The sequence below is a fragment of the Hibiscus syriacus genome, unplaced genomic scaffold (genome assembly GCF_006381635.1).
Source record: "Hibiscus syriacus cultivar Baekdansim isolate YM2019G1 unplaced genomic scaffold, ASM638163v2 tig00110483_pilon, whole genome shotgun sequence".
NCBI lineage: Eukaryota > Viridiplantae > Streptophyta > Magnoliopsida > Malvales > Malvaceae > Hibiscus > Hibiscus syriacus.
The window spans coordinates 353,058-424,543 of NW_024062759.1; the positions used below are offsets into that span (position 1 = coordinate 353,058).

General features: G+C 33.3%; 6 protein-coding genes across 10 annotated transcripts in view; 2 read left to right on the plus strand and 4 right to left on the minus strand.

Annotated features, from left to right (window-relative positions):
- Window positions 1-2,627, minus strand: part of LOC120129081 (DNA ligase 1-like) — a 9,547-nt gene extending 6,920 nt beyond the window's left edge. Inside the window, exons 1-4 of one of the 2 annotated variants that reach the window (XM_039146679.1) lie at window positions 1,894-2,627; window positions 1,486-1,863; window positions 676-1,446; window positions 443-642 (exon numbers count right to left, since the gene is read on the minus strand). In XM_039146679.1, coding sequence (XP_039002610.1) covers window positions 456-642; window positions 676-1,446; window positions 1,486-1,863; window positions 1,894-2,585 — 2,028 coding nt within the window. In that variant the 5' untranslated portion in view covers window positions 2,586-2,627 and the 3' untranslated portion in view covers window positions 443-455. Of the gene's footprint in view, window positions 1-342; window positions 643-675; window positions 1,447-1,485; window positions 1,864-1,893 lie in introns of those variants that run through there. The other variant, XM_039146678.1, reaches the window with a different exon arrangement.
- Window positions 2,628-28,133: 25,506 nt separating this feature from the next.
- Window positions 28,134-31,766, minus strand: LOC120129189 (protein SAWADEE HOMEODOMAIN HOMOLOG 2-like). 2 transcript variants are annotated; one of them, XM_039146764.1, is made up of 9 exons: window positions 31,479-31,766; window positions 30,556-30,641; window positions 30,418-30,463; window positions 30,155-30,338; window positions 29,717-29,789; window positions 29,556-29,607; window positions 28,957-29,100; window positions 28,717-28,836; window positions 28,134-28,634 (listed from the first exon to the last, which is right to left on the minus strand). In XM_039146764.1, the coding sequence occupies exons 1-9, from the start codon at window positions 31,530-31,532 to the stop codon at window positions 28,269-28,271; spliced, it is 1,125 nt and encodes a 374-aa protein (XP_039002695.1). In that variant the 5' UTR covers window positions 31,533-31,766; the 3' UTR covers window positions 28,134-28,268. The 2 variants fall into 2 exon arrangements, with proteins under 2 accessions (XP_039002695.1, XP_039002696.1); XM_039146765.1 differs by lacking the exon at window positions 31,479-31,766 and adding an exon at window positions 30,944-31,238.
- A 388-nt stretch (window positions 31,767-32,154) lies between these two features.
- On the minus strand, window positions 32,155-35,795 carry LOC120129079 (RNA exonuclease 4-like). Of its 3 annotated transcripts, none has more exons than XM_039146676.1 (9): window positions 35,629-35,795; window positions 35,467-35,539; window positions 35,234-35,312; window positions 34,490-34,571; window positions 33,969-34,077; window positions 33,554-33,642; window positions 33,402-33,466; window positions 33,212-33,290; window positions 32,155-32,563 (listed from the first exon to the last, which is right to left on the minus strand). In XM_039146676.1, the coding sequence occupies exons 1-9, from the start codon at window positions 35,695-35,697 to the stop codon at window positions 32,489-32,491; spliced, it is 720 nt and encodes a 239-aa protein (XP_039002607.1). In that variant the 5' UTR covers window positions 35,698-35,795; the 3' UTR covers window positions 32,155-32,488. The 3 variants fall into 3 exon arrangements, with proteins under 3 accessions (XP_039002607.1, XP_039002606.1, XP_039002608.1); XM_039146675.1 differs by having other exon boundaries at window positions 32,160-32,567; XM_039146677.1 differs by lacking the exon at window positions 35,629-35,795 and having other exon boundaries at window positions 32,162-32,567; window positions 35,167-35,312.
- A 1,776-nt stretch (window positions 35,796-37,571) lies between these two features.
- LOC120129202 (28 kDa heat- and acid-stable phosphoprotein-like) lies at window positions 37,572-41,610 on the plus strand. The gene is made up of 8 exons (XM_039146775.1): window positions 37,572-37,718; window positions 38,041-38,078; window positions 38,788-38,856; window positions 38,958-39,041; window positions 39,141-39,175; window positions 40,169-40,254; window positions 41,164-41,229; window positions 41,377-41,610. Exons 1-7 carry the CDS (start codon window positions 37,652-37,654, stop codon window positions 41,187-41,189), a joined length of 405 nt encoding a protein of 134 aa, XP_039002706.1. The 5' UTR covers window positions 37,572-37,651; the 3' UTR covers window positions 41,190-41,229; window positions 41,377-41,610.
- Window positions 41,611-45,258: 3,648 nt separating this feature from the next.
- On the plus strand, window positions 45,259-49,354 carry LOC120129201 (probable E3 ubiquitin-protein ligase ZFP1). Its single transcript, XM_039146774.1, has 7 exons — window positions 45,259-45,382; window positions 45,507-45,550; window positions 46,887-47,746; window positions 47,931-48,295; window positions 48,465-48,563; window positions 48,648-48,815; window positions 48,955-49,354. The coding sequence occupies exons 3-7, from the start codon at window positions 46,939-46,941 to the stop codon at window positions 49,099-49,101; spliced, it is 1,587 nt and encodes a 528-aa protein (XP_039002705.1). The 5' UTR covers window positions 45,259-45,382; window positions 45,507-45,550; window positions 46,887-46,938; the 3' UTR covers window positions 49,102-49,354.
- A 198-nt stretch (window positions 49,355-49,552) lies between these two features.
- On the minus strand, window positions 49,553-51,711 carry LOC120129153 (ras-related protein RABA1f-like). Its single transcript, XM_039146733.1, has 2 exons — window positions 51,391-51,711; window positions 49,553-50,095 (listed from the first exon to the last, which is right to left on the minus strand). Exons 1-2 carry the CDS (start codon window positions 51,609-51,611, stop codon window positions 49,663-49,665), a joined length of 654 nt encoding a protein of 217 aa, XP_039002664.1. The 5' UTR covers window positions 51,612-51,711; the 3' UTR covers window positions 49,553-49,662.
- Between the last annotated feature and the right edge of the window lie 19,775 nt (window positions 51,712-71,486).

Below are 71,486 nucleotides of genomic sequence, written 5' to 3' on the forward strand. Positions count from 1 at the left end.
AAAACCTTTTTTAAATCAAACCCAAATTTCAAAAAGATTTTATAAAAAAACTCGATACCATTTGTTCTATCAAATCATTTGCTTAACCCACAGCTTTCGTAGCAAATCTAACGGCTCGGAATTTTACAATTGGTGGACCCTTTGCCAGCTTACCGGTAACATGCAACTCTTTCATCCATCATCTTCAGTTTCTCAATAATTCATCAAATACCAATCTCACACAAAAGTTACCTGCCAACTCTAAGCAAATTCAACAGTTTTACCCAAAATAAGGGCCAAAAAGTAAAAGAAGAATTTGCCTCGGATAAAACTTATTTACACAGCTAGAGTAATTTTAAAAGAAAATAACCCCAAAGATAATTTTACTATTCAAAAAGCAAAAAATAAACTAAAACATTTACTCGTACAAGTACTTACCAGCTACCACAGATAGTTTTCTTACCGAACTCGGCTCATCAAAACCCAACTCCAAGTGAAGTCGGCTCGAGCTTCCTGTTCTTCCAAAAACAAGCATCGGGCGCTAGCTTAGCCGATGGCTTCCTCGGCTCAGACTTGCAGCGCATGAGCGCAAACGGCTCATACCCTTTACCTCCATGTCCAACAATCTCGTGGTCTTTCTTAGTAGTCATAGACCTGCCGCCATTAGATGCAGCAGCAACCGCCGTGTCCATCGGCGGAGCAGCCGGGAAAGAGCAAGAAGACCTTGGTGGCTGTAAGAAGATAGGGCGAGGGTTAGAGTCAACGCTGATTCTTCTCTTGGGTTCATCTCCACCGTCCTTTGGTTTGACCACCGGTTGCTTCCTCTTCTCCGGTAACCATCTGATGAAATCCGTGCTGCACACCCAAGTCTCCTTGGATACCTCCATTGACAGCTTTGGCTCGCACATCATTAACAGCAAACAATCTGGCAATAACTTCTCTTCACTTTCACTCTCCTTTGACTCATTTTCCGGGTCGGCTTCTCGGGTTTCCGGTTTACCAAATTCGGATCTTTCATGGGTTGTTTTACATTCTACCTCCACTGTTGAATCTTCTTCTTCTTCTTCAGCTTCTGTTTGATCTTCCCCTTCTTCCTCTTCAGCTTCAGCTTCTTGTTGTAGCAGGTCTTCAATGGCGGATTCATTTTCTTCAAAGGATGGCTTTTCAGCATCATCATGTGAAATTTCAGTCAAAATTTGTTCTTTTAATGTTGATTCTTGCTGGGTTTCTTCCACTACATTTTCATGTTCTTGATCCTGGCATTCTACAATTGTTTCTTCTACAATTTCACCACTTTCATCCTTCACCAAAACAGATTCAACCTCTGTTTCAGCTTCTTGGATTTCTTCTTCATCATCTGCTTCACAAGAAACAAGCATTTCACGGACTTCACTAACTTCTTCATGTTCCATTTCAGCTTCCACAGTATCCTCTTGGAGTCCTTGTTCTTCCAATTTCTCTTCACTTCCATTTTCAGCCTCTTCTGCTGCCTCATCGTCTTCATGTTCATCTTTAGGGAGTGAAGTTTCCCAGAATTTATTAGCAAGGGCAGCCATTTTAACAGGATCAGATCTACATCTCATCAACAATAAAGCATTCTTAGGTGGTATACAGATACTCACCCTTGCTTCATCTTCATCATCACCAATATTATCAGAAACAAAATCATTGATTTCAATATCTTCAAAAACATGTCTCCTTTGGCTTCTTCTCATCGTCATCTCACTACTTTCCCTTCTCTCATCATCTTCTTCCTCACCAACAACCAATTCAACCTCTCTCACTTTCCCTTCCCCTTCCCCTTCTTGAACATCCACAAGCCACCTTGTGAAAACAGCCCCACATGAAGAAGAAGAAGACCTCCCATTTCCATTTCCATTCCCATTCCCATTCCCATTCCCATTCCCATTCCCAGATCCTCTGGTTTTCCCTTCTTTGTTATTATCCCTTTGGTTAGCCATACAAGACGACCTGCAAGGTAAAAAACAGTTAAACTCGGACCCAAACGCCCTCAATGCTTCACAAATAGTCAATGGGAAATGCACCCATTTCTTGCATTCTTGCTGCTGCTGCTGTTGACGATGATGACTACTACTGCTCAAAAAATGATCCATGTTGTAATCTTGATGATCAAGACTGTTGCTGCTTCCATTCTCATGATCCATTTTTCTGAAACTAACTTCTCTTCTTTTAGATCTACAAGCTCTCAACTTTTTCCCCTGTTTCTTAGTCTTCACCCTGACTTGACCAATGCAAGTGACCTTCGGTGAAGACGGCTCTGGGTTCTCGAAAACGCCGCCGCCTCTCTTTTTGCCATTATTGGTTGTGGGGAACATGGGTGAAGCTTGACCACCTTTCATACTACCATTACTTCGAAGCCTCCTACTGAGCGATGAAGAGAGAGAGATTTGTGAAGAAGAAGAAGAAGGCTCCCTTGAACGACCGGGGCTGATGATCGATTTAGAAGGGATTTTCATCGACGAAGAAGACGAAAGGCGTGAAGTGAAACAAATGAAGAGCTCACTCGTGGTGCTTGTTGTTGTGTTGGTGCCGCTAGTGCTACTGTTGTTGATGCTAGTACTTCGATGGGGTCGCTCAGGATCCATTATTGATTGATTTTTTTTCCCCTTCTACCGTGGCATGACCATCTCAATAAACAAAAATCAACGACTAAAAAGTTTTGATTTTTTTTCTTGGGGATGGTCAATGAAGAAGTAATGGGGGCTTTGGTTGTTTGATAGTTGAGGGGACGCAGAGCTTTACAGATGGAAAAGATTAATGGAAGAGAGAGGGGATACTGAAATGAAGAAAGTGAAAGAAGAGAGGGGTTTAACGGAAGATGACGAAATGTTGTTTTGTCTTTAGCTTACCCATAAGTTTTTTCTTTCTGCTTCCAATGGGGCATGGGTGTTTGTGTATTTTTCCTCTCTTTTCTTATTAATAGAATGACTATTTTAGCCTTTTGGAGTTTTTAAAGCATATATCAATTTTAGTCTATCAAATTTGATTATGTTTTTAATTTGGTCCTTTAATTTCATGTTTTACCATTTTATATTCTAAAATCGATTTGTCTAGGTTTTGTTAATGGTATGATATTTTGATATTGTGTCACATGATTCTCATAGTGACATGTTAATAAAACAATAAAAAATTAAATTTAGATATTTATATGTACAAAAAAATAAAATATCAAAAAATATAAAAAAAGACGGCAACATATTGATGTGTTTGGAATCTTTTATAATAAATGGACTAATTTATTCTTAATATATAGTATAGGGAGCTTATATGTAATTTAAACTGATTATAGTTACCATTGTGCTTGAAAGGGTAAACTGAGAAAAGACGGCAACATATTGATGTGTTTGGAATCTTTATTTGTAATACATTTCAAGAATTTTTGGTAAAAATGAAATTACAAAATTAGTTTTTAATCTTTTTTTAGGAAATTTGATTATTGATTTGCAGTGAAAACCGATATTAAATAGGATATTATAAATAATAAAAAATATAATTGCATAAAATTTTAATTATTTTAAAATAACGTATTTATTTTTAATTTATTTATGATTAAATTTTAATTAATTCATCAATATTATTTAGGCGATTTTCTAAAAAAATTACCTTTTTGTTATATATTTACCTGTCAGACACTCTTTTCGATATATTTTTCGATTTAACACCTTTTATAGAAAGGCGCGGGCCTATGCAATACACCTTACGCTACGTTTTGAAAGTCGTAGCCCATACACCGCATCTTACGTCACGCCTAAAAATTAGGTGCTAATTTAGTAAATTTCTTTAAAATAGTATCAAATATATAATTAATTTCTGTTAGGGTGATATTTATGTAAAAACGTCAACTTTATTTATTTATTTATTTATTTTTGTATGCATAAAAAAACTTTCTACATTAAAATCTTTAAATATTCTTTTACAAATTATTTTATAACTCGACAAATTTTGATTTTTGAATGAAATTACACAATACATATAATCTAGTGTAAAAAAACTTTGAGTGTATGTAATTTAAAATATGAATAATTTTATAAAAGTTTTATAACTAGTATTTCTTTTACAAAATGATGATGATGATGATAAGAAATATTTTATAATTTAAAAAATTATAAATTTCATATATTTTTGAAAAATTTATTGACTTTTAAAATTAATTGTTTAAAAATATAAAAATATTAAAATAAACTTTTAATTACAATTAAGTGATCAAATGAATTATTATTTTTTAACAACAGTTAATAATGTTTATTCATTTTTAATAAAATTAAAATTTAATATTTATTTTATATTTTTTAAAATTAATATTAGAAAGAATATTTTAAATATATATGTGATATTTTTTAGCCTTACATTCTTTTTTTATTGAATTTTGTTACAAGTTTAGAGAGTAACATACAAGAAAGAAAAATCTTTAGATTTTCATGTATGTATTTATACTTTTCTTTTAGAACATTTACTATAATTTTTCTTAATTAATTTGAATAATAGCAGAATAAATGATTAATTTGAATTATAACTCATATATTTAAAATACAATAAAAATACAATAAAAAAGAATTAAAATTCAATAAAATTCAATAAAAAAAGAATGTAAAGCTAAAAAATATCACCTCTTTATTTTAAAATATTCTTTCTAATATTAATTTTAACAAATATAAAGTAAATATTAAATTCTAATTTTATTGAAAATGAATAAAAATTATTAATTGTTGTTAAAAAATAATAATTAATGAATAATAATTCATTTGATCCCTCAATTGTAATTAAAAGATTATTTTTATATTTTTAAACAATTATTTTTAAAAGTCAATAAACTTTTCAAAAATATATGAAAATTTATAATTTTTAAAATTATAAAATATTTCTCATCATCATCACCATCATTTTGTAAAAGAAATACTAGTTATAAAACTTTTATAAAATTATTCATATTTTAAATTACTTACTCTCAAAGTTTTCCTATACTAAATTATATGTATTGTGTAATTTCATACATAAATTAAAATTTGTAGAGTTATAAAATAATTTGCAAAAGAATATTTAAAGATTTTAATGTATAATTTTTTTTCACACACAAAAATTAAATAAATAAAGTTGACGTTTTTACACAAAAATCACCCTAACTGAAATTAATTACTTATTAGAAACATTTTAAAAATATTTACGAAACTAGCACCCGATTAGGCACAGTGCATGAGTCGCGCCTTTCAACACGTTGGCCACTTCAGGATAAAGCACGGTTCATGTGTCGCGCCTTTTTGTAAATGGTGTTAGATCGAGAAATATATCTGAAAGAATGTCTGGCAGGTAAATATATAACGAAAAAGTGATTTTTAGGAAAAATCACCTATTATTTATGCATATAAGATTATAAATATGATTGGATTATAATATACTAGTTTAGATATATATCAATAATTTATTTAACTATCGTTTTAGAAGTAAATTTTATATATTTATAGGAATGGAGCTCGACATAAGAAACCAGGGCATGGAGTTATCATTCGAAATTATGATGGTGAATAGAGGATTAGATTCACCAAATTTATAGAGATATGTTCGGTATTGGAAACTGAGATTTGCGGATGTATTTAGGATCGTTATATGCTTGGGAGAGGTTGATAGTTTGGAAACAATTGAGGCATTAAAGGTGGCCGAAATTGGACCTAGTTGAGTGACGCTTGTGAAACACATTGCCGAAAAATAACAAATGGAATAAGATAACATTTCCCCCCAATCTTTTTTTGTGTGTGTCCGATTCATGCAGAAAACCTTCCACGTGACTGATTTTGATGTTTGGTTGTAAATGTTGGAAATAATGATCGTAAAATCACACCATTAACACTGAATGTGAATAATAAATAAAAATTATTAATTCGAACAACCGAAACCGTGTCGTGGTATAACTACTGTCTTAGAAACGAATTCGCCCCGATGTGTGTAATCGCTTTAATAGATGGATCGTCCCCTGAGGTTAACATGGTCTCTCTAAATACCGTACACCCATAATCGAAATGGACTGTTGGTGGTACTGCTCCTCGCCAGAAAGAATCAGAAACTTAGAAAGCTTTGAGAGTATTGAGAGATTTTTTGGTAAATTGGATGAATTGAGAAGCTGAAATAAACTCTCTATTTATAAGCCTTCACGTTAGGGGCAAAATGGTCCAACGTGCATCTGATTTATTTCTGATTTAATTGCTAGATTTAAACTTTGTTGTAACATATGAATTAAACAAATGAACATGACCTCAAAACAGTCCAGATTTGTAGTTTAATTTCCAACCGTTTGTAACTCATGATATTATTACTGTAACTCCTATAACTGGCATAATAATCAGCTGTTAATTCCCTTTGAACAGAGATGTAGAACATTCTAGATACATCCAACATACAACGTTACACATGTTTAAATTCCATAAATTGGTTTAAATTTCAGAAATCAAAATAGCTAATTAATGTCAACTGTTACACTCTGAAATTCAAATCAAACACAACCTATAAATATCAAACTGAAAATTCTTTTACAATTTTATTTTTTATTTCAGAGAAAAATCCCTTACAAATTTTCTCTAAAAATATAGCAACCGTGCGGACGTGTTGAAGACACATATTGCCACGAGCCACGACCTCGACCTCGACCATGTCCACGAGCTGAGCCGATTCTCTATCACTCAATAAGGAAGTGAAGAATGTAAACTTTAAATACCCAATCCCGATGTATTTCCCACTCTATATGGGATTAAAAATTACTAACATTCCCCACTAATGCGAAAGAATTCTTCTGAAACTTAAAAACAATCTTTTCAGAAGAGCAATAGCGAGATTTGTTGCTTAAGCACTAGTGAACGTATCTTGAGCTAGTACATAGTGATGATAAGCAATCATTCTCTTAGACAAGTGAAACTAGTCTTGAACTTTCTAAGATAAAGGTAAACTCGTAACACACAACTAACCCCTTCATCCACCTGAGTCATCGATGTGTAAGATATATATATACACACACAAAAGTATATATTTGGCTATCTTACCTTAGGATTCTAATAAGTGTACTAGAAAAACAACACATAATTTTTCATAGAAGGTGGCTAACCCTTCTCACTTACATAGGTTATTTCATCAAGTTTATCTCGACAAAAACCACCCAAAATCGGGCTATGAAATAATTAAGAGCTATACAACAACTCAACCTCACAAAGAGTATGGTGACTTTCTTCAAGTTTATTATAATAAACCACCCAGACTCTAGGATAAGAAGTCATTAAGAATAAATATACAACCTTATTATTCGGTAAATTCAATAAGTCATTCTCACTAGAACCATCTAAACTTCTGGATTTGAATTCATTAAGAGTTTATATAAAACTCAACCTTTCTAGCGGTAAGTCCATTCTGTCCTTCTCAATATGACTACCAACTCAACTCTAGGTTATGAACTTATTTAGAATATATATTCAGCCAAAGTCGGTAAATTCATCAAGTCTTTCTCACTAAGAACACCCAAAGCTTGGGCTATGAATTTATTAAGAGCAATTAAGCTCAACCTGGCATGTACATTATTCGTCATATGAATGGATAGAGAGAAATGTACACTATGAGTCTTTCCACGGTTTCTTTTGACCACATTGAACTTAGATAACTAAGTTGGGTATCCACCATGAATTCCTCAACCAATGGGCTTTAGACCCATCTCCCTCGATGAATCTAGGACCAACTTCCGGCTTAACCATTTGGTAAATGGATTTGCTAGGTTACTTTCCGACTTCACATACTAAAGAGAGTACTTCATTCCTTATCGAGTGTCTAATATATTCATGCCTTATGTGATTGAGTTTTTTCCTACCATTGTAAGCTTAGTTCTTTGTCATACATATCACAGCTTGTGAATCACACAGTAAAGAAACAAGAGGAGCGAGTCTTCCCCACAATGAAATTTCTACTAATAAATTTCTAATCCATTCGACTTCTTGCCCAGCTAAGTCAAGAGCTATAAACTCTGACTCCATAGTGGAACGAGCAATACAAGTTTGCTTTGCAGATTTCTACGAGATTAATGCTCCACACAAAGTAAAAACATACTCACTTGTAGAGCTTACTTCATCATTGTTAGAAATCCAGTTTGCGTCACAATATACTTCTAGTACCGCATGATAGCCAACAAATTCAAGTTTCTAATCCATTGTACCCTAAGGTACTTGAGTAAACGTTTGAGAGAAAACCAGTGCTCATCACTCAGATTATGAGTTTATCTACTAAGTCTGCTCACATCCTAGGTAATATCAGGTCGAGTATAATTCATTAAAAACATTAGGCTCCCGATCACTTTGGCATATTCAGGTTAGGAAATGTTATTTCTTTTATTCTTAAAGAGATGTATGTTAGGGTCATAAAGAATTTGAACAGAGACAACATCAAAACTGACAAATTTCTTTAATATTTTTCAATATAATGTGCTTGATTTAAAGAAAATCCATTTTCAGTTCTTATGACTTGGACTCCTAAGATTATGTCAACTTCTACCAAACTGATCACTCAAATTTAGTAGATGAGAAATCTTTTTTTTGTTAATGGACTCAATGCTAGTACTAAAAATCAACATGTCATCAACATATAAACTTATGATGAGTCAATTAGCACCAAACATCCTTGAATATACGCATGCATTTGAACCATTCCCAACAAAACCAAAACTAAGGATAGTTCTATGAAATTTTTAATACCATTGTTTAGGAGCTTGTTTGAGTCTGTAAAGTGACTTTTTAAGTCTACATACTTTGCCTTCCATGTCAAGCGCCTCAAAATCAAGAGGTTTCTCCATATAAATCTCTTCATCTAAGTCTCTATTCAAGAATGTAGTCTTTACATCCATTTGATTTACTTGCAACTTGTGAATGAAGGCTAAAGCAAATAATGCCTGGATCGTTGAGATTTTCGTTATTGGAGAGTAAGTATCGAAGAAGTCTATACCAAACTTTTGAGTGAACCCTTTGACGACTAGCATTTCCTTGTACCATTGAATATAACCAAATTTAGTAGACCCATTTGTTGTTGATAGCTCTAAATCCCCTAGGCAAGTCTACTAATTCTCAAGTATGATTAGACATTATCGATTCTAGTTCATCATTGATAACATTTTTCCAGAAACTAACATCGATAGATCGTATAACTTCCTCATAAGTCTTATGAAACTCATCTAACAGAATATTTGAGCTACAGGATCAGAAAGATAGTCTAAATCATTCATCTCAGAAATAAAGGAATTTTTAAAATCTAGTCCAAAAGAGGTTTCGATTCTTTATCTTTTACTTCTAGGTTCAAATTCAATTTGTTGAGTAGACCTAACAGGTACACTAGAAGAAGTGGATGAAACATTTTCTATTTGTACTTCTTCATTCAATTTAGGTTTCTTTAAAGAAAAAGAATCTTCGAAGAAAACGTCATCTCTCGATTCACAAATAGAACATTCTTGTAGAAGCATGAATCTGTATGGAACGTTATTTGTAGTATACCCTATGAACATTGCATCAACGGTTTTAGGTCCAATGGTGGACTTCTTAAAATCTGATAATCCTACTTTAGCCAGACACCCCACACTTTCAGGTATTGCAAATTTGGCGGGTATCATTTCCACAATTCGTATGGGGTAGAATCTAATTTCTTATGAGATACTCAGTTTAAAATATGATTTTTCGATAGAATGGCTTCCCCGTACATGTTTTCAGATAACCCATAACTTATCAACAATGAGTTCATCATCTATTTTAAAATTCTATTTTTCTTTTCAGTTATACATTTTTGTTGAGGAAAATAAGGGACTGAAGTTTCGTGAATTATATTATTATTCTCACACACATCTTTTAAGAAATTTGATTCGTATTCACTAACTCTATCAAATCTAAGTTGTTTGATTCTCCTATCTAACTGGTTTTCAGTTTCAGCCTTATAAACAAGAAGAAGTTTTCATCATCTTCTTTAGTTCCAAGGAGATAAACCTTTATGTATCTCAAGTAATCATCTGCAAATGTCATATAGTAGTATTTTCCTCCTTTACTTTTAGCGTTTTTAAAGTCTTCAAGATCAGTATGAATAAGTTCTAACAATTCAGTTTTTCTCTTAGAAACAGTCTTAAAGTGAGGTTTAGCATGATTGGCTTCTACACAAATTTCACATTTGTTAAAGCTATTATGTCTAGTTTAGGCAGAACATTCATTTTCATCAATTTCTTTAAAGCATGAATATTAACGTGTCTTAATCTAACATGCCACACATAAACAAATTCAACGATATAAACAGAAGTGGTAGTTTTATTTTTATTATGTTAAGCTTCTGTGACAAATAAACCCCCATTTAAAAAACCTTTCCCTACATATTCATCATTTCGGGAAAGTACAAGTTTATTTGCCTCAAAAAATAACTTAATACTTGCCTTATTTAGAAGCCTGCCACTTATTCAATTTCTACGCAAGGCAAGTACATACAGAACATTATTTAAAGCTAAAGCTTTACCGGAAGTTAACTTGAGTAAAACTTTTCCTTTGCCTAGCACCTGCAAACTGCTGGAGTTCCCCATGTACACCCGTTCATCTTTGTTCTCATCTTCGAACTCGATGAAAAAATAATTCCTTATGTAGAAGTGTTTGGAAGCGCCGATATCAACCACCCACTCAGAACTATTCTCCACCATGTTGACTTCTGAAACCACCGAATAAACGATGTCATCATCATTCTTCGTAACATGCATATGTGGCTTAATGTCATTTTGGCGGTTTGAGCGATGTTGGCATTGGTAGGCTTTGTGACTAACTAGACCACAAACATAACACTTGAGCATCTTTCTATCATTTTTAGTCTTTTTTTTCTTCTTGAAATTCATGCCTTTTTGAGGTTTTACTTTTTTGCTCGGATTCCCTCGTTTCATAGTCTTTTTGAACTTAGACCCTAAGACATCACCATTTTCAACCAAGTTAGACTTAAAAGACATATTACTAAAGGAACTTGCAACTTTATCCTTCAGACGGTTGGCCTTTTCGATCTTTATGTGGCCTGCCAGCTCCTCAAGTGAAATATTTCTCTTCTTATGCTTGAGAGTGTTGCGGTAGTCAGACCAGGACTTAGGCAGCTTTTCGATAAGGACATTTGCCTGAAGTACTTCACACATTTGCATCCCTTCAGCAACAATGTCAGCGACAGATTCTCGTAGTCATGGACTTGATCCATGATTGGCTTATCGTCCACCATCTGGAATTTGAGCCATTCTTTGACAACATATTTCTTTATGCCCGCATCATCAGCACCGTACTTCTTATCCAGGGTTTTCCAGATTGCCTTGACACTTCTCTCCTTAAGGAACATGTCAAACAATTTGTTAGACATGTGGCTGAGAAGGTGTCATCGCACCATCTTATTGTCCTTATCGTATTTCTCGGTGGTAGCGACAGTTGTAGTAGTAGCAAATAAGGCGACATCTAATAGAATTGCATCATTATCGTCTTCGACAACTAAGGTGGTAGGCGACATGGCAGGTGGTTGCTTGAGCAACATGTAATTCAGGTCGAGCTGCTTGAAAAATATTAGTATCCGCTGGGACTACCTCCGATAATTCTTTCTGTCGAGTTTGGCAAAGGTCGAGGATCAGCTTGCTCAAAGGTGATGTCATATTTTTAGTATTTGAATTCGTTTCTAAATTGTTTGAAATATTGACTGCAAAATCACACCGTTAGCACTAACTGGGAATAACAATTAAAAATAAATAAGTCGATCAACAGAAATCGTGTCGTGGTATAACCACTACCTTAGAAACGAATTCACCACAATGTGTGTAATCACTTCAATAGACGGATCATCCCCAAAGGTTAACACAATCGCTCCGAATACCGTACACTTGGAATCGGAGTGGACTGCTGGTAGTACTGCTCCTCGCCAAAAAGAATCAAAAGCTTAGAAAGCTTTTAGAGTATTGAGAGATTTTTTTGGTGAATTGAATGAATTGAGAAGCTGGAATAACCACTCTATTTATAGGCTTCACGTCAGGGGGAAAATGGTCCAACGTGCATCAGTTTTATTTATGATTTAATTGTTGGATTTAAACTATGTTGTAACCATGGTTTTCAGAACCGGACCGGTTAGCGAACCGGCCATGCTACCGGTTCACTGGTTCAACCAGTCGATCCGGTCCGACCGGTCGGAAGAACCGGACGATGTCATAATTACTTAAAAAAATTAAATAAAAATACCAAAAATATTTAATAAAAAATAATTTTTTATATCACAAGTCATATTCAAAGCAAATCATAACATATATAAGTTAAAAACCATAAAATCAAGTGAAACAAAATAATTCAAATTAACTACAACATAATATTTAAGGTAAAACATATTAAATAATAAATATAATTATATAAATATAATTAAAAAATAAATTTGGGGCTAAAAAATCATAACAAAATGATATTGTTTGATTTAATTTTTTTTAAAACAATCCCACATGGCTAAGAAACATAGAAGAGTATCCCAACTAAATTCTATAAATAATAGAGGTAGTTTGACATTCAAAATCATGGAGCATTTTGGTGAGCATTGAGTAAACTATTCTTTCACTTCAATCAAGCTCTCGAATTTTAGGCTTCAATTGAGCTTCTAAATTTTTTTTGAGTTCAAGCCTTTTCGAGTTCAAGTTTCAATATTATATTTCGAGATCGAGTTGAACTTGATAATTTTTAGCTCGTGAGTTTGAGTCGAGTTGAGCTTATTTTTAAAGTTTTCAAGTTCGAGTCGAGCTCAACAATACTCGAGTTTGACTTGGCTCGTTTAACAAACGACGTCGTTTGGTTTAATTTAAAAAAAACAAAATTGGCAGTTTTTTCGATTTTTTCCGGTTTTCAGCCAGTCCGATTCGAACGGTTCAGCGGTTTCGGCCGGTTCACTAGTAGCGATTTAATCGGTGTAGATTGAACCAGACTAGGCAGCGGTTCCCGGTTGAACCGGCCGGTCCGGTCCGATTTTCAAAACACTGGTTGTAACAGTTGAATTAAACAAATGAATCTGGCCTCAAAACAGTCCATATTCATAGTTTAATTTACAGCCGTTTGTAACTCCTGTAATTGACATAATAAATATCATAATATCAGACTGAAAATATAGCAACCGCACGAACGTATCGAAGACACGTATGACCACGAGTACGACAACGACAATGCGTGAAAAGCCCCCTTATTCTCTATCACTCAATAAGGAAGGGAAGAATGTAAACCTTAAATACTCAATCTCAATGTATTTCTCACTCTATGTGAAATTGAGCATTACTAACAATAAACCTCAAAAAGGATGGATTAGTAAAACCCTAGTTAAAGTGATGTGACCATTAAAACCATATTATTTTATGCAAGATTGATATGTCGATCTCTAAACATCAAATAACCGTCGAATTTCAATTATATTTCATTCATACAACACCATTATTCCAGGATGAACTTTTAGTAATAACATAATGATTTTAATGACGAAGAAATCATTATTTTTGAGATTTTAGGTTCAAGTATCAGAAATGTCAAAAGTGTGATTGTTTAGTTTCAAATGACTAAAAGTTATATTTGAAAATATAAAATTGTATTGTATTTACGACTAATAAAAAAGAATAAATTTTGATTCTGTTTTAAAAAAAATAAATCACCATATAATTTAAGTATATTTTTTAATAGTTTAATTTTATATCCTTAAACTCTTAATATAATTTGGTTACACGAAGATTTCGCAAAAGAGATAAAGTAGAAGTGTGGGGTATCAATCACTATCCGTGTGCCCTCTTTTTTCTTCATTTTCCTTTTGTTTCCCAAACTTGCCAAATAGGTCCAATACAACAAATAAAGTAATGAAAGGAAGAGAGAGGCAATAGTGAAAGGGTTTTTATACATAGTTTTATTCCCCTTTTTTTGGGGTAAATTAACGCCACTAGATTCGTTTCTTTTTATTTAGATATATATCTTTTAACGTTAAAAAATAATTTTAAAAAATAAATGGCATTATACTAAAATATATAAAAACAATTTGTGTGTTTGTTTCATACATGTTACAATGATGTCTTTTTTTTTTTGTTATTAGTTGTCATTTTAAAGAAAAATAAAATAAAATAATAAGATGGGTTATAAAAAGTTAATATCAGAGTAAGGAATGAGTTTAGTTTGAAACCAAATCCATATGGGTGCGCGTGATGAAGAAGATGGGAATAAGGAATGCATGCATCGAAACTCTTCCTTTTGTGTAGTCAAATTTTAAATCATTTTCATTCGTGTTCTATATTATTATTGTTGATGATGATTAACTTCTAAATAAATAGTTTGTGTGAGTTTAAATTAATATATATTTAAATTCATTGGATTTTTAACGCAATTATACTTTTTTTTTGGATAAGTTGAATTTTATTCATCCAAGTACAAGTACATCATACAACAATCATCCCAAACAGGGAGTGTAAACACCTATATACAACAAAAGAAATTCAGTCTATACTCCAAGAAATACAAAGTCTAGAATTAACATAATCCAATCTATTAATATTTTTATCTCTAAGTTTAATCCGCAAAAGCTCCTTAATAGACTTGAGAAGTTGATCAGCTGATCTTGTTCCTCTGTTGAAGATTCTTCTGTTTCGTTCCTCCCATAAGAAGTAAATAAAGGCAGTCCAAGCAATCCTCAATATGATAGAAAGCAAAGATTTAACCTTCCATTTATGTGCAGCCCATTCAATTTGAGATTCCTAGGTCATGTGTGCATTTCTTATTGATAGAGTCATAATAGAGTTCCAAAGAGAAGAAGCATAAGAACAGTCGAAAAAAATATGATTTCTGGTTTCATTAATCTCATTACAAAGAACACATATTCTGTCAGAAGTAATGCCCATCCTAAAGAGTCTGTCACGAGTTGGAAGACGATCCAGAATAGTCATCCAAGTAATCATGCTGAGTTTAAGAATATGGTGAGAAAACCAAATCACTTTGTGCCAGGAAACCTTTTCTCTTGGAACTCTGATATCTTCCCAAATGTCTTTTGTACTCGTGATACCAGCAGCAATTGTTGAAGGAGTCTCGTTCCTAAGTTTCAAAAGTTTTCTGATGGTCCAACTATAGGAAGTGATTGTGCTTATGTTACTTATATCATTATATTTTAGAACATAGCAGTGAATCCAAGCAACCCATAAAGATCCCTGTCCTGCCATAATTTTTCTGATAAGCTGGATCATGCAGGCTTTATTCCAAGAGCGAATGTCCTTCAACCCGATACCTCCCTCAGATTTGGGGCAACATATACGATCCCAACTAATCCTAGCACCCTTGGCAGCTGTATCACTACCTTTCCAAAGGAATCTAGAGTAAAGTTGTTCTAATCTATTGACAACTTTCTGAGGGAAGATAAATTGTCTATTCCAGAAATTAATAACACTATGTAAAACAGTTTTTATAAGTTCAAGACGCCCAGCATAACTTAAATTTTTTCCTGACCATTGATGAAGTCTTTGTTTAATATTATCGAAGAGTGTATGACAGACTTTTTCAGTTATTTTCCTAGTGACCAGAGGAACACCAAGATATCTGACCGGAAGAAAGCATTGCTTGTAACCGGTGGCGGATTTAATGGATTCAAGAATTCTGTTCGAAATTCCAACAGCACAGTATTCAGTTTTGCTAACATTTAAGTTCAACCCAGATAAAAAATAGAAATGATTGAGGATACTGGTAACCCCCACAATAGAATCAAAGTTTCCTTTACAAAAGATTAAGAGGTCGTCAGCAAAAGATAAATGGGTGATGCCCAATTTTTTGCACTTAGGATGATATCCATAAATACCTCTGGGCAGCAGCAAGGTTGAAAATTTTAGAAAGAATATTCATAGCAATCACAAAAAGGATTGGAGATAAGGGATCACCTTGTCTTATACCTCTCCGTCCTTTAAAGTACCTTATGAGGCTACCATTGAAGGATATGGAGTATCTAGCTTCCTTAAAACAAATTTCAATCCATCCTATGAAAATATGAGGTAACCCTATGGCTTTAAGAATAGAGGAAATGAAATCCTAATTGAGAGAGTCAAAAGCTTTTTGTAAATCAATTTTGAGAGCACATCAAGGTGAAATATTTTTTCTACCATAGCCTTTGACCAATTCTTGGGCAAGAAGGGTGTTATCAATAATGGATCTACCTCTCACAAAAGCAGTTTGGTTAAGGGAAATAAGGTCAGGCAGCAGCACAGTCATTCTTTTAACAAGAATTTTTGAAATAGTTTTGTACATAACCGAGCAACAAGAAATAGGTCTGTAATCCTTCACTTTGCTAGGATTTTGAATTTTAGGAATCACGGCAATAATAGTGGAATTAAAAGCATGAATGATTTTCGTCTCTTTAAAGAAAAATTTAACAGCAATAATAAAGTCTTCTCCTACCACAGACCAAGAATATTTGAAAAACAAATGAGTGAACCCATCTGGTCCAGGAGCTTTATCATTCCCTTGATTAAATAAAGCCTCTTTGATCTCTTCAGAGGTAACAGTTTTAACTAAATCAGTAGCAATCTCATTAGACACATGGAATTGAAGCAAATATCTCAATAAAGAAGAATCAAGAGGAATAACCATAGGATAAATTTCACCAAGTTGATGCTTGAAGAAGTCAACAATTTCATTAGCCATATCATCATAAGAATCTAATCTTCTCCCCCTCATTGTTAATAAGTACCCGTATTGTGTCTCTTTTGTGTTTAGAGGCAATGGCAGAATGAAAGAGCTTGGTACATTTGTCTCCTTCCTTAACCCATTGCACTTTAGCTTTTTTGTTTGAGGAATATATATTCCATGTCCTCAAGATCATTAAGATCCTTTTGGATTCTCAATTCTTCATCAAACGAATTGTTACCATTAAGAGTATAAATTTGAGTTTTCTCCAGCTCACTCCTTTTAGATCTAACCCTAGCAGAGATGTCATTATAATTATCCTTGTTGAGGTTGATCAAACTAGGCTTTAGGCGTTTAAGTTTAATAAACAGTCTTTGCATAGGATTTCCTTGAGTAGGTTGCTGCCAAGATTGAGTGACATGTTCAAGAAAATTAGGATGTTTAGACCAGAAGTTGAAGAATTTAAAAGGTTTAGGCCTATTTGTTTGAGTTTCTTTTTTTACCCAAGCCAGGGCCATACAGTGGTCCGAAGGGCCAGGAGCAATAAATTCAACAAAAGAATTCTGAAAGGAATAAGTCCAGGGAGGATTAATCATCACTCTATCAAGTTTCCTTGCAAGAAAGGAAACTTTTTGTTTATTATTCCAAGTATAAGTTGGGCCAAAGAAAGGGTGATCAGAAAGAGCAAGCTCTTGAACCAAATCTTTGAAATCATTCATATCAGAGGAAAAATAAAGACCCAAAAGAAGAGAGTCAGAGCTTTCTTTATAGTGCAGATAGGTATTGAAATCACCTTCTAGAATCCAAGGAAGGGTTCCAATCCTAGAATCCAACTCTTTAAGATGTTGCCAAAGAAATCTTCTAGATGTGCCATTGTTACTCCCATAGATAGCAGTGATAAAGAAAGAAGTGTTATTGTAGAGGCAATTTATAGTAATAATTTGATCAGTAGAAAGAAAATGGGAGAGAACAATAACTTTTTTCTAGAGGAGCCAAAATTCCTAGTTTTCAGCAGACAAAGAATATCAATTTTGAGGAGATTAGCTCTATTCAGGACTTTATTATAGCATTTATACTTTATTATCAAGTTTTTTAAAAAAACAAATTGCATTAAAATCATTAAATTTTAATATGATTTTATTATGGTCATCGTCTTTATTGGTAATGCTCAATCCCACATAGTATTGAAAATACTATTGGGAATGTGTATTTATGGTTTGGATTTCCCACTTCCTTGTTGAGTGAAAGAGAACAAGGGGGACTCTCGTACACCGCCGCCGTCCGTCTCGGCTCGGCTCGTGGTCGTGGTCGTGGTCGTGGTCGTGGTAATACGTGTCTTCTACACATCAACGCAGATACTATCTTTGATTTAATTCCAGGGGTTACATAATATAATTTCGGGAGTTATAACAGCTGAATAATGATACAATGAACCTGGACTATTTCTGAGTTAGGTTCATCTAGACGTTTCAGCTGTTACAAAGAAGAGATTTAATCCTGAAATTTATGGACGATTTTAACCCTATTTCTAGCATGTAAATAGATAACTATATTCAGCTTCTCATCTCACTCTCAACATTCAGAATTCACTATCCAAGTGTTTTCTAAATATTATCTCTGTGTGCTTTCCGATAAGAAGAGCAATACCATCGGCAGTCCACTCCGATTTCGAGTGTATAAAATTTGGAGCAACCGTGTTAACCTCGGGGGACAGTTCGCCTCCTGCAGCGATTACACATATCGGGGCGAATTCATTTCTAAGGCAATGGTTATACCACGACACGGTTTACCAATCTGTTCTTTTTCAATTACTATTTATCTTTCCTGTCAGTGCTAACGGTGTGGTTTTGCAGTCTATTTTACCAATAATTTAGAAACGAATTCAAATATACTATAATCATGTCAACACCTTTGAGCAAACTGATACCCGATCTTTCCAAGCTCGATGCACTTGATGGAAAGAATTATAGATGGTGGTCCCAAAGAATTTTGATATTCTTCGAGCAACTTGATCTTGACTACGTGTTGCTCAAGCCACCACCTACCATGCCGCCAACCCCAGCTACCGGTAATGATGCTGATGCGGTCCTTATTGATGATGCCCGAGCAACTGCCGCTGATGCACTCGCTACCTACGAGTAGTACGAGAAAGACAACAAAATGGTGCGAGGACATCTGCTCAGTCACATGTCAAATAAATTATTTGATATGTTCCTTAGAGAAAGGAGTGCCAAGGCAATATAGGATACTCTCGATAAAAAGTATGGTGCGGACGATGCTGGTATCAAGAAGTACGTTATCGGCGAATGACTCAAATTCCAGATGATAGATGACAAGCCGATAATGGATCAAGTCCATGAATATGAGAACCTAGTCGCTGACATCATCGTCGAAGGGATGCAAATATGCGAGGTGATGCAAGCCAATGTTTCATCGTCGAAGGGATGCAAATATGCGAGGTGATGCAAGCCAATGTTCTCATTGAGAAGCTGCCCAAGTCATGGTCTGACTACCGCAACTATCTTAAGCATAAGAAGAGAGAAATTTCACTTGAAGAGCTCGTGGGCCATATGAAGATTGAAGAAGCCAACCGTTTAAAAAATAAGATTACTAATTCTATGAGTAATTTATCTTTTAGAGCTAACTTGGTTGAGTCTAAATTTAAGAAGATCATGAAACGTGGGAATCAAGACAAGAATACGAAACCTCAGAAGGCTACCAACTTCAAAAAGTCAAGAAAGGCCAAACCTGAAGGAAAGACGCCAAGTGCTATGTCTGCGGTTTACCCGGCCACAAAGCTTACCAATGCCAACACCGCTCTGACCGCCAGAATGAAAACACGCCACAGATGCACGTTGTAGAAGAAGATGATGAGATCATTGCTGCGGTGGTCTCAGAAGTCAATCTGGTGGAAAACAGTTCGGAATGGGTTGTTGACACTGGCATGTCAAAGCATTTCTACGCAAGGAAGGAGTTTTTCACCGAATTCGAGGATGGGAACGTAGGTAAACGTGTGTACATGGGGAACTCTAGCAGCTCTGAAGTGCTAAGAAAAGGCAAGGTTTTACTCAAGCTGACCTCTGGTAAAACTCTGGCTTTAAATAATGTTCTGTATGTACCTGCCTTGCGTAGAAATTTGATAAGTGGTGGGCTTCTGAATAAGGCAGGCATTAAGTTAGTTTTTGAGGCAGATAAACTTGTACTTTCCTGAAATGGTGATTATGTTGGGAAAGGGTTTTTAAGCAATAGTTTATTTGTCATAGAAACTCATTTTAATGAAAATAAAGCTACCACTTCTACTTATATTGTTGAACCATTGATATGTGGCATGCTAGATTAGGACACGTGAATATTCATTCTTTAAAGAAATTAATAAATATGAATGTTCTGCCTAAACTAGACACAACTAGCTTTAACAAAATGTGAGATTTGTGTAGAACTAAGCATACTAGACCTCACTTTAAGATTGTTTCTAATAGAAAGACTGAGTTGTTAGAACTTATTCATACTGATCTAGCAGATTTTAGAAACACTGAAAGTAAAGGAGGAAAACACTACTACATAACTTTGTAGATGATTATTCAAGGTATACAAAAGTTTATCTCCTAAGGACTAAAGATGAAGCTAAAAACTTATTTCTTATTTACAAGGCAGAAGTTGAAAATCAGTTAGAGATAGGAGAATCAAACGGGTTAGATCTGATAGAGGTGGTGAATATGGAACTAATTTCTTAAAAGATATTTGTGAAAATAATGACATAATTCATGAAACTTCAGCCCCCTATTTTCCTCAACATAATGGTATAGCCGAAAGGAAAAATAGAACTTTAAAAGAGATGATGAATTCTTTACTAATAAGTTTAGGGTTATCTGATAACATATGGGGGGAATCCATTTTATCGTCAACTCATATCTTGAATCGAGTTCCTCATAAGAAATTAGATTCTACCCCATATGAATTGTGGAAATGATATGCTCCTAATTTACAATACCTAAAAGTGTGGGGGTGTCTGGCTAAATTAGGTTTTCCAGACTTTAAGAAGTCCACCATCGGACCTAAAATCGTTGATGCAGTGTTTATATGGTATGCTACGAATAGTGTTGCATACAGATTCATGCTTTTACAAGATTATTCTATTTGTGAGTCAAGGGATGTTGTTTTCTTTGAAAATACTTTTCCTTTAAAGGAATCGAGAATAAATATTGAAACACGAATAGAATATATTCCATCAACTTCTTCTAGTAATCCTGCTAGGTCTTCTGAATAAATTGATTTTGAGCCTAGAAGAAGTAAAAGGCAAAGAGTTGAAATCTCTTTTAGACCAGACTTTATTACTTCCTTTATTTCTGAAATAAATGATTTAGACTCCATTTCAGATCTTATAGCTCAGTTTTTTCTGTTAGATGAGGATCCTAAAACTTTTGAAGAAGCTATAAGATCTATTCGATGCTAGTTTTTGGAAAAGCGCTGTTAATGATGAACTAGAATCGATAATGTCTAATCATACTTGGGAATTAGTTGACTTGCCTAAGGGATTCAAACCAATCTCCATCAAATGGGTCTTCTGGAAGAAACTAAGGCCAAATGGTTTGATTCAGCGGTACAAGGCAAGGTTAGTCGTCAAAGGATTCACTCAAAGGTTTGGTTTAGACTACTTTGATACATACTCTCCCGTTACAAAAATCTCAAGGATTCGTGCATTATTTGTAATAGCTTCTATTCATAAGTTATAGGTACATCAAATGGATGTTAAGACTGCTTTCTTGAATGGAGATCTAGATGAGGAGATTTACATGCAGCAACCACTAGGTTTTGAAGCACCTGGTATGGAAGGCAAAGTCTGTAGACTCAAAAAGTCACTCTATGGACTTAAGCAGGCTCCTAAACAGTGGTATGAGAAATTTCATAAAACTATTCTTAGTTTTGGTTTTGTTATGAATGGTTCGGATGCTTGTGTGTATTTGAAGATGTTTGACACTAAATGTGTTATCATAAGTCTTTATGTTGATGACATGTTGATTTTCAGTTCTAACATTGAGTCCATTAACAAAGTTAAAAATTTTTTGTCCACTAAGTTTGAGATGACAGATTTGGGAGAAGTAGATGTAATCTTAGGAGTCAAAGTTACCAAAACTGAGAAGGGATTTTCTTTATGTCAAGCACATTATATAGAGAAAGTGCTAAAGAAATTTGACAGTTTTGATGTCGTCCCTGTTCGAACTCCTTATGACCCTAGCATACATCTAGTTAAGAATAAAGGAAGTAGCGTTTCCCAAATTTAATATGCTAAATTAATTGGGAGCTTAATGTTCTTAATGAACTATACTCGGCCTGATATTGTTTATGTTGTGAGTAGACTGAGTAGATATACTCATAATCCGAGTGGTGAGCACTGGATTGCTATTAAACGCTTACTGAAGTATCTTAAGGGTACTTTGGATTGGAAACTTGAGTTTGTTGGCTTTCCTGCGGTACTAGAAGGATATTGTGATGCCAACTGGATTTCTGATAATGATGAGGTAAGCTCTACGAGCGGGTATGTTTTTACTTTGGGTGGAGTAGCAATCTCGTGGAAATCATCAAAGCAGACTTTTATTGCTCGTTCTACCATGGTGTCAGAGTTTATAGCTCTTGACCTAGCTGGGAAAAAAGCCGAGTGGCTCAGAAGCTTGTTAGCAGATATTCCATTGTGGGAAAGATCGACTCCTTCAGTTTCATTGTTGTGTGATTCACAAGCTGCGATATGTGTGGCTAAAAACCAAGCTTACAATGGTAAGAAAAGACACATTCACATAATAAGACATGAATTAGTTAGACACTTAATAAAGAATGGAGTGCTCTCTTTAGAGTATGTGAAGTCGGAAAGGAACCTAGCAGATCCGCTTACCAAAGGGTTAAGTCAGAAGCTGGTCATAGATTCGTCGAGGGGGATGAGTCTCAAGCCCATTGGTTGAGGAATTCATGATGGATACCCAACTTAGTTATCTAAGTTCCATGTGGTCAAACGAAACCATGGAAAGACTCATAGTGCACATTCCTACTTCTTATCCCTATGACGAATAATAAGCATGCCCAGGATGAGCTTAAGTGCTCTTAATAAATTCATAGCCCATGCTTTGGGTGGTCTTAGTAAGAAAGACTTGATGAATTTATCGATTTTGGCTGAATATCTATTCTTAATAAGTTCATAACCCAATTTGAGTGAGTATTCCTAAGTGAGAAGGAAATAATGAACTTACCAACAGAAAGGTTGAGTTTGTTAAACTCTTAATAAATTCAAATCCAAGTATTTGGATGGTTCTAGTGAGAAGAACTTATTGAATTTACCGATAAATGAGGTTGAATATTTATTCTTAATGACTTCTTAGCCTAGAGTTTGGGTGGTTCATTTATAATGAACTTGAAGAAAGTCACCATACTCTTTGTGAGGTTGAGCTTTTATAAAAGCTCTTAATTATTTCATATACCTATTAAGGGTGGTTTATATCGAGATAAACTTGATGAAATAACCTATGTAAGTGAGAAGGGTTAGCCGCCTTCTATGAAAAATGTTGGGCCATTTTTCTAGCACACTTACTAGAATCCTGAGGTAAGATGGCCAAATATATACTTTTGTATATATATATATATCTTACACATCGAGGACTCAGGTGGATGAAGGGGTTAGTTGTGTGTTATAAGTTTACCCCCATCTTAGAAAGTTCCAAACTAGTTTCACTTATCTAAGAGAAGGATTGCTCATTATCACTATGTACTAGTTCCAGATACATTCACTAGTGCTTAAGCAACTAATCTCGCTATTGCTCTTCTGGAAAGTTTGTTTTCGAGTTTCAGAAGAAATTCTTTCGCATTAGTGGCCTTGTTGAGTGAAAGAGAACAAGGGGGACTCTCGCACACCGTTGTCGCCGCCGTCCATCTCGTCTCGGCTTGGCACGGCTCGGCTCGTGGTCGTGGTCGTGGTAATACGTGTCTTCGACACGTCCGCGCGGATACTATCTTTTTAGAGAAAATTCTTGAGTAATTTCTCTTTGAAAGAAACAAATGGAAAAGTGTGAAAGATTTCAACTGATATTTATAGGCTGCTGAGGACTGTTTAAATTTAAATGATAACAGCTGGTTTATGAGAGTTATCAGAAGTTAAACAGCTTTTCCTAAATTAAATAAAAAATGTTAAGATGTATCTGGACTGATTTCCAGCTTTGTACAAAGGGGACAAGCTCTTAATATCAGGAGTTACAAGAGTTATTTGATTTAATTCCAGAGGTTACATGATATAATTTCGGGAGTTATAACAGTTGAATAATGATGCAATGAACCTGGACTATTTCTGAGTCAGGTTTATCTAGATGTTTCAGCTGTTACAAAAAAGAGATTTAATCCTGAAATTTTATGGACGATTTTAACCCTATTTCTAGCCTATAAATAGAGAGTTATATTCAGCTTCTTATCTCACTCTCAACATTCAGAATTTACTCTTCAAGTGTTTTCTAAATATTCTCTCTGTGTGCTTTCCGATAAGAAGAGCAATACCACCGACAGTCCACTCCGATTTCGAGTGTACGGAATTCGGAGCGACCGTGTTAACCTCAGGGGACGGTCCGCCTACTGCAGCGATTACACACATCGGGGCGAATTCGTTTCTAAGGCAGTGGTTATACCACGACATGGTTTACCAAACTGGTCTTTTTCAATTACTGTTTATCTTTCCTGTCAGTGCTAACGGTGTGGTTTTGCAGTCTATTTTACCAACAGTCTTTAATTGCACAACCACTAATAACAACGAATAAACAACAAACAAAGAAGTAAAGAAAAAAGAGAAGAAAAGAAAATTTATTCATCTCTACCTTGATTAAAGAAAAAAAGAGAAGAAAAGAAAATTTATTCATCTCTACCTTGATGAGTTTTGATGAATGAAGCAATTATCAATCAAGTCCAACAATAGAAAGACTATGTTTGGTAAAAAAAAATTAACATAGTTAAGCTTCAAGCATGGCAAATCAGAAAATTATAGATTTTAGTTTCAATGAGATCGAAAGGTTTGTTTGAAGAATTTGAATCGAAGGAAACCAAGAGAAGAATAATAGTAGTTCAATGATTTTTTTATTGAAAAAACCACTAAATGTCAATAAAAATGACGATGAAAGGAGAAACGATGACTGTCATTTAGAAGAAATTTAAGGGTTTTAAGATTTTTTAACATTAATTAACGACAATAACCATAATGATTTTTTAACATTAATTAACGACAATAACCATAATGAAAGTTAATTAAAAGTTTAGTAACTATAATGCAACTTTTAAAAGTCCAAAACTAAAAGGAAAACACCTTAAAAATTAAATGAACAGTGTAGTTTAGTAACAAAAAATCATGAGATTTTGCCATGTTATGTGGGGGTAAACTACAAAATGGTAGTTAATATTCCGGTAAGTTTTTTTTTTCATTGGAGTTTAAAAGTGGCAAATTGGTCACTAACATTATCGATTTGTAACAAAATAGTCACGATTCTAGATTAGGCGGTCCAAGCTTGGGCCACACCGCTATTGGTTGGCTAGCTGGTATTAGGGTTCAAAAGATTTTAAAATAGGGTAAACTACAAAATGGTAGTTAATATTCCGGTAAGTTTTTTTTTTCATTGGAGTTTAAAAGTGGCAAATTGGTCACTAACATTATCGATTTGTAACAAAATAGTCACTAACGTTACCGACTTGTACCAAAATAATTACTAACATAACCAAATTATAACAAAATGGTCACTTTGAAATCCACTGTTAAAATGATGATGTGACAACTTTAAAGAAATGGTTAATATTTATTTTTACCCCTAACCTATAGCTAAAACATCAAATAAGTTGTTGAACAATGATTTTATATTTAATTTACCAAAAACTTTATAATTTCAATTTTTTTCCAAATATCTCACTACCTCCCTTATATTCGAACAATCTTCCTTACAAATTAAAAAATTGTGAAGATTTGAAAATAGATTATTTTTCCTTTTCAATATATATTTTCTCATTTTCATTTTTTTAAGATGAGATGTTGATATTGTTACTGCAAGAACACAACAAATGACATATTGCAATATTGTTAACACAAATGGAGTCAAATGCATCTATTTTATCAAAAAGAATAAGAGATTCAAAAGGCAACAAACAAAACAATGGGGCTTCAAAACTTGTTGAAGAAGATGGAAATGGATAACCATGCATGGAAAAAAGTGACGCATGAGAGCGAAGCTATGCTTGTATCTCAGAACAATAAACTAGAAACACTATAAGAACAAGTAATTGTGACAATAGAGTAGAGATGCAAAATCATGGTAAGAAATTAAAGATCAACAAGATGAAGAAAGAAGAAGAACGATAATGATTTACAAACGCTATGATAATAAGTGTTTGCGTTTGTGAGAGAAAAAACTTGTTTTTCTTATGTTAATAATTGTCATTTGAGCTTAGTTAATGTTTTACATAAAGTAACATTGCATTGAGTGAATTAGAGGTGCACAAAAAATCCGAATATCTAATTTTGCGCAAAAAATATCTGAAACCGGATTTGGGAAAAACTGGTTTTCTTAAACCGGATCAGATATTTTAAAACCGAATAGTATAACCGGTTTGGGAAAAAATTGGACGACCGGTTTTTTTACCATATTAAAAACCGGTTTGAAAAAAACCGGATAAAAAACTGGTTTTTTATCTGAAACAAAATCCGGTCTGGGATTTAAAAAACTAGCCGTTAATATAACCGGTTTGGGGGAAAATTGGACGACCGATTTTTTTACCGGATTAAAAACCGGTTTTAAAAAAAAAACCGGTTTTTTTTCAAACCGAAACCGGTTACACCATCCGACCCTCCAAACCGGTTAGGATCTGAACCGATTTTCTTAAAATCCGATTTTTTTGGCTAGGTGAAAAAACCAGATCGGTTTTTATCTGATCCGGGTCGGATTTAAATCCAACTTTAGAGTGAATGAAAATTATCCAACTTGAGCTTGTGTTAATAATCTTTGAATCTTACTAAATCACTAAACTATGACCAAATTCAATAAAACAACATCCAACAATAAGAATAGATATGATTATATTTATGCACATTCTTTGTTCTTTTCTTCCTCGAGTGATTAACAAGCAACATGACATACAATTGGTGATTTAACATGAAGAATTAGGTTGGCAACTGCAAGTCTGAAACTAGCACTAGTTTTCATAGCAAACTTTAAACTAATAAGGCAACCATAAACTATACAATAAGATAGGAAATACCAACATAGAAATACCATCACTAGGCACATAAAATTAACGAAATAATTTGACCTAAAACGATAAATAAACGAAAATATTTGGGTTAGTGATTGATGTAATGTGTTACTAATTTGTAATATGGTTGTTTGCTAACTTAATCAATCATATAACAACTCTTGTAGAGTCCAAAACGTAAACACTTGGAGTATCACAACGTTTATAAACTATTGTCATTCTTGTTTTTTCTTCGTCTTGTTAATATTTAACTTCACACTATGATTCTGCATCGTCGCCTTCATTGTTGGTAACTACTTGTTTTTGTAGTGTTTTCCATCTTATTATTTTGAGACACAACCATTGCTTTGCTCTTATGCGCCACTTTTTGCCATGCATGGTTATATATCTCCAGCTTCTTCAATAGATTTTGAAGCTCTATTGTTTTGTTTTTTGCTTTTTGTATATCTTGGTATCTTTGATTAAGTAAAAAATAAATGCATTTGACTTCATTTGTTTTAACAACACCATAATTTGTCGTTTGTTGTTTTCTTGCAGTAACAATCTCATCCTAAAAAATGAAAATGAGAAAGTATATATAAAAAATGAAAAAGAAACGATTTTTAAATCTCTATTTTTTATTTTGCAAGAAAGGTGGTTCGAATATAGTGGATGTGGTGGGATATTTAGAAAAAAAAATGGAACTAAAAAGTTTATGGGGTAAATAAAATATAAAATCATTGTCCAATGATTTATTTGATATTTTAGCATTTAGGGGTAAAACTAAATATTAACCATTTTCTGACATTATCATGCCAACTTTTTAATGGAGACAAAGGCATAGTGACCAATTACAAATCGACAATGTTAGTGACCATTTTGTTACAAATCAATAACGTTAATAACCAATTTGTAACTTTAGAAACTTTAGTAGAAAAACAAAAACTTATTATAACATTATTTACCATTGGTATAATTTACCCTTTCAAAAATCCAACAAGAAGTTCAACTAGTAAATTTTTCATTTTCATTTTCATTTTTATTTTTTTGTTTAATTGATTTGAATTAAAAAAAATAGTAATAATAAAATTATAGAGAAAGAGTTGGAGGATTTGAGGCAAAAAGTGCAAAGATAGAGGGGACATTTCCCAGAAAAGAAGCTTAAAAGATTATACTCCACGGCCACGGATAAAAAGGTTCAATGAAATCTCCGAACTATTAAACACACAAGAACAAAAACTGTTGAAGAAAGCAGAACATCTAAACAGAAATAATATCATCCATAAAAAAAAAAAACTCGAATTTCTGCTAATTACATGATATTATCCTAAGGGACCTTTGTCCCACTGTAAATCAGTCTCTGAAATCCCAAACCACTTATAACTTCGCTTCCTGCGTGTTTTGGCCAATGCCGGTGCTAATGGAAGTAGCAGCCACGGTGTTGTCGATGAGGGAAATTCCAGGATCAGTCACATTAGTAGTCATTGTTCCTGGAATCTTAGATTCTTGATTTGTATGTTGTGCAGCTACAAACGCATTAATTTGTGAATCCGGGGCTGTTCTGGATTGATCTTGATTATGCTTCTTTTGCATTGCTTCTGATGATGAACCGATAGCCTTTGGTGAAGGAGCAGCAGTACTTTTGTGTTGATTTTGGAATGCCAAGTTACTTGCGGCATGAAGTTGCTGCAATCTGTAATCAGTTTCTGGGCGACGGCAGATCTTCTTCAGAGGTACAATTTCCTAAGAGATTGGATTAATGCTATTACAATGAATATAATCAAAGGTAGGACTTGAACAACGCAATAATGGAGTTAATAGCTACCTCTGACTGATCATGATCGTAGCGCACCAGAAATCTACAACGACAACCTCGTATGTCATGCCTCCGCCTTTGAGCATCGAGAACATAGGCATCAAAGTAGAGAGCCTGATCTTTGCCTTCCTGAAAAATTTGAAAGCATTTAGAAAATGAAATCTAAGAAAAGGTTTGATTAAGAGATATCTATATACACGCACAAATTTGCATGCCAGCATTGATCGGAAATTTTAAGCAGAAATCTACCTGAAAACACAGTACAAGATCCCCAGGAAGGACTGCAACACACTCAGATGCTTCACATGGGAGGGACCGTTGCCTGACATGCTTGCGAATGTTAACCCACTCATCCTCCTCTGGTCCAAAACCAGCAATCCGAACCTTTACTTCCTGCAGAAGACAACAAATATTTTGGAATTCTTTTCTTAGGCGGAAAATTACCGTTCTGCATAAACCATTAGAAAATTTATAAAAGTGAACCATCCGAAAGTGAAACGGAAAAAGAAAGTATCAAACTAATTTCAGGCAAAAAAATGAGATGAGGTAAACATAAAAAATAGGAAGAGAATAATCTAAGTTGATGATCTATGAACTCATGCAACAGTTAATCAATAGCACTGGCACGTGCAATGACGTCGAGCTAAAATATTATCGGATCACCTGTGTCCAGATATCTATGGGCCATAAAGGTAATAATAGAGAATGATCCAAGTTGGTAAAACACAAGAATTCCAAATCAAGTTAGTAAAACAAAAGAAATAAGAAGAGATAAATCAAGTTGGTAACTCATGCAACAGTGAATCAGTAACACAGGCATATGCATTGACATTGGGCTAAAACATTACCGGATCGCCTGTATCCAAATATCTATGGGCTACAAAGGTCGCAACATCATACCTGAAACAGGAAACTTAAAAGAATTAGGTTTACTGAAAATGTTCACTTATCAGGGAAACCAAAGTTTAGGAGACGAAGGGAAGCATTCTGATCAGAATCGCAAACTTACCATGCACCATCCCTTGAAGATTTAGCTTCAAACTCCATATGAGAATCTGACACGTGCCTTCCAGCTCCTGGAACTGAGTGCAGAGAACGAGGACTACTAATCAGGCTTGTGATAATAAATTAATAACACGAAGAAGATAATAAACACTGGGAGGCACAGAAGACTCAAAGTGAAAAAGAACTCGAGTTTCTTTTTGATCACTGATTGATTAGGCTTCTTAATCAACCTATAATTAAAGAAGAGGAAAAGATAACTAAAGTAGAAAGCACAATATCTTCTCTGCTTATTGTTTTGGGGGAGAGCAGGTTGGACAAGTTGAAGTAAGAAGAGGGACCTACTGTTCAATCTCTGGTCGGGATTTTAAACATTGCTCCTTAGTAACTCTTAATTTAGGAAAAGAAAGGAGGCCTTAAGATTTAAAATCGGAAATCCTTCTACCTGTAGAAGCAGACATTGGAGCCGTAATAAGAGAAGGCATGGGAGCAGCAACAGGCTGAGCCACATTTCTCATGGGATTGGAATCATCCCGATGCATAGATGTAATGTTTAACTTCCCGGGAAATGGAACTTTACTTGATTTTGCCCTTATTGCATAGCGCCTGTTCTGGAACCAATTCCATATCTATACAAAAGTTATCCAGATTAATGGGCTGAAAACAACTCCTCATTTGGGAGAAAAAAAAAAGAAACCAAGTTCTTACTTGCTTAAATTGCACAATAATCTTCCCTTTCCTATCTGCTGACTCACTACAACCAAAGAAATTTCCTAGCAGTTTCTTATAAGGAGGAAAGAACAAGACTTCATGCTACACAATGTTCTCGGGGAAATTAATGTATACCTGAACTTATCCGCAAGACTTAAAAGGATCTCTCGAGCAGGCATCTGATTATGGTGCTCTTGGAGAATTGTCTCCATCTCCGCAACCTTAATGTAGGGGTTATGTTACAAGCTCATTGTTAAAAGAATTAAAAAAATGGAAAAAAAAGATGCTAAAACGAAAAACCATACTACATTGTTTCACACACAGAACGATATTGTAATCATCTTTAGCAATAACCAAAGAAGCAGCTGATTGAAATCGGCTTTGCAACATAATCAAACACAGCCCATAGAGACAGAACCGACAAACAAATTCTAATCCATGATGTTATTAAAAGGGCTTACGCAATAAGCTCAGGAAAAAAAAAGCAAATTTGACTAAAATTACAACTTATTAATTTTAATACCGTGTTGAATTAAAGATTATTGGACTACACCCGATATAAGGTATCATCCGCAAGGTTTCATCTTTCGAAAAAAGGTGCTTTGATAGGACAAATTGACCCTTGCTTTACCAAATCACGGTCTAATCCTTGGCTAGTTGACATGGAATCGAGGTGGGATCGTTTTATAAAAGAGCCAGAGCAATGCATAAGATTATTTACTAAATATGCTAAAATTAGATAATAAAAAAAATTAAAATCTTGAAGAAGTCTAGGCACTAATAGCTTCGTTTAATTCCCAGAAATAAATAAAATTGGATTAACAATTCTTAACAATACCTAACATTACCATTAACGAAAGGCAAACCAAAAACTCAAAAAGCAAAGCAATCAAAGACAGTAAAATAGCAGAAAACCTAAATAAAAACCCAGAAACGAATTAAATTAAAAAGTTGGAATTTAATTGACCCATTTGAAATTCTAAACTAAAAATCCAGATTAGTACAACCAAACATCTCTACATGCAATAGAAGTAATTTCCTTGCAAAGAAAAGGGTACCTCAGTTTGGGTGAAACGGAAGGCGGGGCCGCCATTAATCGGAGGCCGACCCATCTATTCCCCCAGTCTACTGCGCGGGCTTTTTTTGTCTTGTATTTATTGAAAGATAAAAATTGGATTAATGCTTTGGGTTTGACCTACAACGTAACTATAAAGAGTTGAGTTGAGGGGCAAGTTTTTGTCGTTACCAAAGGTTTGGAATTTCTGAACGAACTCAATAAAATAAATGAGAAAGATATAAGCTTTATATATAATTCTTTGGTGGGTGGTTTCGACTTTCGACCCTAATTTTGTCGCCAAAGCAAGTGAAGTGAATCTCAGGATGACAACGGCGGGACATCCTAATCTTAATGATACTATAAAATAAATTAGATTCTGAATTTTAAAAATATTTATATTTAAAATTAAAAAATTATTTAGAAATTTAATCTGATTTTTATTTTTTATGTAATTTTTATCAAAATAAAAATAATCAAATAAAATATTAATTTATTCAATTTTTTAATATAGTAAAAACATTGACGTCATTAATATAAATGGATCTTATAAATATATGAATATTTAAATTTAATTAAATAATTTTAATTTTACCTGCCAGATTTATTATTTGTAATTCGAGTCTATGATATACAGGAGAATAAAATGCAACAAAATCAAAAAAATTTCATTGGTTAATATAAAGTCTGAATTAAAATCTGAACATCTTGTCTTGTCTTAATTTTTTTTGATCTGATAAATATAAGTTTTCACAAACTCCTTTATGGCAAGAACTCTGTGAATCCCTCTCTATGACCGTCTGGTGCTGTATCATCTGATTCTTCCAGTCCGGATTTATGGCAAGAACTCTGTGAATCCCTCTCTATGAAGGTGATCTTTCTGAGGATTCCGGAATATGAAGTCCGAGAATCATGTGACAAGCCACCATTACGATGCAGTTGGTGCATGGTCTTGGTTGATGTCGGACCTCAGTTTCTTTCTGGGCTTCCGTTTCTTCTGCTTTTCTTTGAGCCTTAATTGACCCTCAACACTTTTCTCCCATTCCTTTCGGCTTTTCGTGTAAAGCAGCATCGCAGCACGAGCATCGTCTACCTTCAAAATGAGAACATATATTAGCTAGGAGCTGCAGCATCTTAGATTTAGAGCAAACATATGGGAAGACAGTCCCATGTTTTCCCCTAAACACATTCAATTAACAAGCAAAGTCTAGCAAAACAAGTAGTATTTCCTGAACAACCCGAATATGTTTTAGAATAAGGCCATAATTCTATCAACAAGAGCTATGATTTATTTTATTTATGCTATCTGCATCTTCATGCATAATAGCTCTATAAATACAAAATAACCCCTTTCTACAAAATAACCCCTTTCTAATTAAGGTATCCACACTTCCACAGGATGGATCTTTCGAGAGGGCACTATCCAGCCCCAAATATTAATCCAAAGTAAACTACCCACTCTTGTGAGATGACCTACGAATAATACAACATAATAGATCCTGCTTCATTGACATGCTTTGGTCTTCAATAATGAAATACTAAAATGAACAAAATTACCAATCACAAGCCTTTGACTTTCAGCATCTCAGATTTGGATCAGTATCGCCAACAACATTCTAGTAAACAAGTTTAGAGCATAGCAGATCAATCAACCGATTTTATGCATAGTTTCAATGAAATTATTTCATGTTTTTTCAAGTGTTTGGAGAAAAAGAATATGATGAACATTTTACTTACAGGGCAGTGTTCGCCATTCTGGATCTCAACACCTAGAACCTCTGCTGCAAGATGCCGAAGTGCCTTTCTGCGTCCTACCCTGTTGCAATAACAAACCTTGTTATACAAAGGAACCATAGAAGCTGCTCGACAAACCCAATTGTAACGCAGACATCCAGGCCATAATAGGTAAGGGATGAAGGAGTAATACTTTAGAAAGGGTTGATACTCTGAGGTATCACGCAAGTCCTTCTTAGGATGGGTTAGTAGTAATGCCTGTTGAAAATAAGCCATCCAAATAAAAATCAGTCACTTTTCTACTTCCACAAAAACAAACCAAACAACAAAACAGATAAGGATAACCTTAAGGTCATTGTGCAAGGCATGACCCACGAGAATCCTTCCCTTGATTAACTCTGCCACTTTCTTCTGAACAACCCGAAAATCCTTTGCTGCAGAAGAGAAAATGCATTACGTCCAAAAAATCCTCCCCAACGCAATCAAACCTTCCCGCACAACACTTGAGCAAATGTTTTCAAACTTTATACTATTATTTTTTTATCATGTATTTTGATTCAGAGAAAATTACCTCTTTTCATATGAAGTTTATGTTTTACAGGGAACTTTACTTGAAATGATAATGGATATAATAATACAAAAGGAGAACAACCTCACAAAGTATTGGAAAAACAGATATGCATAAAATTGAGACAATGGCTTTTTAAATGCTCCAAGTTTCAGAGCATTCGGTTAACTAGGAAAACATATTAAAGCCAACCTTTCTTCAAGTCTCGAGGCCGAATGCCACTAATATGTGTGCGGAAGTCAACGACACGTTCTACAGGCCGCACAAACTCATCATATATGACATTTCTCCATTTATTTACCTGTCATGAACTGAAATACTAAGTAATCAATGACATTAAAAAGATTACTATGTCAAACTCAAAATCTAGTTAAATGGTAATGCTTAAATTAAATCAAAATAGAATCTAATTTTTCCTGCATATAAATTACAACTGTATCTTATTTACAAACAAAATATGACAGTTGGAAATTTAAGAACGTGCGAAGGTAACATATTACAAATGCTGAAATGCAATTGCCCCTTAACATGAGAGCATTTACACTGCATCAGATTTCTTAAAAGTGTAAGAATAACAATTCCAAAATAAGAAGGGGAAAAATAGATATTTATTTTATATATTTGTCTATCTCATGTAGAATTCCGACCATGGGTAATGTAAGATCATAAAACGTGAACGGTAAGAATCAAAGATCTAAGGAGAACCAAATTACCAGAGTAACTCGTCCAAGAGCACTCTTGTTCCCCTGACCAACACCAACCATTTCACAATCCATAGCTAGTACGTCTGTCACACTGTAATAATATTGATGAGTCATTCAAAGTGGTACATATGTGCGGAGACAGATACAAAGATAAAAGACCCCATCACAACAACTCAAATGAATGAAGAATGGAACTTCTAGCAGTGTTCTATTGTACATCAAAATCACATTTTCACACCATAGAATAGCCTTACTATCCCAGCCGTTAAAGTTAGTGCAACACCTCTGATCCTTAACAAAACTAAAATATATGAACCAAAACGACATTCTTCTACCTCCTTGCTTGATACCTTAGAAAATAGATCATAAGAGAGGGGATAACATCAAATTCTTCACTTCTCAATATTTGACCGTTAAACAACAGATATGTAGCCAAAAAGAAAGCATGCATATAGGCCAACAAAAGTTCAAAAAATGTTTGCATGTTTTGTAGATAAGCTGAACCACTCGAAATCACTGGGAAATTCGTGTTAGAGTTGATCCATATTTACAATTGTTTAACTAAACATTATACTTGACCAATCCCATTGCTTTCTTTCCCGTTCAAATAATCTCTATAATCATGTTAAACAGAAAAATTCATGGTAAATTGGTACAATTGCAGATGCTATAAAACAATAAAGTACCATAAACAAGATGAAACTTCACAACGGTTTGATTGATTTTTGAAGCATCGGATAACAAGTAAAGCACCTGGAATCATCATTTGTTGGGATTAAAGAACTAGGCTTAGCATCATCAGGGTCTGAATTTGGTTTTTCCTTACGCTTTCCTATAAACAAAACAATCCCACGCAATGTTTAAAAAACAAAAACTGACACAAAAAGAATCAATATTTAAATTTTCTCAACTTGAACAAAAAAAACACATTTTATTTCTTTTTCTCCAAACCAGTACAAAATAAACAAAAATTGCTAGTAGTTTACCTAATATAGAGTTTGGGGTTTCAGATTGTAGGTTATTGGAATGCCTTGAAGGCTTAGCAGAGGATTTCAGCTTCTGCAAGTGAATCAAAGACAAAGGATTTTGTAAAAACTTTTCCAAAAAAATAAATAAAAAGATAAAGATAAATATTAGAAAAAAATTACTTTTTGGAGTTGAACCCAGTTTGGGTTAAGCTGAAAGTGCTTTGGATTTTTCTTCGCTTCACTGCTCATCTGCTGCTGCTGCTGCTGCTGCTCTAGGCTTTAGTCAAATTCAGGGACGTGAAGGAATTGAAGTAACCTAACTACGCTTCAGTATATAAAATTCGACGTCGTTTTAGAACTTAATGTCCCGGGTTTAAGACATAAAAAGAAGGGGTTATGCCTTATTTATTTATTTAAATTTGAGCTCATAACAAATTTTAGGGAAAAATATTTAGTGGGTGTTTGGATGGGAGAATGTGGGATTTTTATGGGAATGAAATTCACATTCTCCCGTTTGGTTAGTCCGGGAATCTCATTTTTGGTAATGTAAGATTATTAATAGTGAATTTTTTGGGGTATATTACCGGGAATGTCATTACCTCCCTTTCCTTAGGTATTGTTAGATTACCGACGTTTTGGACTAAAATGTCCTTAATTTTTTTCAAAAATATACTTCTTCTGTAATTGAATAATAAAAATTCTAAGAAGGTTAAATTACAAATTTATCCTTAAATTATTTTAGATTTACAAAAAAGTCTATTATTAAAATTTTATATGAAATTCAGGGGTTAAAATAAAATTTTTACCCTTTCATTAAATATTTTTATATTTTACATTTTGTAAAAAAGTATATAAATTTTATGAATTCAAATTTTTTAAAGAAAATATATAAATATTTTTCAACTTGTTAAAAAAACAAATATATAATAAGGACAATTTGGTCAAATATACATTCTAATAATCTTTTATTCCTTTAACCAAATACGAAAATCTTACATTCCTGCTAAGCCAACCAAACACAAAATACAACATTCTCAGTAATCATATTCCTTGGTAATTTTACATTCTCACTAATAATCTTACATTCTGTTAACCAAACTAACCATTAAGAGAATTTTTATAATAGTAAAATTTTACATGAATCTATTTTTCTAATCTAATTTCGATGAAATCTGCAAAACTTTCGAGATAATGTTCTGAAAGAAATTAATTCACGAGCTAATGCACTCCCAAGATTAATTGCTCAAATATGGTGAAATTCACAGTGTTGGCCGTAGGTCGCCATGCACTCCGGGCGACCTTGTAGGTCGCCATGCACTCCGGGCGACCTACCCTTGCTCAAACAGAGAGAATGAACGTGTTGCATGGCACATGCACGTCCCAACACATAGGTCGCCATTCCCTCGCATAGCTCGCTCGATTGCCATCGGATGACCTCGCATAGCTCGGTCGGATGGCCTCGGTCGGATGGCCTCGGATGGCCTCGGATGCTCTCGGATGGCCTCGGTCGGATGACCTCGGATGCCCAGTGTGTTGGGACGTGCATGGCACATGCAATCTCTTGTAGCTCGCCGGGAAGACATGGCGACCTAGTAGGTCGCCCGGAAGGCATAACGACCTACATCCAACACTGTGGATTTCACCTTATTTGAGCAATTAATATTGGGAGTGCTTTATCTCGTAAATTAATTTTTTCCAGAACATTATCTCGAAAGTTTTGCAGATGAAATCATGCTGGAAATAATTCCACAACTTATATTATTATTTAAAATAATATTTCAATAATCAATAAACATATATTTTATAATATCTTTAATTAACAGTATTTCAATCTAAATCTACATTTTTAAAAAAATACTGTATACCATATTTTATCAAATGATTAAAATTTATACGTAAAAAATACAATATAAGTTAAATATATTGAATTAGTATTATAAATTAATTAATATTTTATTAAATAGTAATTTGTGTTTAAAATTTCATATTTTTTTTAAAAAAATTCTAAACAAAATTTGTATTCAAATTAAAAAGTAAAGGCATCAAAACTTATAAAATGATTTAAATGTAATTATAATATAAAATAATATTCCTTCCAAAATTACAATATAAATAAAAAAAAATCCCCTGTCAGTTGCGGACACACTCCTTCAGCTCCTTTTCTTTTCTGTTTGCAATCAGAAACACGGGAAAAAGAAAAAAAATGGGAAGAGGAAAATTCAAGGGCAAACCCACCGGCCACCGCCATTTCTCAACTCCGGAAGAACTCCGTATTAACATTCTCTCTCTTTTCAATTTCTACGCATTTATCTTGTTTTTTTTTTCAATTGGCATGCATGTCATTCCAAGTATTTGTATGCACTTTTCTAGTATAAGATCTATATCAATCTTTCAACTGCCGCATCAGTAGCTCTAGCGTATATTTTTTTAATATAATCCGTTTTCTGTGTGAAATTTAGATGCTACATAGAGAAAATAGAGAGCTGTGTTTAGAGGCAAAAATACTAAATATGTTCTAATTTTTTGGTAATTTTTTTTTGTAAGTTTTATTATTGATCTTACTGTGTTTTTCTTTTAGTGTTTTAATGGTAGGTACTGGTAGATCAGCTAGGCCCCGTACTTTTAGGAAGGTCAGATTTTTATGCTAGATTTTAACATAATCTATTTGCTCATGGTTGTAAAATTTGAGGAATTATTTGTTTGGTGGAATTAGCTTTTGATCATTAATATTTTATGGTATGTTGGTAACTTATTCGTTGTTATCATGTATTTTTGCTATATATTGCTTGAAAAGAGATTTTTAATCTTGATATCGGTTCCTGTGAAGAAGGTAATACTTCTTACATTACTTTTGACAACCCAAAGTTGACGCTTCTTTGAATTTGGCAAGTTATGTGCCTTCTATTTTCGCATGTAGGATGAACGACAACTTGAATGCTGTAAATTTCATGGATTTTGGTTGTTTGGGTTGTTTTAAATCAGGTTCTTACATCATCATTTAGATTTTACTGTAAGAGAAAGTCTAGAATTGGAATCTATGTGTTAACTGTTAAGACGTCTATTTTACATTTTGTATTGGTTAGAGATTTTGAATTTGGCATATAGAAAAGAATGCATAATGTTTGATTGCAATCGAGTATCAGTTAAGTTTGTTGATGTCCCCCACCTTCTTTTTTATTCTTCAAAATCAGTTCTCTCGAGTGTTCAAATGGAAAATTTATTTTATTTAGTAAATATCTGCTTTGCTATGGTTCTTTCTCTCTTCCCTTATGAATGTGATTGCTTTCTTTTTTTGTATTTTAATTCACTTGTTAAATAAGATGACATCTTTCATTCTAGGAAGAAGCTGAAGTGGAGGAAGAAGTAGAACAAGAAGAGTCTGAAGAGGAAATAGAAGAAGAGCCTGAGGTAATTATTTTGTGCACTTCTTTCATCTAATGATAATGATATTAGTTCCATTTGCATTAAGTACCTTTTATTCTTCATGTTATTGGTGTTATTATTGGCAGAAACGGAAAGGGGCCCAAGGGCTTATTCAGATTGAGAATCCAAATTTAGGTAAATCAAAGAATGTCAAAGCTAAAGATATTGATGTAAGTTGTATGAGTACTCTGCTGCATTAAGTCTATATTACTCTTATAAACTGATGTGTGGCTTGTAACTGAATTGAGTATTGAGATTTTATCTTCCAGATGGGGAAAGCTACTGAACTATCAAGGCTTGAAAGGTTTGTAATTCTCTTTGTTCCTCAAATCTGACTGATCAATGCTTTATCATTTGCATCTCGGCCATTTTTATTACTTAATAATTTTACCGGTTTTAACCAAACAACATTTTCTTAAGTGTTAGCTTATCTGTTATGCCTTGCAAAATATATATTCTCATGTTCATTTATAGTTAACATTTCTCTTTGTTGTTCCAGTTTTAATCTGATGAAGCATTGTAACACTTTCATCTTTGTCCAATCTAGAATTAATTCAAGGAGTGTATTGTTTAGTTGAGTTTTTCTGGTAACATTGAGGGTGAAAAGGTGATAAGCTTAGGGCATTGAATATTTGAATTTGATTCTTTCTTGGCAAGAGAAAGAACTACTACTAACGAAATTCCATTGTAGATATGCTACATGCCTAAATCCTTCTCGGTATCTCTACCAACTGTGAGGATAGATATTTGTTGCTTAAAGTTGAAATTATGTACCATACACCTTTAACTACAGACTATAGTTTCTATATAAACTTACTGAATTATAACATCAACAGTGTAAAAGTGTCTTGATGTATTTAATCAGAGACCATAACCTCAGCTTTTTAACTAAATAATCAACGCTACTCTAGGCTTTCCTTAGAGTTCCTTGTTACCTTTTTGCTGTGGATGCCTATCTCATTATGTTTAACTCAAATCTTAACATCCTTTGAGACAAAATATTTATAGACAGTACTAATTGGAAATGGTCAGGGTATGATAAAATGCTTTGCCTTGTCATTTTGGCATGTAATGAGATACAAACCTTTTTATTAATTTCATTGAAAATGTTGTCCTTGTGCTTCAAATTATTTTGCTCTTGCTCATGAATATCCATCTTTTGAAGCTATATCTCCTACTTATCATGAAAAAATTGTTAGCAATGGTGAATGATATACTAAAAAATGTAATCCTATATTTGAACTGTTTATTTCCTTTAGATTAGCTAAGACTGTGTGCTTATCTATTTTTACTGCAGAGAGGGGATAGAAAATCAAAAAGCACATGAACTGTATATGAAGCTGCAGGAACAAGGGAAAACTGAGCAATCAAGAAAAGATTTAGGTAACCAGTGGACAACTACATGATTCACAGTACTTATCTCCCTTAATCAAATTTATACTGTACTGAAAACTAAATTGAGTGTTTATTAAGTTTCCAAGGACTTCCGATAGCCCTGTCAAATATCATTATAATTCAATTGAACATGGCTTTTTCTAACCTCTCCATGAGACTTTTTTGGTTGTCTGGGAATAATTGAAGATGTATTGCTAAGGTTGAAATTATGTTCATTGACATGGTGCTAAAGAAGGGAGATGAAAATAATGATATTAACTCATCTCCTTTTTGAGTCACTATAGTGAGTGATAATGCATGACGAGTGTAAAATAATCCTCCATTAAGTGATGCAAATGATGATGTGATTTTTGTAAACATTGGTTGAAGATCATTGTCCATGTACCTAAATGGTTACAGAGGTGCATTCAGGAGTTGACGAAAGACTGTTATTTAATTGAAGAGGAGAGAATTCATGTGAAATGTGAGGTTTGTCTACGAGGTTGTACACATATAGGATCTTTTCCCACTTTCTTTTCTGTTTGAACTGGTTTCTCTGCCATGAGTGTTTTATTCTGATGTAGACTATTATATTCTTTAATGATGATGGAAAATTGCATCAAATAAAGTAATTGAAGATGGAAAGTACCTTGTCTGTTAGGTGTCAGAACTGCTTTTATTTTTCTTGCCATTTAAGTCTTTTGTGGAATGGAGGTATTGAGAAGAATGTTGGTTTTTATGTATGAATACAACTGAGTTGGTTTCTTCTATTCCATACGAGTTTGTTAGATTAATCTTGATACAGCTGATCTGGTTTCTTCTATTCTGTATGAGTTCGTTGGTATCATGTTTCTCCATTGGCTGTTTACATTATTTTATTTGATTGTTTTATTGAAATTGAATTAATTACTATCGCAGAGCGCTTAGCCATGATTAGGCAATAAAGGGCAGAGGCTGCTAAGAAGAGAGAAGAAGAGAGGGCTGGTATGGTTTTGTATTATATTGCATCGCTTTTGCACCTCTATTTCAAGTTTCTTTACTGGTTAGTTAAGTATTGGTGCCAAACACCCATGTCCTATACATATTTGCAATTTCTATTGAAGCTGATTTTAATTCTATTTGTTCTTGCAGCAAAAGAACAAAAGAAAGTTGAAGCCCGCAAATAAATAGGTTTAGGAAACATAATGATTATGATCGGTTTAGCATCAGCTCTCTTTATACTAAAAATTTTATCCCATTAAAAGAAAAATACAAACTTATAGACACTATAAATTTCCTAAACTTGATTTCAACTTCTTATCTGCTTTTGGATCTTCTCAAACTGCATGCTGATTGTTCATGTTTCTTAGTGAGGATACTCTGTTACGCTGAGCTTAGAACACATGCTGGCCGATTCAAACTATCAAATATCTTTCTAACCAGTTTTAGCAAGCCCTTTATTTGTGTTTCTTTGCATAGATGTCGGTCGGTGGCATAGTCACCTCAGTGATTGGCTGAGTAGGGATTAGCTATTCTATCATGGCTCGTGGGCTAGAGTAGTTCTTGTTCACCCCATTGTACAAAACTCACACTGAGATTACTAGTGGCTAGGGTTTGGTGTTGGTAGTTTGGGGATTCAAATAAGGTTATAGTAGGTAAAGTTTGGATCTAGGCATGGTTTTCAGAACCGGACCGGTTAGCGAACCGGCCATGCTACCGGTTCACTGGTTCAACCGATCGAACCGGTCCGACCGGTCGGAAGAACCGGACGATGTCATAATTATTTAACAAATTAAATAAAAATACCAAAAATATTTAATAAAAAATAATTTTTTATATCACAAGTCATATTCAAAGCAAGTCATAACATATATAAATTAAAAACCATAAAATCAAGTGAAAAAAATGATTCAAATTAACTACAACATAATATTTAAGGTAAAACATATTAAATAATAAATATAATTATATAACTATAATTAAAAAATAAATTTGGAGCTAAAAAAATCATAACAAAATGATATTGTTTGGTTTAATTTTTTTTTAAACAATCCCATATGGCTAAAAAACATAGAAGAGCATCCCAAAAGTCTAAATAGTAAAAATATGAGAACAAAACAATCTTATATTGCTAAGAAACATAGAAGAGCATCACAACTAACTTCTATAAATAATAGAGGTAATTTGGCATTCAAAATCATGGAGCCTTTTAGTGAGCATTAAGTGAATTATTTTTTCACTTCAATCAAGCTCGAATTTTAGGCTTCAATTGAGTTTCTAATTTTTTTTTAGTTCAAGCCTTTTTGAGTTCAAGTTTCAATATTATATTTCGAGTTCGAGTTGAACTTGATAATTTTTAACTTGTGAGTTTGAGTGGAGTTGAGCTTACTTTTAAAGTTTTCAAGTTCGAGTCGAGCTCAGCAATACTCGAGTTCGACTTGGCTCGTTTAACAAACGACGTTTGGTTTAATTTTTTTTAAAAAAAACAAAATTTTCGGTTTTTTTCGGTTTTCAGCCGGTCCGGTTCGAACGGTTCAGCAATTCTGGTCGGTTCACTAGTAGCGGTTCAATCGGTTTAGATTGAATCGGACTAGACAACGGTTCCCGGTTGAATCGATCGATCCGGTTTTCAAAACAGAGGATCTAGGTTTTGTGGCCGAGTTAGGCTAAATCTTGATTAGGCAAAAGTTTCGGAATGGAATGAAAAAAGAAACTTGATTGACAAACATGCTGAATTCGAGTACAGGTAAAGCTTACGTGCATGTTTGTATGTGTGTACGTAAAGAAAGAAAGAAAGGGTTTGCGAAGAAGTATCTTAAAGCTCCACTCATCCATGAGGTTTCTTGGGGCGGTTGGTTTAGTTTTTAATAATAATAATAACGAGATGCTTACTACCGATTCAAATCATTTTGGTTATCAAATTTTAAAATGGTTTTTAGAAGTGTTTTCACTCATATAAAATTAAATGAAAAATCGATTTCAGTTTATCTTGAATTTTGTAATTTTTCTCAAGTTGTGAATAGAATATTTGAACTGAAAATCGAATTAAAACAAATGATTGGGATTCATGCAGCAAAGTTAAATTCAATAATAAAATCAAATAGTACTGTTGGAATTGTTAACAATAGGTGGTTAAAAGTTCTTAGTTAACATATTTCCTCTCGTTTAGGTTGTGAATTCAATATTTATTGAGAGTAAAATTATTTTTTCCTTCTTCGTAGATAAAAAATAATAACAATGATATTACGAGAAGGAATTCGTAGCAAATGAGTAACCATAGTTCATAACAACATTCAAAATTATTTAAGTGATGAATGAAATGTTAGTTTCCAAAGGGATAATATTGATTGTTCCTTAATTCCAAGGGCGTGGGCAAGGGGAGCCTTGCCTCGTTAATTATATATTTAATTATTAATTAATATAGAAAAAATATATTTTTTAAAAAAATTATTAGATTCCCCTTATTAAAAAAATTATATTTATATAAAATAAAAATGTTTTAATGTAATAAATTTTTAATTCAGTCTCTACATAATTACTTGCCAAACTTAAAAAAGATCAAATACAACATATTAAAGTGACCTAAATTGTTAAGGAAAGTGATGTTCTATATGAAAATCTTGAATTTGAACAGTTATGTCTATGTTTTTTGTGTTTTATTAATTATTAAAAATGATTTAAGCAAATATTGTTTTGTAATCGATTATTAAAATAATTTGAGTATTTGTTAAAGGAAAAGAAAGGAATATATGAAGTAGAATAAACATATTAGAGGAAGATGAAGACGATGGCAATGATGTAGCCCCTTCAAAATCAGACAAAAACCAGCAGAATAATTCAATATTTAACAAAATAATCATAGACAGACTACTAAAGAATCTGTATATAAATTCATTAATTTCTTTTTTTTTCCAATCATATATTATATCTTAAATAATAACTTTAATTTCTGGTATAACCACATGTATCTAATTTATTGATCGACTAATCCGGATCGGGTACTCTAGAGGTCTCCCAATCCAGTATGCTCCATTCATAATTGTTAGGATTCAAACCCCTGATTTTGTTTAAGGGATCTAATATCTCATCTTACTAAATCAATTAATTGTTGATAATATCTTTATTTTTTTATTTAATAAATATATAAATAATAAAAGTATTTTTATCTATTATTTGAAAAAATAGTACTTTAATTTTCTTTAATTATATTGACATTTGATTAATTTATAATAATAATTTAATAAAAAGTTTTATAATACTAATAATATAAATAATCATTAACTTTTAATTTATTTAAAATAAAAATATCAAATTCTTTTAAATTGAATTTTTTAAAGTTATCAGCAATTGTGTTTAGATATTAGCTTTGTGTATTTTCTTGCCATAGAAGTAGTCTTAAAAAAATTAATAAAAATGTCTTAAAGTATAAAATCTTTAAAAAAAACTCTTTGTAATATAATTTGATATGTTTAACTTGCACGACACTAAAAAATTATTTGTGTTTATAAATCATACAATAATTAAAGAAAACATAATACTTAAATTATATTTAATTAAAATAATATAATTACACAATTTAATAGAATTACCATTAAAAATTATATAAAAATATTTACAAATTTTTATAATAAATTAGACATGTCATTCATTGAATCTTTAATCTAATACGACGTGTATACTAGTGAATTATGATTTAGATATGTTATAGATATTATACTTAAATTAAATTTAAGACTTCATCATTTTGAAATTTGAATTCAAGTAACTTTAATAGTTAGAGAGAATAATATTAATTTTAGAAATATTGAGTTTGAATAATTTCATCTATAAATATATTATTAATAATTACGAAGGATTATGAATAAAAGTTATCTTATATTATTAAACAAATTATTGTTTTGTTTTTATTTTATATTCCCAATTTATATTTTAGTTAAACTCGACAATAATTTATCTAAAATTAAATGAAAAGGAAAAAGAAAGAAAGGAGCCTGTTGATAAAAGTAGAGATGTCATCGTCATCTTGTCCCCGCTGGCGCTTCCTCTCATTTCTCTGTCTTTTAAATATTTTCTCTTTTTTTATGTTTTGTGCTTAACAATATTTTCTCAGATCTCTCAATCTCTCCTTCTATTTCTTTCTTAATTTCGCTTCTATACGGTTAGTTTTTTATTTATTGCTTCTCCAAGATTTTTTTACATTGCGTTAATTTTGATTAATGCACGAAAAAGTAACGAAAGTTTTTTTTTTTTATGTTTGATTTGGGTTTTTGATTTTGATCCAGAATTTTCTGTTTCTGGGCTGTGATTTTGCTCATATGATTGTAAGGTACGGCAAAGAAAGAAAGAAAAAACCATCTTTTTTTTCCTTGTTCTGTTTAATTTGAATTTGCATGTTGTTAAAAAATTTTGATTTTTAATTGCTCGATAAATAATGCGCATTTAACAATTCCACAAGTTTATGTGAAATTAGATTTTTTTTTAAATCCTGCTTTGGGTTTATTCGAAGTTATAACCAAAGAAGGAGCTTGGCCGGATAACTTGTGGGATGCTCTTTAGGATTGGAAATATTACGATAAAAAAGTTGAAATATATTTTTAGAAGATTAATAGATAGTTATGATATCATCTTATCAACAACTTTAATTTAGTTATACAAGAAGGTAAAATACTGGAAATTTCTCCACTCTAGAGTTTGATACATGTGATTCTGTTGATTGAAAGCTTTTGATTTTAGGTTGCTATTTTAATTGCCTAATTTGATAGTTAATATTTTCTTCCTATTCTTTTAGGGGAAAATTTAAGGTTATATATATATATATATGTGTGTGTGTGTGTGTGTGTGTTTGTTGATGTGAGGAAGTATCTATGGGATGATTTGTATGTTGAATTTTTCAGAATTGGGTAGATATGTCAAAAATCACAAGGGCTTTTGTTTTAAGGATATGCTTGCTTCTACAGAACTTAATCTATTTGAGCTCCATTTTAGTAATGGAAAAATTTGTTCTTCATCTTGGCAATCCATTTTAGGATGGTTATATTACAGCACAATGATTAGTATACTTTTTAGGATCCCTGCATTGGTCCTGGATACTATGTCAAGTTTTTTTTTTTTTTTGATTTGCCAGTGCTGCAATTTAAAAAGTGCGTTTGTTAAATGTTCTTTGTATGTTTGCTTCTTTTCCATTTGTAGAAGGAAATGATTTATGTTTCTAGTGAAATTGATGCGTATTATAAATTCCATACAAACAGATGAGAGAGTTTGATAAGCAAGTAATACTTTGCATGTCATGTATCTCAGCTATTAAGATGGGTAAAGAAGATACTTGTCCTGTTTTTTGATTTAGGTTGAACTTGTTCTAAATTTTATGTTTCTAGTGAAACACGAGCGTATTATAAACTCCAAATAAATAGATGAGAAAGTTTGATGAACAAGTAATATTTTGCATGTCACGTGTTTCATCTTTTTAGATGGATAAAGAAGATGCTTGTCTGGATTTGGATTAGGTCTAGTATGCGCTAAAGTTGCATTTCATTGTTTCGGATTTAGGTTGAGTATGTGCTAAAGTTTCATTTCATTGTTTTTGGATCTACGTTGAGTATGCGCTAAAGTCTCATTTCATTGTTTTTAGGATTTAGGTTGAGTATGCTAAATTTTTTTTTCAGACTTCGAACCAGTGATGGTTTGTAGCAATATTTTATTGGAATTTGGAACACCATGGGTCAAAGAAATATGCTATGCCCTAGCCAGATGATAGATTTAGAAATGGATCAGCAAGACCAGGGATATCCCCATCAGGAGCCCTGCATCTTTTTGGGTGGAAGACCTAATTATCCTCCACCTGATATGCGGATGAGAGTCACAGCTTCAGGGAGAACAACCACTCTTGATACTCATCCCTTATCGGAGCATTATGACAATGGTATGTTCTATGGGATTCCGCAGTATCCCGGTGTTCAGCATCATAATCATTCCCCTAATCTTGATCTTGGTATTGGAAGTGCGTCCAACTATTACATTCCCTATGTGGCTAACCCTTCGTCAAGTACTCCTGTAAATCATGCACACACAGACCAGATGCCATCTTCGAGCAACTATTGCCTGCTAGGAGTTTCAGCAGATGAATATGCTAGGGGTTGCCACTTCATGGATAATGTTAGAGGCTCATATAAGAGAAAGAATTCTGAAGGAATCCTGGGAAATTTTCAGCATTTTAATGCTTCCTCAAGCTCTAGTTCCGCAGGTACACCATTAAATGCTAGACATCCTGATGGAGTTAGCACAATGGATGTAGCAACCTTCACCTTTCCTCAGTATAGGGGGAATGGCCCTCCACCAATTAGAGAACCTGGATCCCAAAGAAGTGTTAGGAACAGACTAGGGGCAACTGCTGTGGATCCTGTTTTGATGCATAGTGTTAACCATGTTTTCCAAGGAAATTACATCGGTCAACCTTTTCAGCCAACAATAACAGATGGAGGTGCCCCAGCTTGGACTCAGGTTCCTGGGGTTCCTCATATACATGGTAGTTTCTGCATTCCTCTGTTCTTTCCTAGATTGTTTAAGGAATTTCAATTTTAAAATAAGTTGCTTTTTAAAGATATATTTCTTTTACTGAAAACAGCTTCCATGTAAATGAGTTGATGGAGGAATCTGTTTTGCCGTGAAATTGATTGCTGTGGACTCTTCACTGTCTTATGTTTGTGCAGGTAGCAATGTGGCTGCAACTATGGAGACTAGTCTTAGAAGTTCCGCAAACTTTTCTCAATCTTCTCCCCTTGATGTTCGGAACCATAACTTCCATCACCCTGCACCGCCTATTGAAGGAGTAAGAGGTCACAACATTAACATTCATCCACAAGTAGCAGCAGTTCCTCATTGCTTCCCTGCAAGTTACGCTTCACCAGGTGCCATGAATCCTTCACATTATGGTTGGGAGGTGGGGCGTAGGCATTTGGGACCAATGCCTCCTACCGGCTTTAGGATATATCATTCTCGCCGAGAGAATGGTATTGTAGCTGAGACATCTGTGAGACACCGCAATCTTCCTCACTTGAGAGTTCTTCCACCAGATGTTAGTAAAAATCATTTCTGCAATGTTATATATCTGTTAATTTTCTGTTTGTTGCTCCATTTTCTTTCCTGAAATCAGGAAAATGAAATACATATGCAACTGTTTTTTTTTTTTTTTGTTAAATTTCTGTTTGTAGATATGGTGATATCTTTTAATTGATTTGGTGCAGGGAGTTGCTGTACTGGAGCTCCCAGAATATTATGAAGTAGGAAACTTTGTCGATCATCACAGAGATATGCGCTTGGATATAGAAGACATGTCTTATGAGGTAAGTTCATATATTATGTTCTGATTTGTGGTTTAACTTTATTTTTACCGACTGATCATTGAGAAATTCTCCAAATGATCACAGGAACTGTTGGCTCTGGGCGAGCGGATTGGGAACGTGAATACTGGTTTGTCCGAGGAAATCATTACAAGTAAATTGAAAACAAGAACTTATTCAACATTTGCTACAAATATTAATCTGGAAGAAGCAGCACCCATCGACCAGGAACCTGATTCTTGCATTATTTGCCAGGTAATGAAGAGTGCTTAGAGCTAGCATTATTCTTTATCTACAAGCTTGAACTCTCCACATCTCTTTCTTTGTTCAAGTTTGAAGCAGACATCTTCATTGGATGAATTGTATATGTTATTTTCCTTCAACTTTTTTGCAGGAGGATTACAAGATCGAAGAGAAAATCGGAACTCTCAATTGTGGACACAACTATCATGCAGATTGCTTGAAGAAGTGGCTGTTAGTGAAGAACGTATGCCCCATCTGCAAATCCGAGGCGTTAACCACGGGGTCCAAGAATGTATAATGGACGTGACACAATCAAGGAAAAGTAATAAACTACATAAAGTGATTGATGTTGATAAAATCAAAATCTGGGAAAGCTCTACTAGATGTTTCTAGATTGATATTTGGTCAAGTATTTTGTACATGAACTTGCAGATATCTAACAGACAGTCAATCCATATTTGTTGGCTTTGTAGTTATCAAACAATTGTACAGACTCACATTATGCAGTTTCATGCTGTAACGTTAACTTATGATATGATGTGCTTCTCCCAACTCTCTTTAACTTTTCTATAATATTTTGTTCAATGTGTTACATTTCCACCCAATATCTTTAACCTTCATATTTTATAAAATACTTTTCGAAATCTTTGTATAGTGTATATACAAATTCATTCCATTATGCATGCATGACCTAGTATGTAAATAACATTCCAATTTGTATAATATTTATAGCATTCACTTCAAATAAATTTAAAGGGACCAATGAAGGGAAATTTGGAAGCTGATTTGTTCTCTTTTGATTTCAATCTCAAATCTTGTGCTTAAAGAGATGAAAAATGGAGGATACATCATATAACATTCAAGTAGAACAGCAGCCGGCATTTTTTACAGCTGAAACATCATCCTTGCCTCCAACATTGATGGACTGTCCCTTTGGCAATGTTGCAGGATCATCCCCTCTTTCAAGTGCTTTTCGACTGGCGACACGATATATTTTCTTAAGTACATCAGTGAACGCACTCTCAACATTTGTAGACTCGAGGGCAGATGTCTCCACGAAGAAGGTATTTTCTCTCTCGGCAAAGGCCTCAGCATCATCAGTGGTAACAGCACGCAAGTGTCGCAGGTCCGCCTTGTTACCAACAAGCATAATGACGATGTTGGCATCCGTGTGACCTCGTAGTTCCTTCAACCATCTCTCAACATTCTCAAATGTGACATGTCGAGTGACATCATAGACGAGTAATGCACCAACAGCTCCACGGTAGTATGCACTTGTAATTGCCCGGTACCTTTGAAAAGAAAATAACAGACATCAACTCTCGAAAAAGCTTAGAATACAGCTCCATGGTAGTATGCTCTTGTATGTTCTGCTTCAGTGGTTCACTAAAAATTATATAATAAAAACTTGCACAGCCTATTAAACGTTCAGGACCCAAGAGATTTCAATTTATGGAGAAACAACACAGAAATTCCATTTTATGACCTACATGTTCTCAACACGGTTTATATTTTAATTGAAAAGCATCAGGTCTGCCAATATGAAAAATGAAGTAAATCTGAAGCTGTTACGATTAAATTTTCAATTGCTGAAACATATGATATTATGGAAATTCACTCCGGTGTCCTTTCCCCAGAGAAACACCACTGTGAATAGTATCTGTGCACCTAGAAAACTCAATTGGAAAGCATCCGAGTAAGCAACAGAAGCCTTCTCCCTCATGCATCATAGACAGAATAGAATGAAAAACATGCGCTCTGAAGGCATGTAAGGATGCATTTCATTCAAGTCCAAGCTCCATCGTTTATGGATCATAAGTCATTCATCAGAACTGAAACAGACACTATAAAGTTGTCCTAAATTTCAAAATAACGTGAATAACTTCAAAACTAGAAAAGGGTTAACTACTACAACTAATAACAGTCTCTTGAACCCAGGGTTTAACCCAGTTGACTCATGCAGCCACCCACCCTTAAGAGATGGCTTTCAACAAACCTATGGTCCGGTTTCTTTGATTCTTGGGCTGTAATCTTCTTCATACAAAAAAAACATATCCTCCTAAGATGGATGACGAATAATACGACGATCCGGATAAATGCTATCTTTTTCAGTAAATCTATATTCTAAAGATGCTTACAGATTCAGTTGATGATCCAACAAGGAGTTATAAGAAAAGTATCCGACCTATCCATTAATGGAAAAAGTTGTAACATTTATCAACTAAACCAAGATGCAAAATTCTTCGTGGCTCATCCACCAGTAAAGCCTACAGTGAGACTTTGTATATTATAACCTAACAAATACTAATTTTCTAAAATAAACCGAATAGAGTTAATGCTAACGAAGAAATTTGTCTTTTGAATATGCTAAAATCAATAAACCAATAAATTCAAATTTCTAATCTACATATATTTCCTCAGCTACAGAACAGCCCCATAGGTTCAAATTTCTAATACCAGTTCTACCAATCCAATACAGCAACAGCTAGAAAGACGTCACTTTCCTCAAAGCTCTCAAAAAATCTGAAACAAGAACAATGATAAAAGAAAAGATAAAACACGTTTGTTTTTAATAAAAAAAATGTACCTTTCTTGTCCGGCGGTATCCCAAATCTGTGCCTTAACGACCTTATCATCGACTCGAATGCTTCGGGTGGCGAATTCGACTCCGATTGTAGATTTGGATTCAAGGCTAAACTCGTTCCTTGTAAATCTGGACAACAAATTCGATTTCCCAACACCAGAATCTCCGATCAACACCACCTTGAACAAATAATCGTAGTCTTCATCCGCTCTATACACCGCCATTTCGGGTGGCCGGGTTGTTTTATGGAATTTGCATAAAAATGATAGGTTTATTTTTGGGGAGGTAAGGTAATTCTAATAAAAAGCAGAGATGGGTGGCAATGTCGTTGGTGTGAGAAATCTTTCTGAAATTGAGAAAAGAAAATAGAGAAATCACAAATGGGTTTAATGGGATCTAAGCGTAAAGATCCGGTCGGGTCAGAAATTTGGATTCAGTGTGGGCCCAGTTTCTGATCTCAAAGGAAACTTCTTTTCTGTTAATTGCACCATGTCGTCTCGTTTTTATTCTATTTTAAGTTGGTCCTCAACTTTTATAACGGTTTATATCACTTTTTTTAATTTCAAATTAGTTTTTAAATTTTAAAAATATAATATATTATTTTTAAATTATTGGTTCCATTTATTTTAATTATTTTATTAATGCGATGTTAACTCTATTGATTTTTAAATGTTTTAAAAGTTGAACCGTGAATTTTTAGAAATAATTTGTTTTTAAATATCTTAAGAAAATTTTTAGAAGGTCGAAAGTTCAATTCTTACTAAACAAACTAAATTTTTTACCAAATAGAATTAATGTTAATGATATTACCAAAATATAATAATATCAATAGTTTGAGTGTGAATATAGAATGTTTTAATATTTAAAATAAAAGTCATAGTTTGAATATTGTTATATAAATATTTTAAAAATTTAAAGATGGATTTTAAACATATAATCTAGATATATCATGCACAATTATCACATTTGAAATTAGAATGAATATTTTTTTATTAAAAAAATTAGATCTAAACTCATTCACGCGTGTAAATTATATTGTCCAAATTAGGGATGAGTATGAGATCTAAACCCGACAGGTTTTGATCCGATCCAATATGACCTAATCAAGTTGATATTTTTTAAAAAAACATTGAGTTTGGGTCGAGTTTTTTAAATGTTATGTTCGGGTTCGGGTTTGGGTTTAGGGGTGAAAAATATTCGATCCAACTCGACCCAAAAAAAAATATAGTTTTACCTTATATATTTAGGGAGAATTGCAATAATACCCCTCTATATATTATTTTCTTTTAATCAAATCTCTATTTTTATTAAATAAAAATAATTTTTTAAAAATATATTATTTTGGGTTTAATCAAGTTCAGATTTTATCTCAAAAAATTGGGTTAGATCCGAGTCGGGTGAAATCTATATATTTTCAGATCGTATGGAGGATTTATAATTTTTGAAAAGAGTAGAGTGTACCGAAAATCCGACTCGACCCATGTCCATCTCCAGTTCAAATCGAATCACCAAGAAAGAACAAATTTTATTTAATTATTGAAACCGCTCTAAAGTTCGAGTTTAAACCATCGAAATGATAAAATGTAGTTAATTTGATAATTGATTCAAATGGTTATCTTAATCATCGAGGAATCTACTTTAAATTTAGTAATGCATGTAATGTCTATTATATCATAATGATATTTTAAATATATCACGATCTCAGCGAAGCCAAAAGCCTAGAATCCATTGTCAAGTACAATGCTGATGAGAATGTCAAAATCATGGAAAAGTTCATTCATTCTCTCGAGTCTGTAAGTCCAATCCAGGCGGCTTCCTTGGCTAATCACACTTCCAAATATAGGGATAGGATTTAAAAGTGAACTCGTCAAAATAAAAATACTACAAACACTTTTTCCTTTGGACAAATAATTAACCCTTCAGATATACATCCTTCTAATTTTAAAATAATATTAATTATAAAAAAATAATTATAAAGTAATTATCAATTCAATCTTACTTTTAAACAATAGTAACTATAGATATATACACAAAATCCAGACCAACATTAATTGAATGTATTAATTGAATTTAAAATGATTACATTAATTATTTTTTAAAATAAAAATACAGCATTTCTACTATTTATGTTTATTAATCATGGTTTGCACATGCTCAGGGAATACCAACTTTTTTATATTACGTGATTATTTTAAAAGCTATGATCCCAGTTCTTGGTCTTTTGTTATATAATAATATTGGTGAGATATTTTGGTTAGAATGTTTAGAATTATCTCTCCATAATATAATTATTTCGAAAATATAATATTTTATTGTTAAAAAATTTAACTGACTTTAATAGACCTCTCAAAAAATATTATCTTAATAGGATTAAAACACAAGAGATGATAGAAGGTGCCTATAAAGAAATTTGAGGGGAAATATAAACAAAAAAGAATAAAGGTCACATTCCCCTCCATGTGAGTGATTTAGGGACAAAGCAAATAAACTGGGGGCTCTTGCAAACACTTCACATGGGGGCATGATTCTTACAACTTCCCTTTCTTTCACAGCTCATACCACTATCAACTAATATCATACTACAATTTTCTCACTACAACAATAACAAATAAATAAAAGGTTTTATTTAAGTATTAATGAAACTTTTTATTGTTTTGCATCTAAATATTACATGTGAAAAAGAGTAATGCCGTGTTTGGCACTTGTATTTTGATTAAATATATATACATATACATATATATATATATATATATATATATATATATATATATATATATATATATATATATAAAATATTTAAAACATTTAATATTACTTTCAAAAGAAGGAAAAATAAAGAATGGATACCAAGATTTGAGTTTTTAATTATAATTTCAGTAAAAAAAAAATGGAAGCGACGATTGAAGCAAATAATAAAGTGACGGTGAGAGCTTCGGGGGTGTCACCGTCGACTGCAACATCCTCCAGTGCCGTGGCCGTTGATAGCTTGGGAGTAAATGATGTAGCTACGGAGGGGTCGAACCCTAAAATGACGTTTGGAATACTGGGAGCAAAGAAGACAATCACAAATGTTAGTCCCAGAGAAGCGGCGAAAGAAGGCGATTGGATTGTATTCATCGATAACCTCAGTAGACGTGTTTCTAGATCGGCGTTGAAGGAACTGTGTTGCCACCATAAGAGAGTAGTTTGCGTGTTCATTCCGATGGAGAACAAGAGACCAAGGTATAGGGATTAAACTTTCGTTTTTGTATCACTGGAAAGACGAGAGGATATGGATAGAGTGGTTAAAAATATGGATAATTCGCTCATTGATGGTAGACAGATTAGCGTTTCAAAAGTTAAGTATCCCAGACCTACCAACGACAAAGGAAAAGGAAAAGGAGTTGGCTTCCCTCCCAAGTAAAAGGTAAGTTCAGTAAGGGTGACCAAGAATAGCTTAGGTGGCGATAGGTTAGTAGCTGTAATGAAAATGTTGTACAAAGATGTTTTAACCAATAACTTTAACAATGGGGGAGAAAAGGTCAATCTCATTGATCTTCCTGCATCAATAATCCAAGATACAAATTATAAGGATCTTGTTGACATCGAGTTTACGTCTTTTGATAATGACTGGATGAAAATTTGGATGGTCGAATTTATGAAAAGTTCATTTGATATGGATTCAATCCAAAAGACTTTCCTGATTGATGGTATCAAAGTTAGAATTGTGAAATGGGGAGTAGCAACGACTTCTTATATGATTAGGTTTGATTCTGTTAAAGAAATAGAAGAGACGATGGAGGAAAAAAATGAAGCCATAAATTTTGGTTTTTATTTTTAGCCCCTCTTCTTATTAATGGTATCCCCTATAAGTTTGTTGTATTAATCTCTTTAGTGTTCTCTTACGTGTTGGTATAAGTATTTCTTTTCAACCTTAGGCAACAGATGGGTGTCTACGTTGGTACGGATGAAAGCACTTTGAAAATGCATCGCCTGGATTATGCTAGCATAATGGTTAGAATTGTGAGTCCATCAGAACTACCTAGTTCATTCACAGTAAGATCTATTGGTTTTTTCCTTTCAAATCAAGATTATTATTAGAAAGTGGGGTGCTTCTCTGGAAAATGGTGATTATGATATGGAAGGGGAAAATTTTACGGATGTTTGGGCTACTGATGATGATGTCAGTGATGAAAAAAATGTTATGGTTGCATTTTTCAGAAAAATGTTATGAAAGCACTCTAGACTTATTTATGTCAATGTGGGCATGAGCAATGAGAATGTGTTGGGATTTACTATGCTCAATTTGAACAACCGAGAAATGTACAAGGGGTGAATTGGCAAAAAATTGTTTAAGGAGAATGAGAAAGAAAAGACAGACAATTTTGCATAGCGATTTATAGTGATTCGACTTCTCAATTAAGTCTACCTCCACTACCTTAGCTCCTCACTAAAGATTTTCCAACAAATCTACTAATTTGTTCTTTCTTTTTACAGGATCAAGAGTAACCTTTTACAAACTTCCTAGCTTTTCAAAGGCTTAGCTAGAACCAAAACCCATTTACAAGGAAAAAGATGTAAACAAAGAAAACCTCTAAAAAGGAAGGTGTTTACAACTTAAAGCTTACTAAACACTAATATTTACAAGAGAATAGAAATAAAGAGTAAAAAGCTCTTCTCTTGTGTTTGATTGCTTGAATAGGTGTTCTTACCCTTCTTCAAGTGTCTTGAACTTGTATTTATATGTTAGAATGAGTTTGTGGCCATTTACAGCCGTTGGGGATGATTTCTAGCCATTTGAGGATGCTTTCTCTGTAAAAATAAACTGCCTATTACAGAGGGTATAGGTACTCCTATAGGGAGTATCGGTACTACCTTTGTAATATTTAAATAAAACTAGTTGTTACTAGTTATTGGGTCTGGTGGTATCGATACTAAACATATGGTATCGATACTACTATGTAGAGTAGTATCGTTACCCCTTTGGGTATCGGTACCATTTTTGCATTATGAAATTTGAGCAATGATGGTAGTATCAATACTACCTAGAGAGTATCGATACGTCTCTTACCTAGTGTATCAATACCACATGAACATTATCGATATTGTTCATATAGTATCAATATTGTAAGAATAATATCGGTACTACGTATGTTGAAAATCAATTTTGTGCTCAAATTCACTTTTAATGGACTTTGAATTATTTTTGAAAACATTGAAAACTTTGAATAAATTCAATTCAAATCCAAAAACATTTTGCCTTAATTTATTATATCAAATATTATAAAACATGGTTCAACAATCTCCCCCTTTTTGATATAACAAAACATTTGAAAAAATTATTTTTGGTAAAACTCCTCCTTAATAAAACATTTAATGAAAAAGATAAATATTTTGGAAAATGTTAAAAGCTCCTCATTTTTCATTGAGAAATTGAATTTTTCAAACTACACTTCTCCCCCTTTTTTTATATAAAAAATGATTCAACTTTAAAGTTTAAAAATAACATTTGAGAGTAAGTGGTAAATTTGACATTTAAAAGCATTTGAAAAATCAAAGCTCCCCTTAATAAATGCATTCCAAAAAGAATTTGACTTTAAAAGCTTGACAGTTAAAAGAAATTGAATTTCAACAAAGATGAACAAACTTGTTAGTAGCACATGAAATTCAATATATCAAAGTCTAACAAATTTTATGCAATACCAATTGTTGAAATTTAAGTGCATATGCATAAAGTTATCCAACAAATGTTATGCATTTGAAAATTTGATATCAATTGTTAGAGAGATATCTTTTACATTAAAAACCAATTTTGACCAAAATTTATTATGATAAACTTAAAAGAAATTATGAAAAATCATTAAAGCTTTAAAAGGTCAATCATAATACACTTTTCAACATACATGAGATGAAAAATATAAAATTATTTAAAATCAAAGCTCATGCATGCTTAAACCTAAATGAGCAACCAAATAATCAAAAACAAAAGCATTAAGCTTAGAGGTTACCCATTCCTTTTTCAAGTGTGGCTAGAGCATTTGAATATCTTCATTTTCATCACCAATGCTCCCACACACCTACAAGAGACATTTAAGTATATTCTGGTATCCAAATTGCTTAGTTTCAATGCCCCTTGTTCCCTTAGGAACCATACTTGTCTAATTTTAAAAGATTTTTTTTGTGGACAAGCATGTTCCATGTGACCATGAAAATGTCAACGTGAGTATTTTTCCATTTTAAACATAATGAGTTGTTTTTAGAAATTAATTCTTTTTCTTTTGTTAAGCTCTCAAGTTTAACTCTCAAATCAAAATTTTCTTTTTCTAAATCATTGATTTTGACTTTTGAAAGCTTTAAATCATTTTTCAAAGATTCATTTTGGTTTTAAAATCAACTTTTGCTTTCAAAACCAAATCATTTTCAACTTTAAGTTTTGAAATTAATTTCTTATATTTTTAATTCATGGTCTCAAATTCCAAATACAACTCATTGTAAGTAACTTGTAACTCATCAAAAGAATAAGAATCTAATTCATTTGAGTTAGAAGTTACCATTGAATATTCTTCAATGGCCATGAGGCATAGGTTGGCTACTTCATCTTCGTCATTGGAGTCATCTTCATCACTCCAAGCCGCAACAAATGTCTTCTTTTTACTTGATCTCTTCCTCTTTAGCAGGGGACATTCATACTTGACATGCCCCGTTCTTTGACATTCGAAGCACACTTGGGGACTATTCTTTTTGCTTGATTCATGCTTCACTTCCTTGGAAGTCATGAATCTCTTGAATCTTTTGAAGAGCTTGGCCATCTCTTCTTCTTCTTCATCGTCTTCATCCACCTCTTCATTTGAATCTTGATTGCTCTCATTGGTGGATTTGAAGGCAATGCCTACCTCCTTCTTTTTCTTATTTTGCTTCTATTCATATTCTTCCTCTTCCTTCACCATCAACTCATGTGTGAGAAGAGAACCAATAAGCTCATTGAGAGTGAGAGACTTTAGTTTTTTAGCTTCGATAATCATCGTCTTCTTTGATTTCCAAGACTTTGGAAGAGAGTAGATCATTTCCTCACAAGCTTCTCATTGGAATTACTTCTTCAAGTCCTTTGAGACCGTTTACAATCAAGGAAAATCTATTCGTCATCCTTTTATGTTTTCATCGGGTTTTATCTTGAAATTACTGTAGGTATTGTTGAGAATGTTGAGTTAATCGATTGACGGAATAGGCCAAGAGGGGGGTGAATTGGAAATAAAAATTTTGGTGGAAGCTTTTGCAGAAAATTGAAAATATTTGCACAACGATTTAGAGTGGTTTGACTTTCTCAACCAAAGTCTACGTCCACTACCTTAGCTATCTACACTAAGGATTTTCCACAAATTCACTAATTTGTCTTTCTTTTGAGGACAAAGAGTAACCTTACAACTCCCTCAAGAATTATACCCCGAATTTTTGAGAACACGAGTCCCAAAGAGAACAATACAAATTTTGCAAACTTACAAGAAAATCCACACAAGGAAAGATGTTTGCACAATTCTAGAACAAAGAAAGAACACTCAAGAATAATACAATTGAGCACAACAAGTGTTCTTGAAAGCAAAAATGAATATTGAATGAAATAGGCTTGAAAATGCTTAAACTTGAGGTTTGATGCTTTCTTTGTGATTCTCTCTTGATTCTTGATAATTGTTACTGATCAATGGCTTTTAAGCTTTTTTAAATACTCCTTCAATTGATTCTGAACGTTGGGGATCATTAGTGGAGTCAATGGAGCCGTTATTGTGTGAAAACAATTAATAAAACAGCTTGGAGCATGGGGGGAATCGGTACCCCTTCATAGGGAATCGATTCCTACAGTGTAAAATTTCAAATATTTCGACCGCTACACAGGGGGAAATCGGTACCCTCTGGGGGGGAATCAGTTCCCTCCGAGCAATTTGTTATTTCTTGGAGCCAAAACCATTCAGGGGGAATCAATTCTCTCATTGGGGGGAATCGGTTCCCTCTGGGCAATCTGCCCATTTTGGTTTGAGATTTATTAAGAAATGATTTTTGACTCGATTAAGGCTCGAAATACTTTGTAAATTTGTTTAAAAGATTAAAACATATTTTTAAACTAGAGTAAGGATTTGAAATAGACATTTTGTAAAACTTGGAGTAATATTTTGATATTCGAATAGTTGTATCGAATATACTTAGAAAATTATTTGTAAAATCTTAAAATTCATTTAACTTAATTTGTTATATTGAAACATCAAAATGTTTTCAACAATCTCCCCCTTTTTGATATAACAAAACATTTTAGTAATTTTAAGATTTTCTAATTGAAAATAAATTTTTGAAATCAAGTTTTGAAATTACTCCCCCTTACTTTAACACTTCTCCCCCTTTTTGTTAAATCAAAAAGACGTTATAAAATATTTATTAAACAAGAAAGTTTGATAGTTAAGCCAATTGATAAAACGTAAGTTGCTAAGATCACAATCAAGAAAAATGTTAGCCATTAGTTTCATAATCAATGTGACATGGTAAATTGGCCATAATGCAACTAAAATGATGCAAAATTTTAATAAAAATTCAAAAAGACCAAAAATATATAATAAGTTAAAACCATTCAAAAACATCTAAAACATAAAAATCCAATATTCATATCAAATTCAAACATCCAACCCAAAATGTTAAAACAATAAGTTCTAAGTCCCATCTAAGAACTAAAGCTCGACAATAATCAAGCTCTGTAGGAGGATCGGGAGGAGAAAAAGAGCTTGCATTGCAGCTATCTCATGTAATTCAAAAAGACCAAAAATATATAATAAGTTCAAACCATTCAAAAACATCTAAAACATAAAAATCCAATATTCATATCAAATTCAAACATCCAAACCATTTAAAATGTTAAAACAATAAGTTCTAAGTCCCATCTAAGAGAACTAAAGCTCGACAATAATCAAGCATCTGTAGGAGGATCGGGAGGAGAAAAAAGAGCTTGCATTGCAGCTATCTCATGTGTGAGCGCATTAATACGTTCATTCATTGTTGCGTTGTTCGCGCGCATCTCCCGGAGAATTTCCAATTGTTGAGCTCCCATAGTGGATAAATGGGATTCTATGGAAGAAAATTGTGACTCCATGGATGCATACCATAAATTGAATGTCTCCATAAAAGATTGAAAATATGGAGGCATTTGATCTTCTTGTTGTTCTTGTTCCTCATGCTGCTCCGGCTCATCGTCGGCTTCGTCAGCTCTCGAAGCTTGCTCACTGGTACGAACCCATTGACCAATTTCTTCACTTATCTTCCATCCCGATTTAGTTAAGGAAAAGAGATTGACTTGATTTTTGAGTGGAAAAGAGGCATCAAGGTGAACCCTAAGCTCGGCTTTAGAAAACAGATTACTCAGAATACAACCGTAAACTAGAGATGAACAGAGTTTCTTATTAGGAACTAGGTTTACGGTTTCGACAATTTTGGCAAAAATAATCTGAGGTAGGTTTATTTTAAGATTATTTTGGATACAATGTATCCACCAAATATCCAAGGCTCGAAGAGTGGAGTATCTGTCTCCGGATGGTTGAAACCACCAAGAGATCATTAGATGAAGGAAACGATCATGGAGATCTAATACACTCGCACTATCCCTTCTTTTATAAAGAGAACCTACCGTTTGTTTTTCATTTTCTAAGCCGTCATTATCTAATCCTAATACGTTGGCTATTTATTTCGGGTCAATATAAAAGAATTTTCCTATAAGATAGGATCGAATTCCAATGGTTGCGATTTTAGCCCGGTTTTGAACGCAAATGGCATTAGAATAGAAGATTCGAACGAGTTGATGTAAACTATTGGTTCGAGTTTAAATAGTTTATCAAATTTTCACTCTTGTAGGGTAGGAAGATATCAAAAATTTATGTCTAATATAGCTTGAAGAGATGAGATTCTTTCTTCCCGAATTTTGTAGGATTCAAAATATTGAGAATACCTAAAGAATAGATTTTGTCTACGACCTGGTTCATTGAAGCATGAATTATGAATGGTCATATTTGGATCATCGGGATTGGGATTAGGATTAGGAAATTGTTGGATAGGAGGTGAATTTGGAGGTGGGTTTGGTGGTTGGTTTGATCGACTAGAGGATGACCTAGGGCATTTGTGAGACATGACTTAAGGGAATCGGAATAGAAAGAGCAACATGCAATTTTAAACACATGTATACAATATAATCAATCCCAAAACTCAATTGAGTCCGCAATATTTCAAGGTTCTCTAAATAATCCTAATGGGGAAATTTGAAAACTAAGTTTGAAAACAAGGTTTGAAAGTCAATATACATATAGTTTTCATAATAACAACATAATTAAATCAAAATACAACAATTTCAAAAACAAAACAATTATTTTTTTAAATTTAAAATATCTCAAAATTTTGATCAATTTTTTGTTTTTGATGCAATTAGTTGTAGATTATAGTTCTAAATCAATATATAAGCAATGCCCAATACTTATTTCAACCGATAACTAATTAAAACTAGTCTTATGTTCAAAATCAATAAAATAGTCATTTTAGAAAAATTACCTTGAAAATTAAAGATTGAGTAGATTTTGATGTTGTTTGCACTTAATTAATGATGCTAGCAGGTTTAGGAGATGATAATTGAAGTAATTCTGACTAGAAAACGTTGTTTTGAAGCAATGTAGAGATTTGAGGAGAGAAATGGAGTGAACGGCGAGAGAGAAGAGGAGGAAGGGTTTTGAAAAAAATGGTTTATTTGGGCGTAATAAACCAGACCCCGTAGGGGGTATCGATTCCCTAAAAGAGGAATCAGTTCCTATTCAAAGGGGGAATCGGTTCCCCTACAAGGGGGTATCGATTCCTCCTGTACTAAAATTTAAAAATATATGTATAAACACTCAATATGTTAGATTAATTAGCTTTAGTTGTATTGACAACTCATATATTGAAAGTTAATCATGTTCAATCAATCAAATCTATCTTTAAGCATTAGTTGAACATATAATTAATTTTCAGTAAGAATCATAAACTCCCCCTAACTAATAACAAAGAATGCAATCAAAATAGTTATTATTAAAAGCATTTTTCATTTATCCTTAAAAGTACTAAAATTAATATAAACACTAAGTGAAGATAGGTCAGTTAAACCTAATTCTCTCCTAAGTGTCCAAAATCTTTCTTTGTCTAAAGGTTTTGTAAAAATATCTGCTAATTGATGCAAAGTATCAACAAATTCGAGAACTATATCTTTCTTAGCGACATGGTCTCTAATGAAGTAATGTCTAATTTTAATGTGTTTAGTTCTAGAGTGTTGGATGGAATTTTTAGTGAGACAAATAGCACTAGTATTGTCACACTTGATAGGTATGGTACCTACTTCAATTCCATAATCAAAATGTTGTTGTTTCATCCATAAAACTTGTGCACAACAATTACCCGCTGAAATGTATTCCGCTTCAGTGGTAGATAATGAATACAATTTTGTTTCTTTGAAAACCAAGAAACCAACATATATCCTAGGAATTGGCAAGTACCGAAGGTGCTTTTCCTATCTATTTTGCATCCTCCATAATCTGCATCAGAGAAAGCATGCAAGCTAAAAGTAGAGTCTCTAGGATACCAAAGTCCTAAACTAGGAGTGTCCTTAATATATATAAAGATCCTCTTAATGGCTAGTAAATGTGATTCTTTAGGGCATGATTGAAATCTAGCACATAAGTAAACACTAAACATAATATCCAGTCTACTTGCGGTTAGATAAAGCAAAGAACCAATCATTGACCTATATAATTTAATATCTACACATTTACCTCCTTCATCTATGTCAAGCTTTGTAGAAGTGCTCATTGGAGTGGCATGTGGTTTCCCATTTTCCAATCCAAACTTCTTAAGCATATCCTTGATGTATTTAGCTTGATTGATGAAGATGCCATTTTTTCTTTGCTTGATTTGGAGTCCCAAGAAATATGAGAGCTTCCCATTATGCTCATCTCGAATTCACTCTGCATTAACTTAGAAAATTCTTGGCAAAGAACATCATTAGTAGAACCAAATATTATATCATCAACATAAATTTGAACTACTAATAAATCTTTACCTTTTCTCTTTAAAAATAATGTAGTGTCAACCTTCCCTTTTGAAAAATATTTTTCAATTAAAAAATTTGACAATCTTTCATACCAAGCTCTAGGAGCTTGTTTTAGACCATAAAGTGCTTTTGTCAATTTAAAAACATGATTTAGAAATTCTGAATCTTCAAAACTAGGAGGTTGTTCCACATACACTTGTTCTTTTATAAAACCATTTAAAAATGCACTTTTAACATCCATTTGATATAATTTAAACTCATTGAAACATGCAAATGCTAATATCATTCTAATTGCTTCCATTCTAGCTACGGAAGCGTATGTTTCATCATAGTCTATGCCCTCTTCATGAGTATACCCTTGAGCAACAAGTCTAGCCTTGTTTCTTACTATATTACCACTTTCATCAAGCTTATTCCTAAATACCCATATATTACCTACAGTAGATTTATTACTAGGCCTTTCAACTAATGTCCATACTCTATTTCTCTCAAATTGATTTAACTCTTCTTGCATAGCCATATTCCAATGTTCATCATTTAATGCTTCTTTAATATTCTTAGGCTCTATACATGAAATAAATACAACATAATTACATATATTTCTAAGAGAAGATCGAGTTGTTACCCGTTTGGATGGATCACCTATTATTTCATCATCCTTGACATAGTTGTACTCTCTTGGGTAAGATTCTTCAATGGTTGGATTCTCGAGAGGATCTTGAGTTTCTTCATCTTTCGTTTCTTCCTTTGATGATGGTTCTCCAACGTCATGTCCAACTCATTTATGTTTATATATAATACTTACATCATCATTCACACAAGAATCCTTCCTCGGAAGGAAATTATCGTCGAAAACAACATGTATAGACTATTATACAACTAAAGTTCTTTTATTAAATACTCGATAAGCTTTAGAATTTAAGGAATAACCTAGAAAAATTCCTTCATCACTTTTAGCATCAAATTTGCCAAGATTTTCTTTACCGTTGTTTAAAACAAAACATTTACATCCAAAAGGATGAAAATAGCTAATGTTAGGCTTTTTATTTTTGAAAAGTTCATATGAAGTTTTCTTCAAAATAGGCCTAATCATTACTCGATTTATAACATAACAAGCGGTATTTGTGGCTTCCGCCCAAAAATATTTTGGCAAGTTGTTTTCACAAAGCATGGTTCTAGCCATTTCTTCTAAAGTTTGATTTTTCCTCTCAACAACTCCATTTTGTTGAGGGGTTCTAGGTGCTGAAAAATTATGGCTAATACCATTAGAATTACAAAATTCAGTAAATCCAAGATTTTCAAATTCAGTTCTATGATCACTCCTAACACTAGTTATAGAGTAACCTTTTTCGTTTTGGATTACTTTTGAAAACGTGATGATTTTTTCTAATGCTTCATCTTTAGTACTTAAGAATAGAACCCAAGTATATCTAGAATAGTCATCTACCAATACAAATGCATATTGTTTTCCATCCAAGCTAGTAGTCCTAGATGGCCCAAAAAGATCTAAATAGATTAATTGTAACACTCTAATAGTGGATACGTCATTAATGGATTTAAAAGAAATTCGCTTTTGTTTTCCTTTAGCACAAGCATCACAGATTTTATCATTATAAAATTTTAGTTTAGGCAAACCTCGAACTAAATCTCCTTGAATTAACCGTTGCAAAACACTCATACTAGCATGTCCTAGTCTCCTATGCCATAACCAACTATCATGTTCATCCTTAGCAACTAGGCATAAATTAGTCATATAAAAAGAATCTAAATGCACCATGTATATATTTCCGATTCTATGACCAATAAGCATGATCCAATTAGATGCAATGTCAATGACTTTACAACCATTAGTTTCAAACAAGACATTGTATCCCTTATCCCCTAATTGACTAATACTCAATAGATTATGCTTTAAACCATTCACATATAACACATTTTTAATTTGTATGGAAGAGGTATTACCTATAGTACCTATACCTTCAATGTGACTTTTTGAATTATCACCAAAAGTCACATCTCCTCCATTTTTGGCATTAAGCTTTATGAACCGGCTCTTGTCTTCGGTCATGTGTCTTGAGCATCCACTATCAAGGTACCATAAATTTGAATTTGTTTCCCTTGCCTTGTAGCAATGCTCCTTTTCCTACAAACATAGATTAATTTTTGATTTTTGGTACCCAAATTCTTTTGGGTCCATATTCATTAGTACTCAAAATCCTAGTCCCCTTGGGTATCCATTTATGTAGGATATCCTTATCTTTAGTAGTAATGAGTTCTTTAGGAACCCACATACTCCTAACGATTTTAGTATTTAAGGTTCGTTGAGGACCTCTATGATTGTAGTTTCTAAAACTTTTTCTAACAAATTTGGATTTTGAATTCTCACCTTTTTCAAAACTTTTTGTTCCAACTTTATTAAAAGAAGTTTTAAGATCATCAATTTTCTTTTGATGATCATCATGAACTTTTGAAAGTAAGTTATGCAAGTCATTATTTTTCTTTTCAAAATCATCAATTTTGATTTGCAATTCTTTAATCTTACTTTCAAGCTCCTTGTTGGTTTTGGACATAAGACTATTTTCATTTTTTAATTTTGAAATATCATTTTTGTATTTTGAAAATAGAGTCTTATAATATGAAGCCAACCCATTATAATCCTCGAATAACTCATCATAAGATAATTCATCCGAATCGAATGAGTTAGAGGGTACCTTAGAGCTATCCCCGATTACCATCAAGCATAAGTTTACAACTTCTTGTTCCTCTTCATCGGAACCTTCCTCATCGGAACCTTCCTCATCGCTCCATGTAGCCACATGAGCCTTGTGCTTCTTCTTGGATTGACCCTTTTTCTTCAATTGAGGGCAATCATATTTGACATACCCCAGTTTTTTATATTCATAGCAAATTATGGGGTCCTCATTTGGTTCAGTTTTGAAGCCTTCATTTCGTTTGAATTTTCTTCTTGGGTTGGACCTCATTAATTTTCTGAACCGTTTGGCAAATAATGTCATTTCCTTGTCATCGTCATCTTCATCCGAATCACTCTCATCTTTTGTGGATTTGAGAGCAACTCCAACGTTCTTCTTCTTTTACTTCTCTTTTGGTGTCTCATCAATCTTATCGAGGGCTACCTCATCTTGAAGCATCATTTCATGAATAAGGAGTGAACCGATTAGTTCTTCAAGGGTTAAGGACTTTAAGTTCTTAGCCTTGATGATTGTCGTCTTTTTTGATTGCCACAATTTTGGAAGTGAGTAAACCAACTTTCTCACAAGCTTTTCATTTGGAATGATCTCTCCATATGATTTGAGACCATTGACAATCGTGGAAAATCTATCGTCATATCTTTAATATCTTCATCCGGTTTCATCCTGAAATTTACATAGCTATGAGTTAGAAGACTAATTTTAGATTCTTTTACCTCGTCGATGCCTTCATGAGTGACTTGTAGTTTGTCCTATATTTCTTTGGCGGTTGTACAAGATGAAACTCTTCCATATTCATCTGATCCAAGAGCACAAAAAATAATATGGATGACTTTGGAGTTAAGCTGGAACATTCTTGTCTCTCATTTACTCCACAATCTCGGGTGAGTGAAAGGTTTGATGTATCCATCTTCTATGGAATTCCAAGCTATCATATCACTTTCTTGAATGAATTACATCATTTTATTCTTCCAATAAGCATAGTTAGCTCCATTGGAGAAATGATGCTTGTTGACGGGCATTGAATCAAGAACGAAGTAGGAATTTGAAGCGCCGACCATTGATGACTTGAATATCGATGTAACTCTTTCCAAATCGACTCAAGAAGCGCTTAAACCTTCAAATGACTGAGGCTCTGATACCAATTGTTGAGTTAATCGATCGACGGAATAGGCCAAGAAGGGGGTTAATTGGCAATAAAAATTTTGGTGGAAGCTTTTGCAAAAAATTGAAAATATTTGCACAGCGATTTAGAGTGGTTTGACTTTCTCAACCAAAGTCTACGTCCACTACCTTAGCTATCCACACTAAGGATTTTTCACAAATTCACTAATTTGTCTTTCTTTTGAGGACAAAGAGCAACCTTACAACTCTCTTAAGAATTATACCCTAAATTCTTGAGAACACTCTCTCCTAAAGAGAACAATACAAATTTTGCAAACTTACAAGAAAATCCTCACAAGGAAAGATGTTTGCACAATTCTAGAACAAAGAAAGAACACTTAAGAATAATACAATTGAGCACAACAAGTATTCTTGAAAGCAAAAATGAATATTGAATGAAATAGGCTTGAAAATGCTCAAACTTGAGGTTTGATGTTTTCTCTTTGATTCTCTCTTGATTCTTGATAATTGTTATTGATCAATGGATTCTAAGCTTGTTTAAATACTCCTTTAATTGATTATGAACATTGGGGATCATTAGTGGAGTCAATGGAGCCGTTATTGTGTGAAAATAATTAATTAAACAGCTTGGAACGTGGGTGAATTGGTACCCCTTAATAGGGAATCGATTCTTGCAGTGTAAAATTTCAAATATTTCAACCGTTACACAGGGGGGAATCGGTTCCATCCGAGTAATCTGTTATTTCTCAGAGCCAAAACCATTCAGGGGGAATCGGTTCCCTCTGGGTAATCTGTCCATTTTGGTTTGAGATTTATTAAGAAATGATTTTTGACTCGATTAAGGCTCGAAATACTTTGTAAATTTGTTTAAAAGATTAAAACATATTTTTAAACTTGAGTAAGGATTTGAAATAGACATTTTGTAAAACTTGGAGGAGAAGACTTATCTTGGTTTCCCTCACTTCATCGGTTTCTTAATGAGTGACTTGGAGCTTGTCACGTATCTCATTAGCATTGGAACAAGAAGAGACTCTTCCATATTCATCTGGGCCTAATGCAAAAATTAGAATGTGCATAGCCTTAGCATTGAGTTGGACCTTCTTCTTCTCTCCATCACTCCAATCATCCATCTCACCGGGTGGAATGGAGTATCCCTTCATGATTGAGTTACAAGCTCCTCTATCATTGGCTTGAATGAAGATCATCATCATATTCTTCCAATAGACATAATTTTCTCCATCAAAGTAAGGTAGCTTGTTAACCGGTTGAGAGTCTTTAATGTAGTAACAACTGGAGGTCGAAGCCATATTCTTGTCGGTTACGTTAGGAATCGGTAGAGTTTCTTCAAAGATCGTCTCAAGATTGTTAAACCTTCTAACGAGTCAAACTCTAATACCAATTGTTGGGATTTATGAAGCTCAATTTGAACAACCGAAAAATGTACAAGGGTTGAATTGGCAAAAATTATTTAAGAAGAAGAAGAAAGAAAAGATAGATAATGTGTCACAACGATTTATAGTGGTTCAACTTCTCAACTAAGTCTACGTCCACTACCTTAGTTCATCACTAAGGATTTCCCAACAAATCCACTAATTTGTTCTTTCTTTTTACAGGATCAAGAGTAACCTTTTACAAACTCCCTAGCTTTTCAAAGGCTTAGATAGAACCAAAACCCCTTTACAAAGAAAAAATATAAACAAAGAAAACCTCTAAAAAATAAGGTGTTTACAACTTAAAGCTCACTAAACACTAATATTTACAAGAGAATAGAAATAAAAAGTGAAAAACTCTTCTCTTGTGTTTGATTGATTAGATAGGTGTTCTTACCCTTATTCAAGTGTCTTGAACTTGTATTTATATGTTGGAATGATGTTGTGGCCGTTTCTAGCCGTTGGGGATGATTTCTAGACGTTTTGAGATGTTTTCTCTACAGAAATAAAATGCCCAGTGCAAAGGGTATCGGTACTCCTATAGGGAGTATCGATACTACCTGTGTAATATTTAAATAAAACTAGTCATTACTAGCCGTTGGGCTTGACGGTATCGATACTAAGCCTATGGTATAGATACTACTATGGAAAGTAGTATCGGTACCCCTTTGGATATCGATACCATTTTTGTATTTTGAAATTTGACCAATGCTAGTAGTATCCGTACTACCTAGAGCGTATCGATACTTCTTTACATAGGGTATCGATACCTCATTAACAGTATCAATACTGTAAGAACAATATATGCACTACTTATGTTAAAAATCAATTTTGTGTTCAAATTAACTTTTAATGGACTTTGAATTATTTTTGAAAACATTGAAAACTTTGAATAAATTCAATTCAAGTCCAAAAATATTTTGCCTTAATTTGTTATACCAAATATTATAAAACATGGTTCAACAAAATGTGTTGGGTCCAATGAATTCAAGACAACCAATGTTTAATTCTAGTCCCTCAATTCAAATTTGAATCTATCTTTGAGAGTCATCAGTGGGTTATCAATTCAAATGGTACTTGATAGTCTTGTGGAGGTAACAAAGAATGTAAAAAATCTTAGCTTGAATAGATTGAATGAATTAGATTCTTTGAGTTCAAAGCTTCCTCCCATAATTTCTTCAAAGGGTCTTTCTAATGCAAGTAATATGAGGCTTCTGAAGCATAAGATTAGAGATTTGTTGGTGGGTGTTGCTTTTCGTAGAGAAAGTGATTTAATTTAGCAGAACAGTGGGTGATCACTTAATTGAGGAATTAGAAGTCGAATCAGTTTGAGAGGTTAATAACAAGCTGGGTGTTTTCTACAAAGAATGCATAGAGGTGGTTCTGAAAAGGGTATGTGAGCTTGAGCTAGAGCTTTACAAAGTCTATTAAAGGTAATTATTAGGTTTTAGTCAATTTTGTTGATGATGAATATATCGATTATTATTTGGAATACAAGAGGTATTAAGAGGAAAGAAAAATTTAAAGCAGTTAAAGGTGTTATTTAGAAATGCATACCGAACTTTGCATTTTTCCAAGAAACAAAATTAGGAGAGATTAGGGAGATTATGTTAAGAAAATTGTGGTTGCATTCAAATATTGATTTTGCATTTTCCCTTCGGATGGTACTTGTGGATTACTTTGCATATGGGATCCTGGTTTCTTCACTGTTTCTGATAAATATTTTGGCTCAAGGCATATGGGATCCTGGTTTCTTCACTGTTTCTGATAAATATTTTGGCTCAAGGTTAATTTCTTTGATAGGGTGTTTCACTTCCAACAATTTTAAACGTGTATTGCTGAATATTTATGGTCTGTCTATGGACTCTGAGAAAAATGACTTTTGTGTTGAATTGTTAGAATTTCTAAAATCTCAAAAGATTTAGTGGTGTTTAGGAGATGATTTTAACATGTTCTTGAATTCGGAAGAAAAACAAGGTTTCTCGATTAATTTATGGTTATTGGAACTGTTTAGAAACTTCATTTTTGAAGAAGATTGATGGACCTCCCAATGCAGGGAGCAAAATATACCTTGAATAATAGTCACTACCCTCCAAATTTTGTCGACTGGATCGTTTCCTGATTTTGGAAGATTTCGAATCTAATTTTCTAGGAATATCTCAAAGGCTATTAGACAAATCCCTATCGGATCATAATGCAGTGCATTTATTGCAAGATTCAATTAATTGGGGTCCAAAACCTTTCAAATATTTTAATTTTTGGATGGAAGAAGCAAGTTTCGAGGAGTTGGTAATAAAATCATTGACCACCTCTGAGCGATCCAACCCAAGAATCATGATCGGAGGTTTGATCAAGTGTTCAAAGCAAGCAATTAAAGTTTGTACAACAAAGTCAAAAGATGATGACAAGAAATCGATCCTCTTACTGGAACGTGAAATCACTTCGTTGGAAGAATTCATTCAAAAAGGTTTTTACAACAATAATGATTGTGAAAAGCATGCCAAACTGAGAATTCAACAGTGGAAAAATATCAAAAAGAAGAGAGTGCCTAGTTGAAAAATTTAAAGCTTAGATGGTTCGTTGAAGGTGATAGAAATATCTGGTTTTTCCATTTTTCAACTTTCACATGTCGAGAGGCTAATGCTATTAATTGTTTGAAGAAGAAAAATGAAGCCATCTAGGATCCAATCATTATTAAGGAGCATGCACTACAACAAAATTATTCTACAGCGGCGTTTTGAGAGAAAACGCCACTAATTTTAA

Bases quoted from the DNA above. Each gene is read 5' to 3' on its own strand.
- LOC120129189 (XM_039146764.1), bottom strand. From the start codon at position 31,532: ATGGGTCGGCCTCCGATTAATGGCGGCCCCGCCTTCCGTTTCACCCAA. The intron at 30,464-30,555 runs GTATACATTAAT...CTTTGGTTGTAG, and splicing joins AGTCTTGCGGATAAGTTCAG to TGAGTCAGCAGATAGGAAAG. The intron at 30,339-30,417 runs GTAAGAACTTGG...ACTTTTGTATAG, and splicing joins TTATTGTGCAATTTAAGCAA to ATATGGAATTGGTTCCAGAA.
- LOC120129079 (XM_039146675.1), bottom strand. From the start codon at position 35,697: ATGAGCAGTGAAGCGAAGAAAAATCCAAAGCACTTTCAGCTTAACCCA. The intron at 35,313-35,466 runs GTAAACTACTAG...TTTTGTTTATAG, and splicing joins AACCCCAAACTCTATATTAG to GAAAGCGTAAGGAAAAACCA. The intron at 34,572-35,233 runs GTGCTTTACTTG...ATATTATTACAG, and splicing joins CCAACAAATGATGATTCCAG to TGTGACAGACGTACTAGCTA.
- LOC120129202 (XM_039146775.1), top strand. From the start codon at position 37,652: ATGGGAAGAGGAAAATTCAAGGGCAAACCCACCGGCCACCGCCATTTC. The intron at 38,857-38,957 runs GTAATTATTTTG...TATTATTGGCAG, and splicing joins AAATAGAAGAAGAGCCTGAG to AAACGGAAAGGGGCCCAAGG. The intron at 39,176-40,168 runs GTTTGTAATTCT...TTTTTACTGCAG, and splicing joins GAACTATCAAGGCTTGAAAG to AGAGGGGATAGAAAATCAAA.
- LOC120129201 (XM_039146774.1), top strand. From the start codon at position 46,939: ATGGGTCAAAGAAATATGCTATGCCCTAGCCAGATGATAGATTTAGAA. The intron at 47,747-47,930 runs GTAGTTTCTGCA...ATGTTTGTGCAG, and splicing joins TGGGGTTCCTCATATACATG to GTAGCAATGTGGCTGCAACT. The intron at 48,816-48,954 runs GTAATGAAGAGT...ACTTTTTTGCAG, and splicing joins ATTCTTGCATTATTTGCCAG to GAGGATTACAAGATCGAAGA.
- LOC120129153 (XM_039146733.1), bottom strand. From the start codon at position 51,611: ATGGCGGTGTATAGAGCGGATGAAGACTACGATTATTTGTTCAAGGTG. The intron at 50,096-51,390 runs GTACATTTTTTT...TTCTTTTCAAAG, and splicing joins GATACCGCCGGACAAGAAAG to GTACCGGGCAATTACAAGTG.